At 53.6% G+C, this 70,061-nt stretch overlaps 2 protein-coding genes across 2 annotated transcripts; one reads left to right on the top strand and one right to left on the bottom strand.

The window, feature by feature from the left end:
- Window positions 1-15,778: 15,778 nt before the first annotated feature.
- On the top strand, window positions 15,779-17,998 carry FAM181A (family with sequence similarity 181 member A). The gene is made up of 2 exons (XM_079914767.1): window positions 15,779-15,927; window positions 16,635-17,998. The coding sequence occupies exon 2, from the start codon at window positions 16,721-16,723 to the stop codon at window positions 17,597-17,599; it is 879 nt and encodes a 292-aa protein (XP_079770893.1). The 5' UTR covers window positions 15,779-15,927; window positions 16,635-16,720; the 3' UTR covers window positions 17,600-17,998.
- Window positions 17,999-22,117: 4,119 nt separating this feature from the next.
- ASB2 (ankyrin repeat and SOCS box containing 2) lies at window positions 22,118-65,829 on the bottom strand. Its single transcript, XM_079914181.1, has 10 exons — window positions 65,305-65,829; window positions 51,420-51,696; window positions 44,389-44,487; window positions 41,114-41,280; window positions 40,128-40,283; window positions 37,847-38,092; window positions 34,678-34,849; window positions 26,833-27,397; window positions 25,727-25,880; window positions 22,118-23,022 (listed from the first exon to the last, which is right to left on the bottom strand). Exons 2-10 carry the CDS (start codon window positions 51,623-51,625, stop codon window positions 22,886-22,888), a joined length of 1,902 nt encoding a protein of 633 aa, XP_079770307.1. The 5' UTR covers window positions 51,626-51,696; window positions 65,305-65,829; the 3' UTR covers window positions 22,118-22,885.
- Window positions 65,830-70,061: the final 4,232 nt, after the last annotated feature.

Raw genomic sequence — 70,061 nt, 5'->3', positions numbered from 1 at the left:
CAATTCATGTGCACATATTTCTGTAAAACTGACTCTTGGGAGTAGAGTTGCTCAGTCTAAGGGCAAACCCACTTCACTTTTAATAGATGCTGCTGAAGGATTCTCCAAAGAGTTGATGCCAATTTACACGCACACCAGCAATGCTTAAGTGTGTCCCTGAGTGTTATTAGACTTTCTAAAAATTCTGACCTATGTGATCATCTCAACCTTCAAATCCAGCTGAAGTCTGGTTAAAATGGGCATTTAGGGTGGCTTCCACAGGAAGAGGTTTGGAAAGGGTGCAGGGTAGGTATGTGAACCTCCAGCCTCTCAAAGCACTGGTCCCACTCCTCCTTGACCAGGAAGAGAAAGGCCCTCCGCAAACCCTGCTGACCCCTTGATCCTGGATCCATTGCCCAGGACCCTCAGCGGGCCTCCCACCCGGGGGCAGGGGGGCTCCTGGACAAACCAGAGCCCCCAGAGAGGCTGCTTGGTCTCTGGCAATGCCTTCCTGCCCACGTGGGTGAGATCCCAGATGACTCCGTCCTGCTCTTTGGGAGGGGAATGTATTTGGGAGAAGTGGAGAATAATACACTCGGTGATACATGGCCGGGTGAGGAGAGAATCCAAAACAAAGAGAACTCCAGGCTTTAGAATGTAAGCATGCTTCCTGTGATGTTTAAAGTGGTCCACTGGGCACATGGAGGGGGCGGCTGCAGCATCCCGCTGGCTCACCTCTCATTCTACCCATACCCCAGACCAGGAGGACTGTGTTTGGAGAATGAAATTTGGAAATCGCTTGTCATTTGTGTGGTTTAAAAAGATGGAAAAGGGGCGATGGGGCAATGCCAACATTCAAACAGTGCTCCTCACCCCAGACTCAGGTCTTCCTGGCCAGCACCCTTGGGGTGCAGGGGGCACAGTGCCCATAGTCGCCTGGGATCATTTCCATAGTCTAAAGATCATTTCTTTAGTCTTCTAAGAGCTGCAAGATGGCCTCCAGGGAGGCTGGCTTGCCTTTCTTCCTGCTTTTATTCTAATAGGCCTTAGGAAGGACCTCACAATGACTCAGGAAAAAGCCAAGGTAGGAAAGAGGGGTGGGCAGCCTTGGTGCGGTCAGCAGCAGGGTCCCTGAGGGGAATGTCATTAGGGACCCAGGAAATGCATCTGCCAGCAGGTCAGGGGAGGGAGGGTGTGTGCTGGGGACCGTGAACTGGAGGCTTACTGGGTATAGCCCTGCGAATGATGCAAACCCTGGTGCTGAAATATATATCCCCATGTTGGCATGGCTTTTTAGAGTTTCCAACATGCTTCCGTTTTCAGTCATTGCGCCTTCTTTCATTCTAAGAAGAAGCAGAGTAGGTGTTAATTATTATTCCCATTTACAGATGGGGAGAAGTGTCCAGAGTGGGAGTCCTCACCCAGAGGCAAGGGTCTCCCCTCGTGGCTGTTTTGAACCGGGGGCCTTCTTTACTTGGCCAACTCCTTTGCTTCCTTTAGGATTCAAATCAGGAGAACCGGCCTCCAGAAGCCCGCCCTGGGTCTCCCACCCCCGGCCCCTCTGCTTGCTTCGCAGTAAGGCACTGAAGAGCATCCTGTCATCAGGGTTGTAGCTAAGTCTGCTCCCCTCCGGGAACGTTCCCTCTATGAGGCAGGGGCGGTGTCCCATGGATGACGCCCCTGGGCCCTCCTCCATCCCCCAGGCCTGGCCCCGCCCACCCGCGGGTGCTGAGCAGATGTTGGTGGGTAGAGGGATGGGGGTGTGGGTGGAAGCAACGAGCAAACAGCATCACTGTGATCCTGGACAAAAACAATGCGGGGTTCCCGAGGATCCCAAGACTACTCAGGAAACAGAGATTAGATAATCCTGGGGTGGAGGGGCTGGAGGGTGGAAGTGAGAGGGAGATAAGCAGGGGCTCTGGAATCCCTTCAAGGTGCTGGGGTGGGGTGGGACGTGGAGGGCTCCCTTTAGAGTCCTGAAGGGGCAGGAGCATGGGCTGCGCGCCTGGGAGGCCATGAACCTTGGGGCAGATGTACCTAAAGGCTCGCTCACCCTGAATGCTGGAGACCCTGAGCAATTCTGAGGGCGCCCTCTCGTGGCCCCTTGACGCCAAAGCCGAGCGCTCACAGAAGAATCCTGCACTTTCCTCTCCAGACCAACACACGGTGCAGGAAAGGGGCTTGGAAGAGAGGGTGGGAGCGCTGGTTTTGGAGTTGGGAGGCTCGCCATGCCACTCATACACCAGGGTGCTTTGGGCAAAAGCCATTTCGCCTCTCAGCTTCGGTTTCCTCATCCGATCAACAAGGGGCTTGGATAAAATGAATGGCCTTCACAAAGGGAAATGACCACTGGCCAGCCCTGGGCTAAGCACACGCCCGTGTTACCTGGGCGTCCTCCAAGGGCAAGACAAGTAGGTGACAGAGGAGGAAACTGAGGCTCAGATTGCTTGAGTGGCTTTCCTTTGGTCACCCAGGTGATAAGTGGCAGAAAGGAGGCTGTGATTCCAAAGCCCTCTCTCTCCACCTCCATATGGGGTTTCTCATGGCCTCCAAGGTCCCTGCCACCTCTGTCCTGTGGTTCAAGGTGTCTGATGGAGAGAAAGAGACTAACAAGAGCCCTTAGGGTCCTGGCAGGCAGTTAAGACAGGAAGTAAAGAGCCAGTCAACAGGGCTTTCATATACAAAATGCACTGTCTATGGGAGTTCCCTGGTGGCCTAGTGGTTAGGATTGCAGACTTCCACTGCGTGGCCCAGGTTCAATCACTGGTCGAGGAACTGAGATTCAGCAAGCCACGTGGTGTGGCCAAAAAATAAAACAAAACAGGGCTTCCCTGGTGGTGCAGTGGTTGAGAGTCCACCTGCTGATGCAGGGGATGCGGGTTCATGCCCTGGTCCAGGAAGATCCCACATACCGCAGAGCGGCTGGGCCTGTGGGCCATGGCCGCTGAGCCTGCGCATCCGGAGCCTGTGCTCTGCAACGGGAGAGGCCACAACAATGAGAGTCCCGCGTACCGCAAACTAGACAAAACAAAACAAAACAAACAACAAAAAAAGCAAAAATGCACTGTCTTTGCAGAAGAAATTATGACCACCACCCAACTAGCCATCAAAACTATGTTCTCTGGGCCAACTGCTTACCCAGGAGAAGATCCGGCTGCCCCAGGGCGCAGCTCTTGTCCTCCGCCCCGCACAAGTGGAGGATTTGATGAGTGAACTTGAGTCCCAGTGTGTCTCCTTACAGTGGAAGTAAGGCTCTGGCCGGTGCTTTCTGGTCTCAGGGAGCATCAGCTCCCAACAGGAGGCATCTGCTAGGAGCTCACAGGGGCCCAGGGGCAGGCTGGGTGGGAGTGGAGGTGAAGATGACGCCAAGGCAGGCCCTCCTGCGCTGCTCCAGGTGCCTCAGTGGAAGTTGCCCAGCACTGAGGTTTGGGACTCTTTTGTTTTTTTTTTTTTTGGTCCAGGCTTTGGACATTCCCTCCAATGAGATGACCATTTGACAGGATTGAAGAAAAAACAAAAAAACAAGAGTGATTCTCCAACATTCACCTGTGTCCTCCTGGGCACTATTCATTAATATCTAAGTTAACATTCATTTTAATTATTTCAAAATTAATTATTTTAGCTTACTTTAATAGAGGTTAATTAATATTTTAACTGAATTTAATTAATTAAAATTGAAAATAAACCCTGTAACTATCTTGCAAATTGCACCATTATATTGCAGTGCTTTTCTGTGTTAGGAGAGCATTATTCTGTCACACATAAACATTTAAAATACCACCATTTCTGTACCTTCAAAAGACACTTTAGAATGTCTTTGGAAATGTTTTTAATATGATGAGACCTTCATGCAATGGAAGTGGTACAGGGCTTGCCTGAACCCAGGCTGGGTGTTCCTGGGGACAGAGTCCATTCATCATGGGACTCAGCCTCCCTGGGGAGAGACCTGGCAAGAGATCTGGCAGAGGCCCAGAGGTATGGGCCAGACCCATGCCCAGGAGTCTGGGAAACATTCATTCATTGAGAACTTATTTTTCGGCACCCTGTGTGAGGTGCTGTTCTAGGCACTGGGACAGAGCTGTTAGCAAGGTCCAAGTTCCTGCCTTCCGTGCGACTGACCTCTAGTGGCAGCAGACGGTAAAGCAGGTGAGTAAATAGCCGCAGTGTTCCGGAGGTGAGGGCGATGGAGAAGAATAAGCCAGTGGAGGAGGATAGGATGGGGGGTGAGAAGACACACCAGGAGGCTAGTGGGGCAAGACATAAAGGAGGTGAAGGGGCGAGGCCTGCAAAGATCCAGGGCAGGGGGTGGCAAACTTTTCTGTGAAGGACCAGATAGTAAATACTTCGGGTTTGCACGCCCTCTGGTGTTTGTCACAGTCCCTCCGCTCTGCTGCTGTCACCCAAAAGCAGCATAGACAACAGGTCAATGGATGGGCATGGCTGGGTCCCAGTAAAGCTTTACACAAGCAGGTGGCGGGCTGTGGCTTACCAATCACTGATCTAGGGGAAGGGAGTTCCAGGGAGAGGGAACAGCACATGCAAAGGCCAAGTGCCTGGTGACTGAGGAACAGCAAGGAGAACGGTTATACCATGTACCAAGCACAGGAACGCAATACAAGGGAGAGACGGTGGCCAGGAGAGCTCAGGCTCGGTGCTGGGACAGAGGTGAGGGGGCCACTGCATTCACCGTGGCAACTCTTCTGACTCCCCTCTCACCTGATCGGGACCCATCGGGGACCTCGGGAATGGAATGCACAAAGCCGGCCTGAACAGCCCATTTGCTGCTCATGCAAATGTTCCTCTCCTGTGGTAAGACTTTGTTCAGAGAATTCTTTAAAGGGGTTGTTTTGGGTTGGATTTGGGATACACACAGAGTTGTGATCAGATGTCAGGAAATGCAGTTAGGTGATGAAAAGGAGTCCGCTGTATATGACCAAAGTGGGACAGTTGCTCCAGGCGGGGAGCAGAGGGCTGGAAATCTGTGAGGTCAGAGACAGACAAGAGGGGACAATGCCCCCCCTTCTCTGAGGGGTGCTGCGGTCTAGACACAGACTGAGGTCAAACCCAGCTCTTCTGCTGCTCAGCTCAGTTATAAGAAATAGTTCTTCTACCTCCCCAAGTCTCAGTTTCCTAATCTGTTGAATGGGAAGGACAATGCCCACCTCAGAAAGTATCATTCATTCATTCATTCACTCACTCATTCATTCATCGAGGATTAAACAAGATGGCAGATATAAAACCCTGAGCACGTTGCAGTATTCAAGGGGAGTCAGACCCCTGCCCCACCATCTTTCTCTCGGGAAATCCCATTCCCAGGGAGCAAAGGCTCCTCTTGGGAAATCCCATTCCTAGGGGGCAAGGGCTCCTCTCTGATGATGAGAGTGTGCTGTTTGCGCAAAGCAGGCGAGAGGGAGAGCTGTGGCTGGGAAGGCCGAGCACTGAAGAGGCACCTGTTTACAGGTTGTTAGGTGACTATCTGTTGAGTTCCCAAGATGACTCAGAAACCGACCAATCATTTTGCTCCATGTTCAAGTTTGTTCATTAAATCATATACTCAGCACACTTTATTATGTGCCTACTCTATGCAAATATACATGGAGGACAACCTTCCTTTCTAGCCTTTTCCTGCCCCACTCCCTGTGGCAACCTCTCCTCTCCATTGCACTAAACTTCTCACTGTCTTCATTCTCCAGCACGCCCAACACCCCAGTCTCAGTTTGGTGAACTCAACTGATGAACTCTGGCCTGGGAAGTGTGAGCACTTCAGGGAGTCGCTTCCCTTCTCTGGGGCCCTGATCCCTTGATGAAAACCCCAGAGGTTGGGTTACCAGAATGCCAAGCTTCATACCCCTAGCTTTGCATCCTTTGATATCAGACAGGATTCAGGGACACCTAGCCCATCTCTATCCAGGCCCACGGAAGACACCACTAGCCAATCAGGGCATTCTAACTGCTGAGCCCTGCGGGGCCCTCAGAATCTTTCCAGGGGGCACCTGCCAGCCATTACCAATCAAATCCGAGTTGGCAGTTGAGATTAAACAGACTTTCATTCCTGGCTGGTGCCCTGGATGAGGTGAAGAGACACATCAGAAAGGCACCAGATACAGTCAAGGTGACGGGCATGTGGAGGGTGGCAGGGATCAGTACGGGGCAGTGGCGAGAATGTGGGGGCAGCGGTCCATTGGGGGCACCCAACAGGGGTACTAAGACACTACTTCTGTGTCATTCCTGTCACATCAGCCCCTTTATGGGTGAGACATGCCCAAGGTCGGCTTCACCTGCCAGGTTTGGACCCAGCTCAGAGGGGAGGAAAAAGTGAGGGAAGGGCATTAACTATGAGCCAGGCACCATGTTAGTCTTTTTCAAAGATGATCTTTCCTATTTCCCATCATCCACCCTGCCTGGGAACTACTGTTAGCTCCATTTAAAGATGAAGAACCTGAGTCTCAGAGCTTATTGAACATGATGATTAACCATAAAACCATAATAATCTGCTGGGGTTGGACTCCAGCTTCACCTCTTCTGGCTGTGGGGTCTTAGGCAAGTCGCCTAGTCAGCCTGTGCCTCAGTCTCCTCATCTGTAGAGTGGGGGTAATAGCAACAGCCAGCTCATTATGAAGGAGTTAATATAGATGATGTTTTGGGAACATCCTCTAGCACAGAGTAAGAGGTCTATTTGCTAGGCTGTTTGCACGGGTGTCTTATTTATTTTGATATCTCCAGCACCTCACAGAATGCCTTGCACATAGTAAGTGCTCATTAAATGCTTTGGAACTGAGCCATTGAGCTCTGACTATCCTTAGAAGAGTCTCGCATAGCTCTCCTTGTCCCCGTTTCACAGAGAGAAAAACTGAAGCTTGGTGTGATAAGGTGACCTGCCCGAAGTCCCAAAGCTAAGAAATGGTGGAGCGAACTTCCACTCCAGGTGTGTGTGAGCCCAGAGGGCTTCCCTTGCCCCTGCCTCCCTCAGGGGCTTCGCCCTTCGCTTTTTCCTTAAAATGTTCCAAAGACTCACCTGCTGTTGAGCCCCTGAATAGAGGATATGTAACCACGTGTCACAGGAGGATGTGAGTGGACAGTGATTCTGACCAGAAGGAATTAATTAACCAATGAAGTCTGAAAGCTAGATCTATAAAGTAACTGAGATATGTGATAAGTGTGTTCCGAGCTAACCTTGATTCGAGGCAGTGGAAGGTGAAGAATGAACATGATATAAAGTGAATTAAGAGAGTTCAAGGTGCCCATAAGCTGGGTAGGGACTGACCATGGGTTTTATCTTATTTGGTGGAGGCTGCTGAAAGGTACAGAGCCACTGCAGGGGTCAGCAGGAAAGGGTGCTGACTTGCTGTGATGTCTGCCCGGGGATGGATGTGAACAGTTGGCATCTGTGAAGGAAATGATAAAAGGCTGGTTCTTTGGCTGGGAACTGGCCCCAGGAATGGTGACGAAGGGATCCTGAGCCTTTCCCCAATCTCCTGATGCTCACTCAGTGACTCAGGTGTTTTGTGAATGGCCAGCCTCTAGAACAATTGGGAGCATTGACTTCTAGAGAAACTGAGCATGGGCTAAGAGCAGAGCCGTCCTTGGTGAGATGGCCATGTGTCTGTCTCATTCTTCCTAACTTCAGCCACAGGTTTACTTCACTGTACTAAGTGACTTCTAGCCTTGGAATTATAGTGAAGTTGCAGACCTGGACACGTTTCCAGGCTCTGTGAGGACCTACACCTGCCCAAGCTATCTGTCCTGGAAGGAGTCTCAGAGAGCATCCAGGCAGTGAACTTCCATCCTGGCTGCACATTAGAATCACCTGGGGGGGCTTTTAAAAATACCGGGGCCGGCCTCACCTTCCCCCGCACCGCCCCAGTAAAAAAGATTCTGAATTTGTTGGTCTTAGGAGGAGCCTGGCATTGGGTACAGAAGCACTGATTTAGGACAACAGTAAAATGATGGCAACGTGTTGAAACTAATAGACTGTAACAGTTATGTATGTACACTGAAATACGTAGAGCAACCACTAATAAAACTATGCAGAGAGATATATCCAAAGAAACAGAAAACAAATGACCAAATGGCAGACTTAAGCCCTAACATATCAACAGTTAATGTAACATAAATGGTATAAAAATTAAAAGAGATTGGCAGGGTGGATTAAAAAATGACCCAATCACATATTGTCTACAAGAGATTCACTTCAAATATAAATATATAGGCAGGTTGAAAGTTAAAAGATGAATAAAGATATATCATGCAAACATTAATTTTTAAAAGCAGGAGTGGCTATATTAATATCAAGTAAGGTAGATTTTAGAGCAAAGAGAATTACCAGGGATAAAGAGAAGCATTACATAATGCTAAAAGCGTCAACCAACCAGGAAAACATAGCAATCTTAAATGTTTGCACATCAAACCATAGAACTGCAGCGTATATGAAGCAAAACCTGATAAAACTGGAAGGAGAAGTAGACAAATCCACAATTATAGTTGAATACTTAGACACCCCTCTCTCGGCAACTGACGGAACTACCAGACAGAAAAGCAGCAAAGACGTAGAAGAACTGAACAGCACCATCAGCCAGCAAGATCTAATTGACATTTATAGAACCCTCAAGCTGACAGCAGCAGACCATACATTCTTTTCAAGTGCTTGTGGAATATTTGCTAGGATAGACCATACCCTGAGTGATTAAACAAACTTCAACAAATATAAAAGAATTCAAGTTATACCATGTATGTTCTCTGACCATAATGAAATCAAAGTAGAAATCAATAGCAGAAAGATTACTCCCCAAATCTCTAGGCACCGGAAATTAAACAACATACCGCTCATGCTTCTCAGTAATCAGTGTGTCTGTAATCGTCTGTAATTAGTCAGAGTTCTCCAGAGAAACTATATCTATCTATCTGTCTATCTAATCTATACACACACACACACACACACACACACACACACACACATACATATATATATGGGAGAGAGAGATTTATTATGAGGAATTGACTCATGTGATTATGGAGGCTAAGAAGTCCTATGATCTGCCATATGCAAGCTAGAGACCTAGGAAGGCTGGTGGGTGTACTTCCAGTCTGAGTCCAAAGGTCTGAGAACCAAGTGAACTGAATATGTAAATCCCAGTTCAGTTCAAGGGCAGGAGAAGACCAATGTCCCAGCTCAAGCAGGGAGGCAGGAAGAGAAGAAATCTTCCCTTCCTCTGTTTTTTGTTTTATTCAGACCCTCAGCAGATTGGATGATGCCCGCCCACACTGGGAAGGGCAATGCCTTCTTCTTAATCCACTATTTCAAATGCTTATCTCTTCCAGAAACACCCTCACAGACACACCCAGAACTAATGACTAACCAGACATCTGGGCTCCTCATAATCCAGTCAAGTTGACACATAAAATTAACCATCACAGGGTCAAAGAGGATATATCAAGAGAAATACCAAAGACGCACTGAACCGATGGAAATTTAAGATAAACGATGTCAAAATTTGTGAGATGCAGCTAAAACAGCACTGAGAGGAAATTTTATAGCACTAACTTCTTACATTAGAAAAGAAAGTCTCAATTATCTAAGTTCATGAAAGTAGAAAAAGAAAAGTAAAACAAACCCAAAGAAGGGGGAAGAAAAGAAATAATAAAGAGTAGAAATCAATGAAATTGAAAACAGAAAGACAATACAGAAAATCAATAAAATGCTTGTTCTTTGAAAAGATCAATAAAATTGATAAACCTTTAGCAAGGCTGACCAAAAAAGGAGACACAAATCACCAGTATCAGGAATGAAATGAGATAGCACTACAGATAACATCAGACATCAAGATGATAATAAAGGAATACTATGAACGACTCTATGCACATAAATTCAACAACTTAGATGAAATGGATCAATTCCTCAAACACTACAAACTACTAAAGCTCATCCAATATGAAGTAGATAATCTGAATAATCCTATTACTATTAAAGAAATTGAGATTGTAGTTAAAAACCTCCCCCCAAAGAAATCCCCCGGCCCAGATGTTTTCATGGGAGAATCCTACCAAACATTTGAAGAATTAGCACCAATTTTATACTCTTGTAGGAAAAAAAAATTGGAAACACTGCCAAATTCATTTCTGAGGCCATTGTTACCATGAAGCCAAAACCAGACAAAAATAGTACAAAAAACAAAACTATAGACTAATACACACAATGAACATAGAGAAGAGAAAAAAAAATCCTCAACAAAATATTAGCAAATTAAATTCAGCAATATATGAAAAGAATTATACACCCTAGCTGAGTGGAGTGTTTTTCCCAGGAATGCAAGGCTGGTTCAATATCTGAAAATCTACCAGTATAATTCACCATATCTACAGGCTAAACAAGAAAAACCACATGATCATATAAATTGATGAAAAAAATCATTTGACAATATTCAACACTGATTCGATTCATGATTAAAAAAAACTCTCTGCATATTAGGAATAGAGGAGAACTTTCTCAACCAGATAAAGGGCATCTACAAAAATCCTATAGCTAACATCATACTTAATGGTAAAAGACTGAATGCTTTCCCCCAAGACAAGAACAAGGCACGGATGTCTGTTCTCACCTCATTCAACATAAAATTCTTTCTCTGAACCCTGCCCTTCCTGAGAACCCATGTGATGAATGAAAATTTGAGGCTCTAGCCTCTCTTCCTGGAGAGTTGGGTCCTCAGACTCACCTGCTCATTCATATAACTTTCCAGAAAGCACAAGAGAATGCAAAGGAGTTCACCTAACTTTATTATGCTGAATCTGCTCTAATTTATGTTAGGAAAAAGCACACTTTCTAAGTTTGGAACGTTTGTAAATAACACTGACTTGTGACACACCAGCCCCACACCAATGACCATGTGTGCAACATGGAGGCTGAGAGCTGCTAATGTAATCCAGCCAGGAAACTGAGGCCCAGAGAGGGTGAGTGACTGGTCCAAGATCACACAGCCAGGTATGGGCAGAGTTCAGAGGTCTTATCTCCAAAGCCAGTCTCCCTTCTGGCTTCATAATAATGCAGTGAAATCACTTCCAATATGGGACTTGATCACACTGACATTTGTCTCTGTCACTGCAGTCGAGCTGTGGCCCAGGACACAGGGACTGTCTGAGCTGGGCTGTGACCTCTCCAGGTCATCGTGAGGTCTCTAGCTGCTCTGAGGGCACAGCCAGACTAATGTTCAGCCTCAGTTGTGAGGCAAGGTCGCCAAGGCCAGAAACCCTCGGCCCAGCACCAAATTTCAACCCGACACCTCCCATTACAAGGAAACAGGAAGCCCGTCTGCTCTAATTACAGTTGACAGCGAGCCTCAGGCTGGTCTTTCATAGAAATACTCCCATTATGTAAGGAGGTTACATAAATCATCTTGTGATGTCCGCGTCATACATCCACAGAGGTGCCGGCTGGACCACTGTGCCCTTGCCCCCAGTGTAGCCTCTGTACGTTTCCTGAGCGGGGGTTGCTGGACAGTACAGCTGATGTCAGAATGTAATCTACAGGCCCTTATTTCCACATTCCCTGTCATCAAAACAGACTCCTTGCTCTAATCCACTGTTTGCAAAATAAGTAGAAAGTATGCATACTTTCTATGCACACATACTTTTTGTGTGTGCAAAATCAATCTGTACTCACCACACACTGCTGTCACTGTTTTACATGTTGGACTCCCACACACTATTTCTTAATGGGCTTCTCTGCATAAAAGCAGTTTGAAAGCGCACTGCCCCAGGTCACCTCCCTAGGTTCCCTCTGGCTGGGCTGGCACAAGACATGGCCCACTGCCTCCTTTAGCTTTTCAGTTTCAGGCTGCACCGGTGTCAGCTAATTCTAGAAGAGGACCATGTCAGATGACATCCAGAGATTCTGGATGGGTGGTCCCTAATAGTTTGTTTGGGAAGCCAAGGAAAGTTAGGGTGTCGTTCGTTTCACCGCTGGATGGGCCCGAAGATGGATGCTTAATCATCAAGACAAAGTTGATCTCTCCCCGCCAGTAAGTTGCCTTGGGAACAGAGAAGCAAGCGAAATGCGCCCACCCTTGCACCCTCTGGTCCTGGCACACAGTAGGTACCGAATGGAGTCCCTCGTGATGAATAGCGTGGATAAACTTGAGGCGGGGTTAACACGACTGGGACGTAGGAGATGCATGGCAATGACAGCAGATGGTTGGGACGGGACCCTCAAGTTCAATTCAGCACAGCTCACTTGCTTTCAACAGAGCTTTCTAGAGCCCCTGCTTGGCGCAGGGGGATGCAATTGTGAAAACGAGCTTCCTGCTTTCAAGGCACACACAGTCGAGAAGGAACACACAATTTCTCATCGAGTGCAACCATGGCAGCCACAAGGGTCAGTCATGAAGGCCTGCTCTGTGCCAAGGCCATTCTAGGCACCAGAGATACAGAAATGAACCGGCAGACAGAACTCCAGAACCTGGAGCTTGCCCAGGCAAGGCTGGGAGGGTGGGGCAAGCAATGAACAGTAACACTAGACAGGAAGCAGTTGCTTCCAGTCCAAAGGATACATTCTATTCGGCAGGATGGCCAAAGTATTTAATTCATGAAACACTTAATGAGAAGCTACTCTGTGCCGGGCCCCAGGAGGGCTCAGATTCCAAAGGGCCTTTTGTGTCAAGCCAAGGAGGTTAGACTTCATCTTTGACTCTGTAAATGGAGGGATGGGAGACGGTGTCGCATACAGTGCTGGCAGGTGGAAGTCTTCCTGGATGTTTGAGCTGGGCCTTGAAGAATGCTGAGGGGACAGGGCTGCCTGAGTTGGGCCCAAGAAGCAGAAGCCTGAGGCTTGTCTTTGGGTGTGTCACCAACTGTAAACAGGGAGAACAATTCACTCCCTGCACAGGACCAGGACCACAATGAGAGAATGACCGTGGAAGGACTCTCGAGAGGGAAGCATGATTATCGTTAGTGATGTTTTTCCACCTGTCTATACGGCCCGTTGGAAAATCACGGAGAAGCCTTCCCCAGCAGGGGTCACCGGCAGCGCCAGAGGCCTGGCCTGAGGCCTGGGGTGCGGCCGCGTCCATGTGGGGCCGTGGATCAGGTTCTCAGGCCACAGTTCAAGCCACAGCTGGCCCCGCTCCCCTCGCCTGGTCACCGATAGCCACGGCTCCCATGTTCCTGAGTCGGAAGTTGAGAGTCACATTCCAACAAAAGGACGCAAGAGCTGAACCCAGGACTTGATGTAGAAAATCTGGTCTGCGAGGCCTCCTGACAGCTCAGGGAATCAGCGAGGCCTGGTGGGACTGACACGGGCTTTGTACACAGACAGTCCTGGCTTCAAGTTCAAGTGCTGCCGGTTAGTAGCTGAGGGGCCTTGGGAAAGTAACTGCACCTCGTGCTCCCCCTCTGTGACGGCCACACGCACACCCTCGGAGCTGTCTCAGGGCCACGCGAGACGGTCCACGTGCACGCGTCTCAGCGCGAACCAGATGCCCTACAAGTATCGATTGTCTTCACCCCGTGTTTTTCTCCCTCCCTCCTCTCTTTCCTCAAAATGTATTTGGTGGAAGAACAGCCAGTGTTAAGAGCTCTGGAGAGTTTTAAAGATGCAGACTCAACTCCCACGCAGCTCAGGGACCTGTTGGGGACGAGGGTCCATTACTGGCTGAAAAGCAAGGGGATGTTGTCACAGGCAGGCAGCATCAGGTGGGTTGGAGTGACCGCAGGTGCCCTGGAGTCTAAAAGGAAGCTGAGATCTGAGCAGAGTGGCCCGAGAGCATCTCGATGCTCTTAGAAGGGAGAAGGCGTTCCAGAGAGAGGGGCAGGCAGGAGCAGACACGGAGTGTGCAGGAGGCCAGGCAGGAATGGGGCCAGTGTCCCAGCAGAGAGTAATGGAGAAGGTGTCTCCTGGGCCGGCGCTGGCTTATGGAGGAACCGGAACGCACATCAGACTGGCTGACCCAGCCTCCACCGGGCAGCAGGCAGTGGGGAGCCGTGATGAGAGCAGTTCCAGAGCCTAACCTGGTGACCTCAGGCATTAGAGTGTTTTCTCCAGCCGTGTGTGTGCAGGGCATTTTGGAGCAGAAAGGATGTTTCTTGCTTCTACCAGTCAGGGTGGGCTGGGTTATGCTGCAGAAACAAGTAACCCCTAAATCTCAGGGGTTTACAGTGACAGCGGTGTAGCCCTCGGCCACACAGACGCTGCTGCAGATACGGGCCAATAATCCAGGATGCTCCGGTCCAAGGTCACCTTCATCTCAGCAGCAGGGGAAGAGGGCACAGAGAACAGGGCACTGGCTCGTAAATGCCTAAACTGAATTCTCCTCCGAACCCGTCATTCTGCCTGTAGAGACTCTCAGGCCAGAGAGGAGGCGGCTTGGAGCCCAGTGCTGTGGGCAGGCGCCTCGTGCTGGCGGTGGCTGCCTATTGGCCAGCAGGAGGGGATGGGACCACCACTCCTGGGTGAGTCCTCCTGCCCTGCCAGTGCTCCCAGTCTGGGGGAGTGGGAGCCTTGGAGAGGAGTCCTTGGCATTATAGGTTGTACGTCAAGGTGTGGGTTGGTGTCAGCTGGCTAGGGACAGAAGGAGAAGGTGGCAGAGGAAAGGGGGAAAAGAAAGGAAGAGGAAGGAAAGGAGGAGGGGAGAGAAGAGGCAGAACATGGGATGGTGGGGGCCCACCCAGCTGGCTGGCATGGAGGCCTCGCCCATCAGCATTTCCCAGGCAGCTTCCCTCCGCCTGCGGCCTCACCTTCCCTCTGGGCCGTCAGTGGGCAGGGCCAGAGGCTGGCTCTAGGCTCCCTTACTTGCTCAGAGCGGCCCTGCTTGCGGCCCCGCCAGCGTTGGCACGGTGACAGTAGCCAAGTGTGCAAACTTGTGCCATTGTCCCCAGGCCAGGGGGAGCCATGGAGACTGGCTAATATGACACAGGAAAATGTTTGCTGATGGCAATTCTATGGGCTTTGTCCACCTCTTTCTCCATCATGACGACTCGATTTAAGTCCCTAACTGTTTGACTACAAATGCTAGGGGACCGTGCAACGCCAACCTTTTGTCCGGCCGCGCTGAATGGGCAATTCAGGCTTTGTGCAGCTCAATTGAGGAAGCAAACATAAAGACAAGATTCCTGAGAGCTCCAGTTCCCTTCCCATGGATATCCCAGCACCTCGTTAGAGAGTCCTGCCCTGGCTACCTCTCCAACATCAGTGTGCTGCCCGCCCTCGCAGGCCTGCCAGCGCCCGATGCCTTGGGAAGGGGGTGGGGAGAGAGAGAGGACAGAGGATAGAGGGAAGGAGGGAGACAGAGAGCAGAGAGAGCCACTCAACACTCAGGGACAGCGGGGAAAGCAGCCCGCCCCGGCTCACCCCATCCGATTGTCTGTCTGCACTGGAGCATGGCAGCTGTAGGCCTGGAGTCTGGGGGAGCTTTGCCAGCCCATCTCTTCTGGGCCCAGCCCCTCCTCAATCTTGGACTTTTTAAACGTGCGCGCGCGCGCACACACACACACACATACCCGCGCTCGTGCGCGCACGCGCGCGCGCGCACACACACACACACACACACACACACACACACACACCCCGCCCCCTCGAGAAATCAGGGAACCGAGGTCAAGGGGAGGAGGGGCGTGGAGGCCGAGAAGGAGAGTGGGCTGAAGGGTAGAAATTTACCGGGAAATGATTGCATTTGGGAGCTGTCTTTTTTGTGATGGTCCCCATGGTGACAATTTGTGACGGCAAAGAATGTGGGAACGGGGCGCTGCCGCCTGATTGGGATGCTTTGTATCTGGAGAGGCGCTCCTGATTGGCCTGAGGGGCCCCCCAGCTCCGGGGACTCGTCCTCCATTCAGCCCGCTCGAGGGCTGCACAACTGCCTCCAGCCGGACCACGGAGCTCGCCGGCCGCGCCGGGCCTGGCCCAGGTCTGCGGCGGGGAACCTGCCGGGCCACCTTGGCGGGGCCCGGGGCCCCGCACCCTCGGTCAGTGTGGAGGTCCAGGCGTCTCAGGCCCCACTGGGTGGGGACGTGGGGCAGGCTGGGGCCTGGGGGAGGGGCGAGGTGCTGCGGGTGGTGGCCCAGGAGGCATGAAATTGCTGCAGATGCTTCTACGGGGGAGTCCCTGCTGCCCACAGCCTGAGATCAGCCCGCCAGGCAGGCCTCGGCTTGAGTGCCAGACAGGGGTCCTGCCTGTCCTGCGTGAGAACTGTGGGTGGAGCGTGGGGACTGAGGAGGGGGGTGGATGCTAGCAGGGCTGGGGGCGGGGGTGGGAGGAGGAGGGCACCGCCGGAGAGACAGGGGGCTTGGCCTTGCCTTAAAGTGGAGCGGTTGCCTCGGCTCAGAAAATGAAAACCTTGCTGGCAGGTTGTGGATGCCGGCGGCGTGGTATGTGGGAGACACAGTGGGCTCCAGCAACGCCACTTGTGGCTGGGTAGCCTTGGGCAAGTCGCCCGACCTCTCTGAGCCTCGGCTGCGTGTGCAGGGCAACAGACCCAAGAAGACGAAATGTGTTTGTGCATCACAGATGCGCTGGGAAGGGTTAGAGGCTCGAAGGAGCGTCCCACGACCCAGGACTCTGTCTAGGCCTGAGGGGTGTTGCGGTGAGCACCGCTGTCTGCAACCATGTGGCCTCTGGGGAGGGCTGAGTGTGGTTGCCCAAAGAGACTCCAACGGCTGCTGTGTCCCTCCAGGTCAGCTCCGTGCCCTTCCCTGGAGCCGCCAGCCGCCTGCAGAGCCGCCCTCTTCATGGAAAGCCCCGTGCAGCGGTCCCCTGGTGATGGCATCCGACAGCGACGTGAAGATGCTGCTGAACTTCGTGAACCTGGCATCCAGCGACATCAAGGCGGCCCTGGACAAGTCTGCACCCTGCCGCCGCTCGGTGGACCACCGCAAGTACCTGCAGAAGCAGCTCAAACGCTTCTCCCAGAAGTATTCCCGGCTCCCGCGGGGCCTCCCCGGCAGAGGGGCCGAGCCTCACCTGAAAAGGGGGTCCGAGGACCGGCCTGGGAGGCTGCCCCTCGATTCTGGCCACAGTTCCAGCCCCGGCGGGGGTGGGTGCTGCAAGGAGAAGGCGTTGGGGAACCCCTACAGGGAGGAATGTCTCTCTAAGGAGCAGACCTTGCACGGGCCGGATCCAGAAGCTGCCAGGCCTGGCCAGGTGCCCATGAGGAAAAGACAGCTGCCGGCTTCCTTCTGGGAAGAGCCACGGCCCACCCAAAGCTACCCCGTGGGGTTGGAGGGGGGACTGGGCCCCAGGGAGGGACCTCCCTATGAGGGTAAGAAACACTGCAAGGGCTTGGAGCCCCTGGGGCCCGAGACAGCCCCAGTGCCCGCATCCCCAAGGGCACCCGCTGAAAAGGAGCCACTCAAGATGCCTGGGGTCTCCCTGGTGGGCCGTGTCAATGCCTGGAGCTGCTGCCCCTTCCAGTACCATGGACAGCCCATCTACCCAGGCCCTCCAGGGGCCTTGCCTCAGAGCCCGCTCCCCAGCCTGGGCCTCTGGCGGAAAAGCTCGGCTTCCCCCGGCGAGCTGGCCCACTTCTGCAAGGATGTGGAAGGCCCCGGGCAGAAAGTGTACAGACCCGTGGTTCTGAAGCCTATTCCCACCAAGCCGGCCATGCCCCCGCCCATCTTCAACGTCTTTGGCTACCTCTAGCCGGGCCGGGAGGGCCTTGGTCCCCACCGCTGGCCTGCGGGGGTGTTGGAGACCCCGGGAGCTCTCCTGGTGAGCAGTGGGCTGGGCAGTGGTGTAGCCTCTTGAGAGCCTTCCCTTTGTGTGTGGGGGGGAGGGGGAGGGCAGGATCGGGGCAGGGGCTTCTCAGGCAGTTGCCCAGCCAGCCCTTGCAGCCTTGGGAGCGGTGGAGCCGGGCTCGGCCGGCCCCCCTCCACCCGGGCCAGAGCCCGAAAGATCACCCATAGGCCTGTGCAGACCTCAGTCGGCGGGGCGTTGCTCTGGCCTGCCAGCCGTTCCAAAAGCCAGAGTTACGCACCTGTGCATCTGCCACCCACTGTGTAAGCCAATCTCAGTTCTGTTCTTCTTGTTCTTTGTAAATATTAAGAAGGCTACAAGAATAAAGACATTTCTTTTGCAGTTTTCACATCTTGGGTCCATGAAGTTGAATGGTCCCCAGGCCTAGGACATGCTAGCTGGCCCAGACGGAGGGCCACCTGCAGAGGCTGTGGGGGAAGCCTGGAGTGGCCCAGAGACCTCTGTGATGTCTGGGGATGGGCACTGGGGCCCAACCGCTCAATTCCAAGGAAGGAGGGTGGAGACAGTTCACGGGAAAGGATGCTCTGATTCCCCACGCCAGAGAACAGAGCGGGGAGGGTGTGGCTACCCAGAGGGTCCAAACTGCTCTAGAGAATAGGGAGGCTGGGACCAGGGCAGGGGGACCTGTGCTCCTGGCTCTGCCGTGGGATGTGGGGCTGGAGCCTTCCTCTTGGGGCCTCTCTGCCCCACCTGCAGGATGAGGGGTGGGATGAGAATGGTTCCCTCTGCAGTACCTTCCACTCCAATCACAGCCTCAGGGCAGAGACTGGGCCAAGACCAAGCAGGAGCAGAGCGCCTTGTGGACAAAACAACTGGTTGTTTGACCAAATTGCTCCTTTTTTCAACATAGTCTTTGGTTCTATGTCCATGGGCAAAATCATCATCATCATCATCGTCATGTCTAGCTCATTCAGATTCCTAGGTTACCTGCCAATGGCTCTCTTCCTGGGCCTGATGCAGTCCCTGGCACACCCTAGGTGTCCTGCCAGTGGAATGATGAGGGCCTCTGCCTGGGACAATGCACAGAGGGGGGCACTGGTGGCGGGGAGTGGCCCTTGGTTTGGCCTCAATAGTGCCCAAACCAGCAGCCTTGGGAGGTGGGGGGCCAGCAGAGCCAGAGCCCGAGGGATCCCCCGCATGCCTGTGCAGACCTCAGTCGGTGGGGCATTGCTCTGGCCCGCACCGCACACTGGCCCAGGATCTGCGCTGCTGTGTGTGGCATGGCTCCGTGGCTGAGAGCGTAGGGGCTGCCACGGGCGCTAAGCGGCTCATTTCATCAAAACACAGTTCTCACGACCGGGACAGGTGCAGGGGACCAGCCTGGTTGGGGACTATGGCTCCCAAATCAACAGCATACTGTTGAGCAAGTTAATGCCCGCCCTGTGCCTCAGTTTCCTCCTCTGTAAAGCAGGGACTACATCAAAGATAGCAAACAGATGCACCCACCACTTCTGAGTCCAAGGCAAGTATCATCAACTGGTCACACACTCTCTCTGTTGGGGCCCGGATATGGCCTCAGAATCCTTCCTAACACAAGGTCTCAGGATTAGTGATTGCTAAGGCCCCTTGCTACCCTGCCTGTTTTTACTCCAGCATTCCCCTGGAGAGGGGCATCCACATGGAGGGGCAGCGTCACTGGGAAGCCGGTGGGTTTCTGGTGGTTTCTGCCTGATGGTCTCAGAGGACTTCAGAGCCATGAGGCCACATGATGCAGGCAGGGTTGTCCTGAGTTACTATCTGGCTCATGCGGTAGGGAGTCCTCAGCCAGAGCCCTTGCCTCAGGCTGCTCTGGTTTTAAAGAACAGAGAGGGGGCCTGGAGGAGGCATGTCCCCTTCTCTCCCCACCTGCACATCATTACAAAGGCCCTGCAGGACCCACTGTGATGAGGCTCGGCCCCTCCACATTGTACAGCAGGGTGTTAAAACTCTAATCTGGGCCCTGCCACCAGCTAGCTGTGTGACCTTGGGCAAGTTACTTGCCCTCTCTGTGCCAGAACGTCCTCATCCAAAAACTGTGATTGAAAATAGACCTGCCACGTGGGTAGCCGTGGGGATGCTGTGAGTGCCGGGCACTCTAGTACTTCACAAAGGATGGAAAGTGCACCAACCCAGAGTCACCCCTCCTAGTTATCGGACGGTGTCTGTAGGTCCTTCCACACCGACATCTCAGTGTCGTTTATAGAGTGCGCAACCCACGGGAACGGGTGCCCGGGTCATCCAGCCACCCGCACTCCTTCAGAGAAGGAGCCCAGCTCTGGGAGGCATGTTTTCTTGGGGTGCTGCTCGAGTACACCGGGCCTGGGTCCCCACAGCTCCTCTGGGGCTCAACCTTTCCCAGGGGATACCTGGCAGTGCCTTAATTCAAATTCTGAGAGCCTTGTCTGGAAGCAGAAACCTTTACTAAGGTGCCACTCAACAGAAACACCCGACACCGTGATTTTCCACGTCGAAGCAAGTTGGGGAAAAACACAACTTGGAGAACTTCAGTATTAAAAACAAAGAAACAGAAGACAGCCGCAGTAGCAGGGGCAGCTGCTTCCCTAACCAAGAAGTGAATGGTGTTGTCTCAACATGAAACCCAGGAACTCATCTCCTGCTCACAGGCTCAGATCTCCAGCACTGGGTCAAATGTGCCCCTGCTCACGAAATGAAGACACTTTCAGGACGTTTACTGTTTGGTGATGCTGTCCAGACACCTCTGTGGCTGAAGTCTTCCCAGGGGCTGGGTAGGCGCAGGAGTGGTGTCTGTCCAGTCCTCTTGACAGCAGAGATGGTCAAAACACGGAACCGCTGGCACAGTGTGAGCGCTGACCACTCAGAACCGACCCCCCAGGGGGAAGCAGGGCATTTACGCTTTAGCTGCTGGGTGATTCGGAGGTGCGGGGCTGGGCAAGGCACTGGAGTGGAGGGGCTCTGACCAGTGGCTGCGACTGACTGGTATGGACGTACATCAATATTCTAAGAACCCAAGGCGACTCCTATGCCTCCCAAGCCGGGCCCCACATCCTGCAAATAAACGGTGCTGATGCTGAATCAGGGGCTGAGCTCTCCCTTCCCACATCTCCCACCACCTCCTCAAGACTCACCTCCTCCAGGGGAGACCTCCCTCAGACCAGCGTCCCCATCCTGCCCAATGCCTGTGGCCGCTGCCTGTTAGGACCCTCTAGGACATAAGGCAACCTGAGAAGTGCTGTAGGTTTAAGAGTTTTGCCTGATACCCAGCCCCACCCCAAATGCCCCCAAACAACATCTTTCTGCTCTGTCCCATCATTGACTGCCACCCCCTCTGGCTCCCAGGTCAGCAAAGGCATTCTTCATTCAGGGCTTTCCTCTGGCTATGCACTGAGCCCGCCTTGGCCCCTTCCCCTGGGACCCTGGGGTTGAACATCCCCAGTCTGGGAGGACGCAGGTTTCCTTCGATATTTCCTCAGGATCTCTGAAGCAAGACAGCATGGGACTCTAGCCAAGCACTGCTGGGCTGGAATCCCGGGGCTTTGCTGTGTGTACCCAGGCAAGTCCCTTCCCCTCTCTGGTCCTGTTTTCCCTCCTGTACCGGGAGGGAGCGGGCAAGATGTGGCCTGGTTCCCTCTGACCCCTGGCTGGGAGGTGTCATTTGTCAGACTCATCCTCTTCAGGAAGACACTGGGACTTACTGGTTCCATGGCAAGCCAGCGTGTCAGAGCCAGCAAGGCCACCAGGGGCCACAAGGATGGCAACCTGAGGCCCCAGAGGAGTGAGCCGACAGCAGAGCCAGCCTGGGACCCAGAACCTGCCCTGTTGCTTGTTTGCCAAAAGCCAGAAACTCCGTCTGACCTCGCTGAAGCCTCTCCTGGGGCGGGGCCGGAGCAGACTCTGAGGAAGGCCACCTGCTCTGGTGTCACCTGAGTGGCTTTAACCAGTGAGGGAAGGCAGCGCCTATAAGTCACTGGGACTTCCATGGAAACAAGGCAATCTCGGCGAGCCGAGCGGGACTCAGACGGCGAGAAAGAACTAGAGCCGGGCCAGACCTCAGCTCTCTCACCTGCACCACCCCAAATGGGCTCACAGCTCCTGCCGGACTCCTCCCGCACCCACGTGAGGACGGAAGGATGCAATGGGGGGCACGAGGCTTCCTGTCTCTCAAGTGTGGTGCCTTTGCAAGGGCTGACGATGTCCATCCCTCCGGCGATTGCTCACAGGAGCCGGTATTTGAATGGTTTTTCCCAGTATCTCAGCTTTTGTAGCAAAACGGGTAAGACGTGAAGACAGCGCCAGGGGACACGTGTATAGGACAAGCCCAGGTGTCAGGAGACTTGTAGGATCTGAGACCCTGTTTGTGATGAAGCTCCAGTTTCCATGACAACTGAACCGGGAGAGAAAAGCCAACCGTGGCTACGCCAACCACAGAGCAGGAAGCTGTCCCCTCTCCTGGGGCTGTCAGGTCTCTTCTGGTGAACGAAGGACACATTCTCTTGGGCCTTTCGGAAGCCCAAACCAAAGTGACACCATCAGGGGTCCATGTGCCCTGTCCCAGCACCTGCTCCTCCCCCACTCCTGCCAGGAGCTGGGCTAAGGACCTGAGGCCCCGGAGGGGTCTGGCGAAAGGGACTTCACCGGGCAGGGCACCATCTGTGCAACATTTATTGTACCTAAGGAAGCCCTCTGGGACCGAGGTCTCCCCACCCCACTCCCCTGGGCCACACCTTTGGGGAGAGAGCTCAGAGTCAAGTGGAGAGTTTCCCAGAGCAAAGGGGGAGGGGCACAGGGACACTCTGCAGCAAGGCTGTCTGGGAAAGACAGACTCACCCCCAAAAGCTCTCCAGCCACAGCCCAGAGGTGGCGCCAGGGCTTCCCTGCTGGCCCCTGCCTTCCCCAGACCACCCCAAGTCCTGCCCTGGTCCCATCTCCTGGCCCCAGGAATGGAGCCTTCTGCCATCCCTGATGGCAGAGAAGGTCGGGGATCTCCTTGTCCATTTGAAAACAAACATGGTTCTTCTCCTACGTGACACATTCTGTCCTCTGCTCTGGGCAAAGCTCTGGCCCGGAGGCCGGTGAGATCACGGCGCTACCCCAGCTGAGACGGAGGCAGCCCACAGCCTCATCTGTCACCAGGTCCCCTTGGATTTGGGGCCACTGCTGTCCTGACACTCAGTGAAACAGTCTGAGGAGCCACTCCTCCTCCACGTGCCCCGGTTACTGGGTGTTCTCATATTTCAGGTATCTAATCAGCCTGCCTGGGAGAGGCAACGTGTCCAGGAGTTTTATACGGTATTTCCCAATGGCTTTTCGAACTTGCAGCCGGCAAAGGTGAGCCAGGGGTCTTGGAGCTTCTGGAAAAAGGAGAGAGAGATGCTGATTCGCCGTTTGCAAGCGGCAGAGGGTTTGCATCTGTGACCCTGGCTTGTGGGAAGTAGCCAACCCACGTAGCTGGCTAAGAGAGCGGGTGCCTGGACTACCCCCACGCTCCATGACCCCGGCCCCTGCCAACTGAAAAGACGTCACCCCTCATCCGTCTGCACAGCCCACGGAAGTAGTAGGGCAGGTACCAAACCCATTTTACAGGTGAGGGCTTAGCAGGGATCACACCTGGGACTAGAACTGGCATTTCCTTTGTCCTGTGCCCCCCCCTCTACACACCAGCCCAGAGCCCGCCCCTCCCCACAGCCTTAGCAAGTATGACCTCTTAAGTGCCCCCATGCATGGAATTCAGCTCTGGGCTCTGGGGGGTGCAGAGAAGTCAGGGTCAAGGGGCAGGGACTGGGCAGTTTCCAGCAGGTCCCAGAATCCTACCGGCTGCCTCCTCCAGGAGGCCCCCGGGATACCTCATTCAGTGGAGTTTTCTCAGCTGGGGGGCGGGGGGAGCGGGAGAGAGAGGTAAGAGCAGGGCCTGATGCATCTAGTAATTCATTTCAGCCCTGGGAACAGGGTAGGTATTTGCTGAATCAAAGAATGCCATTCATTCATTCAACAAACACATGCTGACGCCTTCACTGTGGCTGGCCCCGTGCTTGGGCCAGAGATGCAGGGGTACCCACTCAGGAGCTTTGGGGAAAGGCTTCCACACCAGATGGCGCATCTGAGCAGGGTCCCGATGGGTGGGTAGGAATCTGCCGGGTGAGGGAGGGAGGGAGGCAGGGCATTCCAGGCAGCGGAAGCAGCAGTGCCAAGCCAAAGAGGCCACCGCCACTCAGGGAAGATCAGGGTGCAGTAGGAATGTGGGGGGAGGGGGGAGCCCAGCCAGCTGCAGGGCTGTCTCACTAGCTGCCCATCGCGGCCCTGCTGACACTTGCGCTGCCCTCTGGGATGCTCAGCCCCGCTCTCTGCTGAGTGAAGTCTGAGCTTGTGGGAAGGCAAAAGGCCACTGCGTAGGCAAAGGACACAGGGCCACCAGGGCTGGTATTCTGGCTGGCTTTGGAGTCTCTGATGTCAACGTCACAGCATTAAATGAAAACGCACGTGGGCAAGTGTTTCGCAGATGGAGGGTGGGCTTTAAAGTAACCGGAAGAAGTATTGGTTAAGAACTATTTGTTCTTCCTGTTAATAAATGTTTGTAGCACACTAAAGGGTTCAGCAGATTTTTTCCCATGGACACAGTTTGGTTGGAAATTACCCTTCCCAGGCAGGGCTTGAGGCGAGGACAGTGAGAGGTCGGACGACATCTAAGCAAGGACCGCTCTATTCTCTAGTGGCCTCTAGTGGCCAGTCACGGTGATGGCAACCAATTATTCATTAACTCAAGGAATGTTTGTTTATTGAGCATCTAGAGTTCCCAGTGAGTGGGCAAGTCCATCCCATCCTCCCCCGTCCTCCGCCCCCTCCTCCTCCCCGCTATCGCCAGCCCAGTAACTTTATTAAGGGCCTCAATTCAAGAGCTCCCAGGCATTTGTGCAAGTGGAAAATCCTACGGCAAGTGTGGGTTCAAAGGGGCACAGGGATCAAGGAGAACCTGGCAAGTCAGAGTTGGGGCACTGGGCTGTGGGACAACTGGACAGGTGATGAGGCAGCGTCTTCACCTGGGGACAGCAGCAGCAATGGTGGGATAATAATAACTTTCTGTGGGTCAGCCTCTGTGCTACGTGATTGACAAGCACTTGGGTCAGAGACAGGACGGTGCCCCCTAGCGCCAGAGAAAGCCCTGGGGCAGCTGGATTGCCTCGGGGCAGGCATCTCCTCAGTATCGGCTGCAGCACCCAGTTCAACTGGCTCTGACGCCTCACCTGCCCGTAATTTCTTACAGGAATTCTTGGCCTGACTCAGCTAGGCTGCCCCATCTGCACTGCACACAGCTGCTGGACCGCGGCCAAAGCCCCCTCACCGTGCCAGGTACACGCCCGGCCCTGCAAACACCCCCAGCTGGCAGAGCTGGGTGGGGCTGGACACTGAGCCTGCCAGCCTGCTCTGTTCAGACAGGGATACTGAGGTCCAGAGGGGAGTCCTGCCCACGGTCGCCCAGCAAGCCCCTGGTTCCAGAGCTCCGGCGGCCTGGCCCCTAGACCGGTGACCTGACGGCACCGGCACCACCCGGGAGCATGTTGAAATGCAGACTTTTAGGCGCCGCCCCAGACCTGCTGAGGCAGACTCTGCATTTTTAAACAAGATGCTCAGGTGCTTCGTGTGCACTTTGCAGTTTGAGATGCCCTAGCCCGTAACTCCCTCCTCCACCCCACCACACTGCTTCCCAGCGGCCCATGATCCTGGGCGACTTACTCTAAAGGTCCTGATACCCCGCGGGGAGCCGGAGTTTTTGTTTAAAGCATCCTAGAGAGATTTAGGGGCGGGATGTTGGGGTCGATCAAACCTGGGTTTGAAGCCCAGCTCTGCCACTAACTAGTGGTGAGACGCTCGCCAAGTGACAGTCTGAGGGTCAGGCTCCTCACTTACAAAACGAGGAATCACGGAGCCACTGGATGTGACACGCAGCACAGAGCCTGGCACGAGAAGGTGCTCATCAAATGTCAGTAACAGTCACAGGCCCCGAGTCCCGGCCTGAGTCAGGCAGGGTGAGCTGCCGGCCGCAGCAGTGACAGCCCCTACCTGCTTTCTCCTTGATGACAGCCCAGTCCTCGAAGCTGTCAATGTGCTCCTTCAGCCGGGAGCAGAGCTGCACGTTGCCCACGTAGTCCAGGAGGACGTCGATGATGGGCCCTGCCCAGCGGCTCACCTCCGGGGCAGACAGGATCTCGCAGAACTGAAAGGGAGCACACACCAGTGCTGGGACACCCAGGACCAAGGGCACTGCCTCGACAAGCTCATCCTACAGGTGGGAACCTGCGGCCAGTGAGGGCAGGGGACACGTCTGAGGACAGACACTGGGCATGCCCAGGGTAGATTCCAGTTCTCCACATCCACACCCCTCTCTCATCAACACAGGCCTACTGCTGCCAAAAGCGGGAGGGGGGCAACTTGGGCAAGTCACGTCACCTCCCTAAGCCTCAACGTCCTTGTCTAGAAAATGGGTATATGACACCAACTTCAAGGGTTTTTTTTTTCTATGAGAATTAAGGTAATATAAACATAAACTTCTCTGCACACAGAGGATAGCCCATAAGCGATGGCCATTAGCCATTGTTAATATCTCCAAGAGGAGGGTGTTTCTAATTTCCTTTTCATTTTACATTCTGGCTTATTTAAGTCATCACCATGGACAGGTCTTGCCGCTGGGGTCACTGACTTTCTGCACCTCGCCTGACCTTGTACCAGCCTGCTCTCACCTCCACCCGGATCCTGGTCAATTAACCTCATATTCCAGGTGTAGGTTTGCTGGGGGTGATGAACCCCTCAGTTTTGCAGAGTTCCTCACCAATCCCCTGCTCCACTGTTCCTTCCCCCAAAACAGCAGACCAAAGAAAGGACTTAATCGCTCACGTGAACCACTAAGTTCTGCTGCCTCTAAAGCATGCTGACACCGGGTTCTGCTGCCTCCGAAGAGCGCTAAATACTAGCTTACACTCCCTCCAAAGTGCACTGACCACGAGTCCACACTGCCTCCAAATCCTGCTAACCATCATCTTCTGCTGCCTCCCTAGTGTATTCCACCCCGCCTCCGGTGCACACAGCCTCGGGAGCGAGTGAACCACTAGTCCCCCCAGCCTCCGGAGCGCACTGGCCCTGGCCGCACTCCCCCAGACGCGCCTTCCTACCTGGACGACGCCTGGCGCCTTGTTCGAGCCGGGCGCGTTGTTGAACCTGTTGGAGGACGACGGGGCGGGCGGGTGCGGGCCGTTGCCGTACAGGCACGAGAAGCAGGGCTCGCCGTTGCAGCCGAGGTCCATGAGGAACTTGAGCAGCGACAGACACTTCATGGAGAACATGATGGTGGCGGGGAAGGTGGTGGGGTGCGTGGCGATGTAGGCGTCGATGTTGGCGCCGTGGTCCAGCAGCAGCTGCATGGTGCGCAGGCAGCCGTGGCGGATGGCCACCAGCAGGGGGTTGATGACGTCGCGGTTGGGGTCGGCGCCGGCGAGCAGCAGCAGCTCGGTGGCGTACACGTTGTTGTTGACCACCGCGAAGTACAGCGCCGAGCTGCGCCGGTCCTCGTAGAGGCGCGCGCGCTCGGGCGCCAGGGGCGCGTTCACGTCGAAGCGCGCGCTCAGCAGAGCCTCGAGCACCTCGTCGTTGTTGCGCTCGGCGGCCAGGTGCAGCGGGCTGATGCCGCTACGGCGCACGCGCGTGCGGCTGGTCACCGGCAGCAACATCTGCACGATCCTGCGGGCGGGGCGGGCACGCGCGGGTCACGGGGCGGCCCGCACCTCTGGGCCGGACCCGCGCCCGGGGGGAGCGGAGGGGCCAGGCTCGGCCACTCGCAACCACTGAGTGAGGAGGCACGGACCCACCAGCAGGGGGCGCCGCGGAGACAGCCGTTCTCACAATTACCACTTGGGGGAGAATGGGTCTGCTTTACAGATAAGGAAACTTAAGGCTCAGAGAGCTTCCACCACCTTATCAAAATCACAGAGCCAGTAATGAGTGGAGCTGGGCTTCAAACTCACAACCCTTAGCCTCCAAAGTCTGAGTCCTTAAAAACCTCAGCCAGACTGGCCCGTGGTTTCAAGAATCTCTTGCCGACTTATTTCAGGCTAAGGAGTGTTGCCCATTCCCAGCTCAATTATCTGAAGGAATTGATTAGAAGGCCCCAAACCTAATGACTGTCTGGGCTACTGTCTTCAGGAGGCAGTAGAGCCACATCGTGAAGCATGGAGCTAGACCCTGCCCTGCCTGGGTAGGCTGGGGGTGCGGGTAGGCGTGGGCGGGCAGGGACAGCCGTATCCAAGGGCTCACTATGTGCCAGGAGACATCCAAAGGCTTTACAAACGCTATTCGGTTTACTCTTTACAACACCCCAGAAAGTATGTCTCGTCATTCCCTTTAATCCAGATGAGAAAACAATGCTCAGAGCGGTTAGGGGGCTTGCCCAGGCCGTACTTCGGGAGACACAAACCAGGATTTGTACCCTCCTCTGACTCCAGGGCTGAGCTGTCCTGCATCTCTGTCTTGCTGCCCTGAGGCCTTGGTGGGTCCACCAGGTCCTGGGGGACAGGAGGGGACAAATCTGTCTGGCCCCAGCCACTCCTGCCCCAGACCCCAGTTAGCCCTCAGTGACCATGAGGTCGCCTCCCCGGTCCTGGGAGTCTCAAAGCCTCTTCCCCTGAAGGCTGACTCTAGCCTCTCCCAGGCTCTCTGCCCTGCCTGTGGCTCGGAGAGGGTTGATCAGCTGCGGCTGAGGCTGGAGATTGCTGCCAGCCCTGACTCTGCTCTCCTCTGATGAATCAGGCACTATTCTCAGCCCTTAACCTACGCTAATCTGTTACATCCTCCCAACAGCCCTATGAGATGTGTACTAGCATTAACCTCATTTACAGATGAGGAAAGAGAAGCCCAGGGATACACAGCCAGTAGGTGATGGAGCCAGGATTGGAACCCAGCTAGTCTGATTCCCCCTAGAGTGAGGAGCACACTCTTAGCCACTCCTCTGCTTCTTGTGTGGCAGTCAGGAGACAGCTGCTATGTCACAGGATTTTACATTCTTCACAACACATTGCTTGCCTGCCCCATTTTATCTTCACTGCAGGCTGTGGAGGTAGCCAGAGTGGGTCTGTGGCCTTTGTAACAGGCAGGGCTCAGAGGGATGAAGTGACTGATCGAGGGCCATAAAGCAGTTCTGGGGCTTGACCCCAGGAATCCTGACCCCTTGTATTTGCTGTCTTCCCCTAGACCCCTGCCACCTGCCAAGCTCTTGCCACTGACGTGATTGTAGACCCTAACCCACACATTCCCGGCTGACAGGTGACCTTGTGTGGGCTCCAAGGAAGTGGCCATGGCAGGGCAAGCAGGCGCCACCAGGCGCATTCCCACACCTCTTTGCCTCCTGGCACTTGGGCTCCTGGGGCTTCTGGCTTCTTAGAAATGTGATGCCAGGGACCTCCCCTTAGGATCTCAGTGGAAAGTATTATTATGGTTAGTGACGCTGTGTTTGCTTAAAATCTGCCTCTCAAACCTCAAAAGGAAATTCACACACCCAGGGGGGCTAATTGCCTCCTAATTTCTATTTGTGCAGGCTCAGGAGGCCTGACCTCGCTCTGTTGAGGTGCTGGTCAAAGGCGGGGGCCGGGGCCTCAGCCTGGACCACAGCCATCGCCAACAAATGCTCCCTAACAGCCGTAACATGCCCAAGCACGGGAAAAACAGCGAAAGGGGTTGCCTGGGGCCACTGGCCAGATGGGCTGGTATCTCTGACAGGTCGCAGCTGGTCTCCACTGGTCCTTTGCCGAACCAAGGGAAAATGGCAGAAATGTGGGAACGTGACTGGACGTTGCCTAGAGTCCCAGAAAATAACACAGTGAAATTATCTAATTGTTGTACGCTTCTGGAGGACTTGGCCAAGCTGAGAGTAATTGTAATGCTGGGCGGGGTCTGGAGATCAGTGTGTCCAGCCTCCCATTTTACAGAGGGTGAAACTGAGACCTGGGTGTGGGGTGGGAGGTGGAGGTTGGACTGGAGGTGGATGGCAAAGCCAGGGCAGAATGCAGGCATCAGAATGCCCAAGACCAGGCCTTTCCATGATGCCCCAGTCCCCCTAGGCCTGGGGAGTGTTGGTCGCCCCACTGCATGTCATCACTTCTCTCCCACAGACCAGTTGGTGGGAGGAGGGCAGGAGGACGATGGAGAGACCCCACAAGACAGATTGGGACATTCCCATTTCTCCCATGGGCAGGTCCTGGGACCACAGGTGCTCAAAATGCACCTTAAGAAGAGAACAAACGTACTCATTGCCTGGCAGAAACTTTGGTGTCTGGGAGGCCTAGTTCCCTGTCCCTCTCTTCTCCTTTCCCCAGCATGGAAGCTGCACCCACCAGCTCAGCCTCCTGGGTCACCGGGTCACGGTGGTGTGACCTCTGCCAGCATTCAGTATAAATTTGACCATGGACTTGACTTTCACAAGGGAACCAGCTGCCCACAAATGGCTCTGCTCCCAATACCACTGGTAGCACTGTGTCAACCTAGCAGTGTGTGTGCGTGCGTGTGTGTGTGTGTGTGTGTGTGTGTGTGTGTGTGTTGAGGGAGGATTACCTCTTTTCTGAGCCCTTACGGAGCCAGCAAAGGCTCCACCAGTGGAGAATCTGCCTGAGGGTGTTCCCGAGGGCACAGTGGGACTCCTGCCTACGAGGGATCCTTCTGGGGGAAAGTCTGCAGCTCTTCCCCTGGGAGCTGGAGCAGAGGAGCAGGTCCTCCACGAAGGAGGAAAAACAGGCCCACTGCCACTCTGTGCCACCTGCTGGATGAACAAGCAAGCCTAGGGGTCTCTGGGTCCCCGGAGAGACAGTGGAGCCTGCTGAGGATACAATCTGTGTGCTCTCAATCCCTGTGCAACTCAGAATCCCTGAGGGAATGCTGAAAATGTAGCAGGTCTGGGGAGGGGCCCCGGAATCTGAGGTGGGTGATCTATGCATCACGCCTTGAGAAACTTTGCTGCAAACCTTCATTTTCCTCCAGAAGGTACAAGCAGTAAACCAGTTTCCTGGAGTGGATGGGGTTAGAGAAAGGGGCCTGTCCTCTTATTTTCTGGGAGGCCTTGAGCTCTGAGCCTCAGTTTCCCTTTTAATTAACGGGCATGCTAACTTGCTTATAATGTGTTGAAAAATGCATTTTAATTTAATGTATTAAATGTTCTCTTTCTGCCTTTCCCAGAAAGAGTTTTAAGTGGCTTGCAAAGGTAATATAAATTAGAAATAAAAGAGAAAGGATATTTAAAAATTAAGGAAGGCCCAAAATACACGTCAGTATTATATGTCAGCCACAAACGACACATTGGTTCTCCCCTGGGATGCCTGGTAAAATCAGCTGAGGGCTTTTAGGAATCCTGCAGCCCTCGCCCCAACCCAGATTGCTTACAGCGATATCTCTAAGGGCGGCGCCCAAGCCTCAGGGTTTTAAGAGTTCCCCAGGGTTCCAGTGTGTAGCCAAGGTTGAGAACCAGTGGTTTCAGTGCTATTCTAAATTCAGTTTAAAGGGATCCTGCACCATCTGCTCTTGTCTAATACTACTTCTTAATAAGTCTATCTTTGGTGCTGAGTTTTAATCTCATAAGGTGTCTTTGCTAAACTGGAAATGAAAAATAAGAAAAGGTGTGTCTTGGGGCTTCCCTGGTGGCGCAGTGGTTAAGAATCTGTCTGCCAATGCAGGGGACACAGGTTCGAGCCCGGGTCCGGGAAGATCCCACATGCCGCAGAGCAGCTAAGCCTGTGCGCCACAACTACTGAGCCTGTGTGCCACAACTACTGACCCCGTGCGCCTAGAGCCCGTGCTCCGCAACAAGAGAAGCCACCGCAACAAAGAGTAGCCCCCGCTCGCCACAACTAGAGAAAGCCCATGTGCAGCAATGAAGACCCAACGCAGCCAAAAATAAAAAAAGATGAATAAATTTATAAAAAAAGAAAGAAGAAGTGTGTCTTGGAGGTGCCTAAGACTTTGGGGTCTTGGGGGCTCCTTTCTCAGCCACGCCCAAATGTCACGCCCTCCAGTTAAAAGTGCTGAAGGCACCATCTGGCGAGCACCGAGCCCAGATGCTGGAGCCACCTTCCATGCTACGGACAGGCGGGGCGTCCTGGCAGGTGGTGGGTGCGGAAGGCCTAGGGAAATTCACATCAAATCCCCAAGCAGCCAAGGGACGACAGCGTGGAGAGGGCCACATGCCACATGCCCAGGGAGTGAGTGCAGCACTGGGGTCTTGCCTGGCCGCGGGCCCCGCCAGGTGGCAGGAGCTGCTGGGAGTCGGCTTTACCCCTTTGTAGGGCAGCCGTCAAAAGGTGGCCTGGCCCCCTGTCTTGGGGTCGAGAGGGAACTGAGGTCTGAGAATGGAGGGTGAATAACCAGGGAAATGGCTTTGGGGGTCAGCACGAGTCCAAAGCAGGAGACTCTGGGAGAGCATAAGCCATTCACGTTGGTGGTTCCAGAGAGGCCCAGCCTTTCTCCCTGGCCATCCTTAGCCACACCCAGTGCTCTTTCAAACTCCCCACCAGCTGGGGCCGGATCGCTGACATCTAGTTCCACCTGAAGGCATTGGGCGTGACTGGAGGATGCCAAGTGACAGTCCCAGCTCGGCCACTCTCTGGCAAACCACTTCCCATCTCTGTCCTCGGGTCTCTCCTCTGCAAAATCAGGCTTGGATTAGATCAATGTTCCCCCCCAGAGGTCTGGCTGGGCTGTATGTGGTTGACCCAGAGCTTTTCAGTGATAGAGACTTGGGCTCCTTCTCTCCTGGAGATTCTGGTTCCGTGTGTCTGGGATGTGCCATTTAAAAAATAGCCCAGAGGGCTTCCCTGGTGGCGCAGTGGTTGAGAGTCCGCCTGCCGATGCAGGGGACGCGGGTTCGTGCCCCGGTCCGGGAAGATCCCACATGCCGTGGAGCGGCTGGGCCCGCGAGCCGTGGCCGCTGAGCCTGCACGTCCGGAGCCTGCGCTCCGCAACGGGAGAGGCCACAACAGCGAGAGGCCCGCGTACCATAAAAAAAGAAAAAAAGAAAAAAAAAATAGCCCAGAGTGACTGTGCTGTACAGGCAAGTATGGGGAGCCAGCGTACCGGGAGGTTTCAAGGGTCAGCCCTTCTGTCTCCTTCCCTCGGGATCTCTCTGGAGTCAGGTTAAGAGAATCCATGTTTGTTGACTGATGCTGGATCTTTCTGGAGCTGAAGAGCAAGATGCTATCTTGCCCACCACCTCTGCCTGACTTAAGTTGCTTTCATCCCTTCATTGATTTCACTGAAAAAGTATGGAATGTCCCCTCCCTACATAAGAGAGAATGCAGACCCAGTGAGCACCTACTGTGTGCCAGGTGCTCTGCTGAGGGCTTTATTTCCATTCTATAGCCGCGTATGTCCATTTCACTAGTCCCCGCAACAGCCCCCGAGGCAGTGCAACCTACCTCCCGTTTCACACAAGAGGGAATTGAGGCTCAGGAAGGTTAAGCAAGCTCCCCAGGGCCTCAGGAGGCATTCAAACCCAGATATGTCTGCCTCACGGCCAGCTACTTGGTCCAGAGAAGGCGGGGTCTCCTCTGTGCATGTATGGGGCATGGAGCGGGGAGGGCATCCTTGGATGGTCATTTGTGCGGGTACCTACAGAGCAGGGCCTGGGGCCCCTGAGAGTCAGCTCTGTCTCCTTGTGTCTCCACTCCATTCTCCACCCCCATTTCCCTCTGCCTTAGTGGAGACCACCCACACCCTCCAGCACACACGATCTTCTCCCTGCTGAGGACAGGGCTGCATTTCCCAAAGTGTGTCGTCTGGGGTACACGAGATGGGATTTTAGGTGAGAAGGTTTTTGTATTAATTGTAACTTGATCATTTTAACAATTTAATAGTGTGATAAACGTTCCCTTTTGAAAATAAATTCATTGAAAATAATAACGTCTTGAAAGGAAAATACTAAGAAGTGAGGGTACAGATATCTAAAATCAGGAAGAATGTCTGTGAATGCTCAAAGTTTGGGGAACACTGGTCGAATGGAAATTACTGGGCCCTGTGCATCCTCCACGGGCACCTCCTAGGCGAGTCTTCCCTGACCCTCCAGCTAGTGGTGGTGCAGGTGGAGGTTCAACAACTTGCTCTCTGGGGGGAGGAGGGGCCTCTGATTTCTAACAATCATTAATTTCCATGGTGTAAATACTCTTACCATGGCCATTTTCAGGCTACCAATGTGACCAATCAGCTCACAGGAGCTGTACAAGCCAGCTCTAGCACTCCTCTGCTTCCAGCCCATGCTAGTCTCTAGGACCACCACGGACCTCAGCTCTTCATGCTCTTTCATTTGTCATGAATTTGTGTGTGTGCGTGTGTGCGCGCGCATCTTCCGTCCCACCAGATTGCTCCCTGAAAACTTAAACTTCTCTCATCTCATTCAAAGTACCTAGCGCACAGTAAGTGCTTAAGAAAAACTAGCTAGTATCAATGGTACTATTTGTATTATTGTAGGTATCCCCTGTATGCCTGCTAACTGCCTAAGAGGTTATCTTTGCATCCCCAACAGAAATATCCACTAGTCCAGACTCATATCTGGCTTTCTGTGTGGAATCCAGTAGATGTGACGTTTGGAACAGGTGAGTTCCTGTCATTTGCAAGCTGAGTGACCTTGGGCAAGTTGCTCAACCTCTCTGTCTTAGCTTCCTCATTTGAGAAAAAATGAAAATAATCGTATCTACCTCAGTAGATCTGTTAAAAGAATTATGAAAAGTACAGCTGTTAAAAGGATTGAACACATTTCTAATGTAAAGTGCTGGAAAGTGCCACATAGGTGTTGGCTATTATTATTGTTCCTGGTGTTGTAAGCATTCACTCTAGCTTGCCGACTGCTGAGGGGTCTTCCTCTTTTCCACCTAAAACGTGGCCTGGGCTCTGACCTCTCCTGGGCCTCCCTACCCCCGTGGGCGGGGCATTCAGAGGAATGGGCGGGGCGGGGAGGAGCCTCAGGGGGCGGGGGCGGGGCCTGGGCTGACCTGTAGTTGCCCTTCTTGGAAGCGATGTGCAGCGGGAGTATGCCATCCTTGTTGGCCTTGTTGGCGTCGGCACCCTGCGACAGCAGGAACTCCACCACCTTCTCGTGCTCGTTCTTGCAGGCCTCGTAGAGGGCAGATGCGTGGTCGCTGGCCTGTGTGTTGATCTCAGCACCTGGCAAAGGAGAGGCGGATGGGTGAGTGATCAGGGCGGTCACTGTCCTTGATGTAACGCCCACCTCGGGCTGACCGCTGCTGCCCTAACCACTGTGATACATTGGATCACCCAGAGGACCTCCAGCTCCTTTCTGCTACATTGAGACCCGCTGTCTGCCATCCTGAGCTGCCACAACGATGCTGGGATTTACTGAGCACTTGCTCTGTGCCAGACGCTGTGCCTTACCTATGCTATCTCTTTGAGTCCGCAGCATATTGTAACCCCATGCAATCAGCAACAACTTTATCTCCATGTCACAGACAAGGACGACGAACCTCTGCAACTGGCCCCAGAACCCCCAGCCCATAAGGGAAGAGCCCAAACTTGAACCCCGATGATCCGATGGCAGAAGCCTTGACAGATGGTCAGATGGCAGAGACCATGCTCTCAACACTCATTCCACCTAAAGGGATCCAGATCCTGCCCTGAGGAAGGCCCTCACAGCTCTAGGAGGGCACAGAGCCTCCTCGTACAGAAAACCCTAATAATTGTATTCACTGGGATTTGCTCTTCCCTGCCTTCCATTTCAAGGAATAAGGGAGGAATTACTTCTTGTCTCCTCTGAAGGAAACACTACACCGTGCTGCAGGAGGGAGGAATCCAGCCTGGTGACAGTCTCCCGTGAGCCCAGTCCCCTATGCCTTCTCCGTCTCCTGGTGGTGATGGAGAGAATGCAGGGGTTTCTCTGCAAAGAGCGGTGCAGCCTGTTCCCAGTCCCTCCCTATTCCGGAAGGAAATAGAACTGAGACGGCAGTGAAATGTCAGTCAGGGCTGAAATCAAGAGCATCTGTTAACCACAGATCCCCTCTCTCTGGGCATCCAGCTTATCACAAGCTTTCTTGTAATTTAAAATTTTTGATGACTGATTTCTGGTCTAGCGGAAAGAGCACAGGCTTTCATGCCAGACAAGAACAAGTTGAAGTTTCTGTTTCATGCTTTACAAGCTCTGTGGCCTTGGGCAGCCTTTAGGAGCCTCAGTTTTCTCATCTGTTGACCGGGAATAATAGTACCTACTCAACTGCAAGGAGTAAATAAGGCAATGTAAGCAAATATCAGCTATAGACTGAAACACTCATGTCCCCTGAAAACTCTTACGAAACGTAATCCCCAGTGTGATGCTGTTAGAAGGGGGAGCCTTTGGGGGGTGATTAGGTTATGAGGGTGGAGCCCTCATGAATGGGATTAGTGCCGTCATAAAAGAGACCACAGAGAACTCCCTCACCCCTCCACCATGTGAGGACACAGAGAGAAGTTGGCTGCCTAGGAAGTTGGGACAGGCTCTCATGGGACACTGGATCCACCGGCACCTTGATCTTGGACTTCCCAGACTCCAAAACTGTGAGAGATAAACCTTGGTTGTCCGTAAACCACCCAGTCTGCGGTATCCTGTGAACTAAGACAACCTCCCCACCAGGTGGCTGGCACAGAGGGGCTGCTCAGCAAATGCGAGTTCTGCAGGATGGAGGGGCCGGGGCGCAGAGGCTGGTTCTGCCTCCACCCCGAGGGAGACTTGGCCAGCGTCTCTGACACTGCCGAGCTCTCAGAGTCAGGCTCCCTGGAAGCCTGGACCCCGCCGGCCTCAGGCAGAGCCGCCTGCTCACACAAGAAAAATATTTGCATTTGCAAGTGGACTCAGCCCACAACGGGAACAGACCCTGACTCAGGGCTTCAGCGGGAGAGCTGGGTAGATGTCTAGCGTTAGCCAGTTCCCCTCGCCTGTCTGCTGAGCACCCCGCCCTTTGCCCAGCCTCCTTTCCTGGCTCCCAGGACCCTCCCTGTGCCCCTCTGTCCTCAGGCTGGTCAGCCCAGATATGTCCCCAGCGGTAAGGAACTGCCCTGGGTCTGTTTTCCCAACTGCTCGGGCACGTGCTGAGTAGGTGGATGCTATCCAGGCCAAGCCCCAGGATGGAAATTCTCGAGGCCTGGGGCGGGGTGGCGGGGTGTGAAGAGCATGCAGTTTGGAGTCAGATGGACGCAGTCGGAGTCCAGGCTCTGACTGTGACCAATCATTTAACCTCTGCGAGCCTCGGTCTCCTCATCTACAAAATAGCATGAGGACACTCCCTACCTCTTAGGGCTGTGGAGGAAACCCCACTGGCTTCTTGTGCTCCTGCCTAGTGCAGTGCCTGGCACACAGTGGGTCCTCAACAAATTATTCCAACTCAGCCCCAGCGTCTGGCCTACCTCTGGGTTCTCTGTTGCTCAAGTGGAAGGGTCACTTCCCATGGAGAGAGAAAGGAAATCAAAAGTGTTCTTGGGGTAGATCAGAATATAATACTCTTTAACCAAAAGAATGTCGGCCAAAGTCTTGGAGTCTTCTGTTACTGGGACATGATAGTTCAGGCAATATTATTTTATTTTGTCCCATTAAGTGAACAAAGATTTTTCAGAGGCAAGGAGTGCAAAGACCAGGGTTCAAATTCCAGTTCTAATTTTCCGTGAGACCTTGGACAAGTCATTTTCCTATTCTGGTCCTTGTTTCATCACCTATAAAGTGAGGAGGTGACCTAAATGTTGTCTGAAGTTCCTTCTGGCCGTGATAGAAGAGAAGCGGTTAGGGTGTCGGGAGACTAAGATTCTGGCTAGTTCTATCACTAATTTGCTACGTGATTATAGATAGATAAGTCCCTTCCTCTTTCTGGGCCTCAGATTCTTCATTTGTAAAATGAGGTTGTTGGGCTAGGTTAGAGATGGCTAATATACAGCACGTGTGCCACCCCACTCCAAGTTTGTGCCTAATTGCGGGGATCACTTGTGGAGCTCAACACATTTCCGGCTGAGCCTAGACACAGCCTCAGAATCCTTCTCAACACAGTACTCCCGGAAGATAGCATCACTCAGTCAGAGTATATCCATAGAGGACCCCTAAACTTGCCTTCCCTTAGAGTTGGTCTCTGAGGTCCTTCCCAGCTGTGCCCCTTGGGAACTCCATGACCCAGGGACCCTAGCACTCACCGTGTTTGGTCAGGAACCTCAGTGCGTCCAGCTGCCCACTCTGGGCGGCCACGAACAAGGGGGTGATGCCGTAGGCATTCTTGGCTTCCACCTTAGCACCTCTGCTCACCAGGATCTCCATGACCTCCAGGTCATTGCGAGCAACAGACTCGTGCAGAGCCGTCCAGCCTCGGTTACAGCGGTGGTTCGTGTCTGCGTTGTACTGCACCAGAATCCTCACTGCCTCCACGTTCTTGCGCTCACAGGCTGTGCCCAGGGAGAAGCAAGATGGTCAGCAGGGCCCCGGCAGGAGCTGGCCAGCCAAGACTTCATTCATTCGTTTGTCCATCTACCCATTCACTCATCAGCCGTAAGTGGATTCACTCAACAAATATCTACTGGATCTGCACTAAGTTTCAGTCTCTGCATAAACCTAGGCTATACAACAAAAAGTAATAGTAATACGAATCAGAATTTGCTGATATGTCTCTGGCACTGGTTATATGCCAGGCACTCTATTCTAAGCACTTTGCATAATTAACTGATTTAGTTCTCCCAACCACCCTTAAAGGATGTAGTGTTATTCCCTTTCACAGATGAGAGAAGTGAGGCACAGAGAAGTTAAGTGACTTGCCCAAGGTCACACAGATAGTAAGTGGCAGAACTGGGATTCAAATCCAGGTAGTCCGTTCTGGAGTCTCTGTCCCCTGGAAGGTTCTGGAATGCCCCTACCTCATCTCCCTTTCCAGTGTTACCTGCTTCGGTCCTCCACGAGCCAGAAGGGGAGGAGGAGGGCAGTGCCATCGTCCTGATCAAAACACTTCCTCAAAAGCTACTCACTTGATTTGGGCTAAAATCTGTCTTCTGAGTCTGCTCAGATGTCGCTTATAAGCCTCATCTTGCAGTGGGCCCTAAACACAGCCTTAGCGCTGGCAGAGCTTCTACCAGGGAGGCTGGGCACTTGTCCAAATTAACCCTCCCTAGAAGCTTCTCTGAGTCAGTCAGAGGGGGTGGTGAGAAGGACGGGGGGCTGCCTGTGTAGTGTTCCAAACAGGACCCCAGGCTTGGTTTCCTCACCTGTAAAGCACAGATAATGGAACCTTCCCGAGAGGATGCCATGGGAGGGTGGAGAGAGGTAGCGCACGAAGGCTCTAGGGTGGAGCTTGGCACATCGTGGAGCTCATGCAGGACCAGGGCCCAGGCTTCAGCTGTGAGTCACCCAGCATATTGGGCGCTCTCTCTGGGTCAGCTGAGGCTCCAGGTGATGGCTCCAGTGCCCAGGGGACATGAGTTCTAGGCAAGACACTTCCACCACAGGTCTGCAGTGGACCTGGCTCCTGCTGCCTATGGAATGTCCCAGGTGCTGGATACCAGACACAGGGAAAGTTGGAGATTTCTGTAGTTTCTCAACGTGTAAAGGTCCTATCATTTTTGCAAGCCCCAAAGCTGATTGCTTAAGCGTATAGGCATGAACTAAACACTTGATCGTGGAGTAGTTCAGAGTGTGGTGCTGGCATCCAGCTCGCGGAGTTTAGATCCCAGATCTGCCCTTGCTGGCTGTGTGATCCTGGCTGCCTCATGTCAGTTCTCTGTGCCTTACGGCTTCATCTGTAAAATGGGATACTAGCATCGCCTACCTCGTACGTGGATGGATATGAGGGTTAGAAAAAAGAACAGAGCCTGGTAGTTAGTAAGCACTCAATAAATACCAGCTGTCATGAGTATTCGGATTTTGACCCTGGGTACTGCCAGGGCAGCCAGTGAATGTCCTTGGATGATGTATTGGGTAAGCCAGGAGTGTTTCCTTTTCTCGAACATCCTGGAGGTACAAATTCCCTCTCACGCCTCTTTGCTTTTGCCTATGCTGTTCCCCTTGCTTGTCCAGCTGGTAAATCCCTCCCATTCAGGCTCAGCTCTGGGACCCCCTCCTGCAGATGCCCTCTGCCACATCAGGGCCCCTCCCCAATGTTCCCAGGTGCCTTGTGCCAAGCTCTTCAATGCCAGTGGCTGACTATTACATCATCTGCGAATCGACGCCCACCAGATGGGGAGAGCACACGGACACGGACCGTATCTTTTCATCTCAGGGCTCTCAGCATGCCTGGCCCATGGGAGGACTTGGGAAATGCTGACTGAATATGTACATGAATGAATGGTTCAACTATGGAAGTTATACATCTAAACGAGGCTGCATCATCAAAGTAGACCCCCTTGGGGAGTTGTACAATTTGCAAGCAATCCTCCCCATTGCCCACCTAGTTTCTGGACCCTCCCTCGGGGAAGCCCACCCTAGTGGGCTCACCTTTGTAGAGTGGTGTCTCTCGGGCCTTGTTGGAGATGTCGGGCTCAGCCCCAGCCTGGAGCAGGGATTGGAGGCAGTCCAGGTGTCCCCTGCATGTCGCCAGGTAAAGGGCCGTTTCCTCCTGCAGGGTGCGCTGGTCAATGATTGCCGGGTATGCTGGGGAGGATAGACCAGGAAATTCAAAAGGAGGAAGATACCCACCTCCCCCTCCAACACAGGGGTGGTCCCGATTTCCTCCCAGTTCCAGGGACAGATGTGAGTGGCCTCCACCTGAATTTACCATCCACACTGCCACACTGCCCTGGCCTTGGATTCAGTCACTTTCACAGGGCTGTTTCAGCTTCCCGGTCATATTAATCCAGCTCAGATGCCACCTCCTCTGGGAAGCCTCCCCTGGTTGAACCCCCTCCTTCTCCGAATGACCCTGTCCTTCCCTTACACTCCCACCAGCCACTGCCAGAAGTCCGTCTCATGTAGTCGCTCCTGCCCTGGAGTGTGGTGGGCTGCCTGGGGTCCGTGCTTCTTGACAGCAGAGGTAACTCCTGTCTGCAGGTGTTCCCCATCCACATCTGGCCTGGGGGAGAGCCGAGGCTCAGAGTGTCACAGCTGCTGGAGACGGCCTTGGCAGGGCACAGGCACAGCTGCGGTATTTTCCACACCAAATCAGCCCCTGGAACATTCTCGAACAAACTGGCAGTGGCTCTCCCACAAGTCAGCCTTCCCTCATTCCTTTTCTAGGAATTAGGCCCTCCTGTCCTGGGAGGCCTGGAGAGGTGGCGGGATGGGCGGGGCAGCGCTGGCGGGATGGCTTGCTTCCCCAAGCACTTCTTTGCTTCCAACTTGATGACTTTAACTCTGCGAGCGGGGTGGTAACTTTGCCTCGCCCCTTTCACCATGGTGGTGGTGAGGCAAAGCTCCGCAAGGAGAGTGCCCTTGCCCGTGCGTCCGTCCCCACCTGTGGCTGCGCACAGAGCCCAGCGCCTCACCTTGGTGCAATGTCTTCAGGCAGCTCAGCTGGCCGTAGTAGGCCGCCTCGTGCAGCGGCAGCCAGCCCTCCTTGTTGGGCTCTGCGAGGTTCCGCCCCGCCTTGATCATCGCCTTCAAGGCCTCTTCATCGCCTTCCTTGATGGCCTTTAGCACAGGGTCCACGGGCCTATGAGAGCAAGGGGCAGGTCATTCCTCCGGACTGGGGCAGGCAGAGGCAGGGCCAGGTGGCCTTTCTCCCAGAAGGAAAGCAGGGCGTGCTGGTGACCAGGAGTGGGGCTGGCTGTGGGATCGCACAGTCCTGCTTGGCCCTGCTACTCTGGGACAGGTGCTCAGCCCCTGCAGCCGTGTCCTCTCAATAAGGAGAATAATTTTTCCTAACCTACATGGGTGTGCCCTGGAAACTCTGCCCTGACCTCAGCCCTGACCTTGGCCTCTCTGACTCTCAGCCCTGTCACGGCTTCCTCAGCCTGCCTGTGACTGGGTCAGCCTCTCCCTGCCTCCGGTCCTAAGCCCTCAGCTAACCACTGGCTTTTACATGTCTTTGATTGTTTGCCCACTGTCTGTCTCCCCCACTGGACTCTGAGCTCCAAGACCACAGGGCCCGTGTCTTTCTTTTATCCTTTATGATTTGGTTCCCACGGCACAGCTCAGTGGCTGGTCCATAATAAGTACTTAATAAATATTTGCGGCTTGAAAGAGAGAGAGAGAGAGAGAAAATATGAAAGGAAGGGAGGGAGAGAGGAAGGATTCAGAATTTAAGAACCCTGACAATTATTTCACTCCTTCATCCCTTCTATTTCCCAAAAGACAGCCTCTTCCCTGTTAGAGTTTTGCTTGTGTCTTTGGGGATTGTATTTATATCTCTTTCAACACAGTCTTTGCAATGGCTTCCTCTGAGCGTTTGGAGGACGCACTGGCCTAAGAAGATAAAGGTGAGGGCTCTGGATCGGGCTTTGCCCGTGTTCCGTCCCCGTGTGAGCATCCCTGGGCCTGGAGTATTCCCATGCCTTTATCTCCAAGTTGGGTACCACATTGGGAAACTCCACTAGAAACATGGCCGGCTCATTCACTTCCGCAGATGGAAACCAAGGATCCCTTTTAAACAGAGCTCCTTGGTGGCCAAAAGAGAATCAGGGGACCCCTCTGTCCCTGCAGCTTTCAGTGGCTGCATCTGCTATACCAAGACCATTTCTACCAGGAGGATTCGGGCTTCCAGTGTCGGCCCCCCAAAGGGATGGATAACTGACCCCACTGGAGGTTTTAGTGATAATTAAACTCCTTCCCTGAGCATAGCACTCCAGAGTTTACCAAGCACCTCCACCTTCGGGGCCTGTTTGCACTGAGACAAAGGCGCAGACCCTTCAGAGGGGGAGTCCGTACAGTGAGCACCTCTCTGGGGTCTTCCCAACCCCTTTCCTTTCTCCGGACCCTTCTCCTCACCTCTAGAACTTTCAGCTGCTGAAAGATTTAAGTACCTGAAGGATTAATACGTTTGACACCTTCACAATTTAAAACTTCTGAATATCCAAAAGATTTCAGGGCTAATATGAAAGATAACTTCTTAGCTTGGCTCATCCAAGCCACTTCGTTTGTTCGTTCGTTCATTCATTCGTTCATTCATTCATTCATTCATGCACTGAGCTGGCTTCCCCCATCCCTGGAGAGTCAGTGAGGACAACAGACTGCTGTGGGTCCACTCGTGGGGAAAGAGCTGCGTAAGTGGCCCCATTTCCCTGATGGAGGAGGTGAGACTGGAGGCAGGCCTTGTCCCAAGGCCATCATCCCTGTCAGTGGCCATGATAGGCCCAGAGTGTCTCCAGGGCCAGCCCCTTTACCCTCCCAGCTGCTCCCCCCTCCAGCATGAGCAGCACTTCCTCCTGACTCTCAGCCTCTCTGGTTATTAATAGCTTCAGAGCACAGATGCCGGTTAAGGACAGACCCAGCAAGGACGATGGGTAACTGACCAGATAAGCCCTGAAGTCCCCATCAACGCCATCACTGCCACCTTGATGAGTTCCGCTCACGAGCGGCCCAGAGCAGCCCCGGTTGGTGTCAGGAAAAGCCCCAGTGGGGTAGGTGTCCTGTCTCTCCCGGAAGGTCTCCTGTGGGACCCGTCTGAAGTGGAAGGGAGGAGGGCTGGCTGTTCTTGTGGCTTTGGCGGGTGTGCGGTGTCATGAGAACATTCTTAGGACGCACCGCTCAGCTTGGGCCTCGTCCAGCTGTGGTGCAAGGACCCTGGAGCGCTCAGACACACACACCGCCAGCTTCTGTACGAGCTCAGCCAAAGTGCCCGCCCCAGGGCTGGGGGGAACTGCTGCGGGTATCAGACCATCAGAGACCGAGGAGCTGGACAGGACCCTGGAGGCCACTCTGTCCTCTCCAACCTTCTCTACGGAGAACGGAGACTAAGTGAGGGTCAGCGACTCACAGGCAGTCTCACAGGAAGTGGCAACAGCGCTGAGACCAGAACCTGGTTTCGCTTTTCCAGACTGTCAAAATCCTACCTGCAGCGCCAAGGAAGAGAGGGGTGGCAGGACTTGAAAAGGGCTGGGAAGAAGAAACAAAACATCGGCCAATTGTCTCCTCTCCACAATGTAACAGATCAAGGAAACAGGGGCTCCAGCGACGGGACCGCTTTTTTGTTTTTAGCTGCTTCTGGGGTCGAGCAGAGAAGGAAACAGCACAGAGCTATTTTCTAAGGACTCACCTAGCCCAGCACCCTGGTGCCAGGCAAACAGAGCCTTTCCTGCAGCTCGGATTATCTTGGTTTTAGCACCTGGCACTTAATAAATAAAGGCAACAAAGCAAACCAAGACTTGTGGGTGTGGGCGTCGTGGGTGTGCTCAGATAGAGCCACGGTGATGGCATGCGGGAAAGCGAGGCAGAATGGGGGGCGGACTCATCGGCCTCAGCTCTGAGCCCCTGGAGTACTAGAGCCGTCTCCCCAGTCCCCCTCTCCCTGGGTCCCCAGGTTCAGAGCCCTACGGGGCTACTCCAGCACGCAGGGCCCATTCTGGGGGAACTGAGGGGTTAATCACAAGCTCAGCCTGGCTGGCAGTTCCTAGAGGATGGAGCCTGCGACCACCAAGCCCAGCTCGGCAGGAGCTGCTGGGTCTCAGGGGGACACACCTGGGAGGGTTGTTCCTTGGAGTCCCTCCAGAGTACCCCTCTTCCTGGGGGCTGTGGGACTGCTTCCCATCCCTGCACCCCAACCCCAGTTTAGAGGAGAATGAGCTTGGATGGTCTGGGGGCCGCGGGGGGGGGGGGCACTTACGCCAGCTGGAAGGACTTGCTGCGGTTGTATTTCTGCATAACCTCCTGGAACAGGCCCTTGGGGGCTGCGGTCGTGGCGCTCTCAGGAGACACAGCGGACCTGGAGGGTGCAGGGCAGGAGTGAAAGAGGGAAAAATACTCTGCATATGAGAAGCGGGTCATGGCCGGAGGCAGGAACGAGGATGGAGGGAGAGCGAGGGGGAGAGACTGACAGACAGACACAGGGCTCTGAACCAAAGCAGATGGCCGGGTCCTCCCTGTGCGCTGGACACAGCTGCTGTGTCTCCAGATTATTTTTGGCCCTTGAGGAAGCCCTGGGAGATTTAAATGACCATATAAGACAACAATGAGGTTAACCTCACCCCACCCCCGAAGGTCCCCCTCCCCAGCCAACCACGCAGGAGGCAGATATGAAGCAAGGTGACATTCTTCACCCAGGAGGATGTGAGGAGTAGTCAGCAGCAGGTCCCAGGATGAAAGGGGCTCAGTCCCAGGGCGGGCCAGGCTGGGTCCCCACAGGGATGGACAAGAGATTCACCGGGGTGGGGGGCTAGGAGAGCACAGCTGGGGCGCCAAGCCAGGTCTGTGCTCCCACCCTCACCTCACTGGCTCCTCGTTAGAGGGTCCTGCTGTCCCAGGGTCGGGAACAAGCAGTACAAAGGGTAGAGCAAAAGGATGTGCGAAGAAGTTCATCGGAGTCAGGGCTTGGAGTGAGAGTGACACGGGTTCAAATCCAGGCTCTGGCACTCCCTGGCTGTGTGACCTCGAACAGGTGCCTCTTCTCTGGGACTTAGTCTGGTGAGGCCTGAATGCGTGAATGGTGTAAAGTGCTTACCAGAGGGCCAGGCACAGGGCTCCACACGTGTCCACCATTCATTGCATCATTATTTCGTCTCTCTGAGTCTCAGTTTTTCCCACCCCACTGGGCTGTTGTGAGGACAGGAGGGGTGAAAGGAGGGGAGGTGGCCACTGCACAGATCTGGATTGGTTGGAGCTGGAATGGGAACACGGCATGCTGGCCCATCTTCCAGCGGGTTGGGGACCCTCGTGCAACAGACACCCCAGCGGACCCGGTCTGGTCTCCTGCGCCCCTCTGCGGAGTCCCCTGCGGGATTGGGAAGGGTGTTGCTACAGGTGACCAGCATCCCGTGGGCCACGGAGGTGCTGGAACTGTGACCCTGAGGCCCTGCAGATTTTGTGGACACCCTCAGCCAGGCCGGGGCACAGGGAAAGGGAGGGAGCAGAGAGAGACGGGAAGGATGCCAGCCCCCTTCACCTGCTGCACCACGGTCATCACCTCCCACCTTCCTTCTCCCCCACCTGCTCCTGAGCAGCGAGGCCGAGTGTGATGCCATGAACGCTAGAGCGGGTGCCGATGCCACTGCCTTTCCTAGACCCAGAGACTGGGGCTCCTAGAGGCAGGAAACGGCCCCAGGGTCACACGCAGCTGCAGAGTCGACTCCTGTCTGCCGCGGAGCTCCGACACATGCTCCCTCCTCCAGAGGCTTGGTGCCTCCCGCCCCTTTGTCCCTTCTTTGGCTCTCAGGCCGCCACGCTGACAGGCCCTGAAACTGGGAACAAGCCCCCACCCCTCTCTGTGCCTCAGTTTCCTCCTTTGCAAAATGAGGAAGCAGGACCTGACCAGGGGTTTCCTCGCTGCTGTTGTTGCTGTGGAGCCTTCACTGCAATGAGCTCACGTGGAAACTCAGGATGCCATACAGATCTCACACCACATCCTGGGGACAGGGGTGCAGAGACTGGCCCTGCCAGGGCCCCTTTTCCCCAGCCCTGAGAGCTGCTGTTTCAGTGTCATTATCTGCACTTGCTCCCGGCCCTGAAAAGCGGAGGATGCTGGGCAAGACGGAAGCAGCCTGAGGCCAGGCCCACCTGAGCAGTCCCCAGCCCTGTGGTCATGACAAAGCCCTGGGCTTCTATCTCTACGTGGCCCTGGGGACCCGGTCACTCTCATCATTGATCCACGTGTGGCCTCCCATCACTTTTTGTTGTTAGAATGCTTTTAGCCAGGTAAAACTCATTGATGAAAACCTACCCGCCACCCTAAAATTAGGACGTATCTCTGACGGTATAATAATAACAGCAACAATGGAACGGTGAGGCTGGTGGGGATGGCAGCGAGACGGCGACGGTGACATTCCCTCACGATGGGGCATGGCTTCGCCTCCTTTCTATGCTTGCACAGCCTGTGCTAGGGCCGGGGGTGCAGATGGATGGCATATTTCTTTTTGTTGATCCTCAGGTGTTCAGAGGCTCACGGGGTCGGGCGGGGGTGGTGGTGAGGACACACACCACCACAGAGCCGCAAGGGAGGGGCTGGGAGAGAGGCAGGAGGACCGCTCTGGGCGCTCTGAAACTGAGCGTGTTAACTAGGCTTTAGGGGTAGGCAGCATGAGTGCTCAGAGCCGGAAGGGGAGCCAGGCCGCTGACCGGGTTCCGTGCTCTTTCTGATCAAGGCGACAGGCCCCATTTCACCTCGGGTCCAGAGCAGGGAAGTTCCCAGCAGAGAAAACCACTAGGGCTGAGTCATCAGAAGTGAGAGGAGCATGGCAGGATGTGGGCAAAGGTCATGCCCTGGAAGGGGCCCAGGTAGGGCCCCACGTCCTTTGCGTGGGCGGGCAGGTCGGGGTTGGTAGTATGTCACCATCACCAGCTCCCAACAGCCCTGTCCTGGAGACCAGCTGGTCCCGGCTTCAGACACAGGTCAGGCTCGGTGAGAGTGGGGACCAGGGCTGTGATGACAAGGCCCCCTGACTTCTCAGTGGGCCCTGTCTGAGTTAATGAGAAGCCCAGGCCAGCCCCAGGAAGGGTGTTACATTGGCCTGGACCTGGCTGAATGCGGGTGGCAAGCAGGCGTCTTAATAGCACAGGGAGCTGACAAATACAAGAGTCTTCCCATGCCTGCCACCGAGCAGCATCCCATACCTGTCCTCCCATCTGGTCCTCACACGAACACAGGTGTCATGAGTACAGGGCCTGGCACCACAGGCGCTTGATAAATTTAAATGAATGAAACAAAACAAGCAAACAAAAGCCTTTGTAGGGATAGTGTCCCGTATGGTAATCTTGGTGCTGTGTGGTTGTATGCCAAGACCTCAAATTCCTGGAGAACCAGCCCCCTGCCCTGTTGGCTGGAGAGAGGAAGAGCTCACACGGGATTGCCCCCTCCATGCCCATTCCCCCCATGAGAGTTCTGTTTCCCCCGCACCCACTGGCCAATGCATCCTTTCTGGGCTGGCCAGAGAGGACTCACATGTAGAGAACGTGGATTCCAAGCTGCAGCGACTTCTGCCTTCCCATCCATGGCTGAGATTCATTGAGAGCTTGCTTTGTACCAAGTCTCATGATAGGCACATGGCACAAGTCATCTCATTTCATCCTCTAGTCCACTTTGTGAAGGAGATGAAATTGGCTCCCTTTTGCAGATGAGGAAACTGAGGCTCAAAGAGGTTTGCTTCCTCTAGCCTGTTTGGCAAACTCCTATTAATCCTGCAAAGCCCACCTCCTTGACTAAGAAGTAGATCAACCCTTCCTGTGTCCCTCTGACACCGAAGCAAGCCTCTTTGCTGCGTCCATCCTGTTGGATGATTATGTACCTCTGGGCCTTTGCCCTCATTAGACTGAAAGCTTAGGGAGAACAGGAACCAGGCCTGATGCACATCCAGGTGCAGGGAAGTCACCTGGCACATCGTAAGTATACAGTAAGTGTAGGTGGCTTATTTGAATTGTTTGCAGCTGTGCACACGTCCGCCCGAGCAAGTTCCTGCTTCATGCTTTCTTCCTTCTTCTTCTTAGAAATTTAACCTTAAATAAAATGCAGAAGTTTAAAGACTGGAAGACTCAGCTTCCTGGAGCCACTCGGACTGCTATTTTTGTACCCTTGGGCTCCCTGTTCCATGAGTGCATGAACCCTACTTCTCCACTGGATGGGACGTTGGTCTGCCCTTCGGGGGGCCCTCAGCGGGCCAAGGCTTGGAAAATGATCCTCATACACGTTCAAACTTCACCCCTTACCTCGTGGTGGGAGAGGAACAAATTGGAAGATGACTTTAAAAGGGAATATTATATTTTCTCTGGGATGCTGAGCTGACTTTCATTTCTAGGATCCCAAAGACCTGCTTGACCTTTACGTCCACGTTTGCCATTTTGGTCACAAGCTGATGACAATAAATTATATTTCTAGAGAATTTTATTGGATTCAAAATGCAGGGACTTCCCTGGTGGTCCAGCAGTTAAGACTCCACACTCCCAACGCAGGGGGCCCGGGTTCGATCCCTGGTCAGGGAACTAGATCCCGCATGCCGCAACTAAGACCTGGCACAGCCAAATAAATAAATATTTTTTAAAAATGCATTGATTTGCCTGAAAACATTCATTGGGCATCTACAATGATCCAGGCTCTTTGCCAGGTACTAAGGATACAAAAGTGAGTAATATCTCTTCCCTGTCCCCAAGGAGGTCACACAGTGTCCCTGGGGACACTCTCAGGAGGCCGGGCAATGCCTTCTTAGGGTGACACAAAAGCTTGTCCATGATACAGAGGCAGCCTTGAGATGGGCACTCAGGGTCCTCAGGTAGGAAGTGGAGCGAAGTTGTTCAGGCTGCAGGATGTGGGACAGCACCCACCTCATCTGATTAGCTTTTCATAAGAATACTGCACGGTAGGCCTGGGCAAGTTTTTGTTATTGCCATTTTAGGCATAAGGCTGCTGGGGCTCAGAAAAGTCAAGTAACTTGCCTAAGGACACACAGCCGGTAGGTGACAGAAGAAGGAGCCGAACCTCCCAACCCACTCCTGTTTCCGCTCTAGTCTGCCACCTCCTCACTCATTCACCCTTTCATCCGTTCACCAAGAGCTATGAGGTGTTGCCACGGGTCAGGCCCTGTGTGCTAGACACGAGGCCTCACCAGAAGGAAGACGGCTGAGGCCCCTGCCTTCAAGGAGTTCACAGGTTAATGGCAGAAAGAAATACATAGAGACTGTTGTAGTCAGGGCAGTGAAAGAAACAGTCAGGAAAGTAAGAGAGCAACTTGCCTGACCTGGGAGGCTGGTCAAAAATGAGGCGGAGCTGGCCAAGTGGAGCCTCTGGGGACATATGTGATGTCCGCTTTCTAAACCTGCCGGGGGTCTACTTAGATGAACACTATGATATTTGGGGGAAAAAGTGGACAAGGACCCTATTGGGCCCCATACTTACTGTGACACCATGTCTGAGTGTGAGCACAAACCCGTGTGTCTCTTGTCTGGGGGACCCTGAATCTCTGTGGGGAGACGTCTCTTCAAGGTGGAGGAGGGACAGGAAATAGAGAGAGGCTTTTGCAGAATCAACGGAGCTGGGCAAGTGTCTGAACTTCAGGGTGGGACAGACCTTGGTGCAGTTCCTGGCCCTGCTGGGCGCGTGTTTTGTCATATGTAAAATGGGCACAGAAACATCCACCTTGCGTGGCTTTTGTCGGGATCAAGTGAACGCCTGTGGGCTGGGCATGTGGAGGAAGAGAATGTGATTAACAATCCCGTGAAAGGGATTTGCTTCCCTAGCAGGGCCCAACCCAGCCTCCTTTCGGAGATGAAAGGGCAGAACAGAGCCTAGGAGGTTTCAGGTCACATCAAGAGTGAGGAGATGCAGGCTGAATCCTGCCCTGCCTGACTGTGCCTGGATCTTGGGTGAGGGCCGCATGGCCTTGGATAAGTCCTTTCCCTGCTGCGTGAGCGCTTTCTTTCTCAGGATAGATGTTCACACCCCACGTGGGGCCGCCACTTCCTTACCACTAGAGGAAGGAGGAGGTCAGGGCCCAGTTCTAATGTTTTCAAGTGTCTACAGCACTCCTGGAGGGGGTTCCCATGCTGGGGAGAAGGCTGCAGAGGCCCCAGGACATATGGCTTGTGCTGCAGGCCGGGTTGGAGGGAACTTGCTCTTCTCTCTCTCTGATCCCTCTGAGAAAGAGGAACCTGTGGTCTGACTTAGGCTGAACTGGCCAAAACAGGAACCAGGGTCTCTAGAGCATCAGCCACCACGAGTCCTTGGCCCTGGGCTTCTGTTTTTCAGATTGGGTCTCAGGATGGGATGTCCTTGTGGTCAGCTCAGTAACCTGGAGCCTTCATATTCCTTCCAGCTGCCCAAGGAGGTTGCCTGCCTTCCCCTTTAGGGAGGGGGCTCCTGAGTGATGGGCATCCCAGGCCTTTGCCCAGCCTTCCTGGCAGAAGTGGTCCAGCCTTGGAAGGGCCAGAGTCACTTGGGGAACACCCTGGTAGGTTTCATCAGGGCACAGGGCCAAGATGTACCGTCACCCACCTTCATCCGTGTCGACTGGCTCTGGACATCGGAAAAAGTCTGTTTATTGTTGCTGCTGTTATTACCATTGTTGTTTGAGGTTCAGAGAGGTTAAATGACTTGCCCAAGGTCACACAATTCAAAATTGCATCTGTGGAACTGCAGTTGTGGACCGTGTCATATTTCTACTGGTGTGACATGGAACTGCTGTAGATGGCCCTGCTAATGGGAGGATGAGGTCGTGCTGAGATGCGGAGCCGGAACAGGAGGCAGGATGGTTTTGCTGGGCAGATGTCATTGCTTCTCAGACATGTTTTTCCAGGGAGATGGCATAGAAAGGGTTGGAAACCCTGGCCAGATTCAGAACATCAGTTCCTTTGCATCCAGACATAAAACCAGCGGTACAAGGTCGAGCCATGGGCTCTGGAATCAGATAGCTCCAATCTCTGCACCACTGTCTGCTAGCTGTGCGACCTTGGGCTAGTTACTCAGCCCTGAGCTTCAGTTTCCTCATCTGTAAAATGGGAATGTAGCATAGAGCCTCCTAGAAGGTCCTTAAGAGGATAAAATGAGGCAAAGTGTGTACAGCACTCAAGGTGGCACCTGGTACCTTCAGAGCTCAGTAAGTTTAGATAATAAATGTAAGTGTGAAAATGCATCTTAGTGACCAGGATAACTTGGTCTTGGATTAACAGTGTTTGGGATCTGTACCTGATGGACGCCCCACCTGGCCTCCCCTCGCTCACCTGGTCCACGGGTAGAAATGCGCAGGTTCGCGGTTGACACGTGTGGACACAGGGGCCTCAGTGGTGGCTGGGCCCCGAGTCTTGTCAGCCAGGCTCTGCTCAATGGCCATCTGGACCAGCTCATCCTCGCTCAGGCTTCTATACAGGTTGTACTCCTCTTGCCCAATGGCACGCTGTCTGCCCTGAGCACTGATCTCCGTGGCCATCCTCTTCCACCTCTCACCTTGGCCTCCAGAAGACACTCAGTGGGGAGGAGCAAGCATCAGATCAGGAAAGTCTGTGAGGAGATCAAAGCCACCCTGGTCACTAAGAGTTATGCAAGGTAGCTATGTTTACACACAGGGAAGGCTGCGCTTTCTTGTGGCAATCACACAATCATTTTTCATCCATTCATTTTGTCCTATGATCCACCCAACCACCCATTCATCTACACATCCATCCACCCACTCATCTATTCATCACTCCACCAGCCTATCTAACCATCTGTCCAACCAGCCACCCATCTATCCAATTATTCATCATCCCACGCATCCAGCCGTCCACCCACCCACTCATTTATCCACTCACCCTCCCATCTGTTCACTTAGCCATCCATCTGTCCAACCATCTAATCATCTATCCAACATCCATGCTCCCATCCACCCACTCATCTGTCTAGCCAATCATCCAACAATCCACCTATCTCTCCATTATTCACCCTCAGATGTATCTGTCTATCCACCACCCATCCCTTTATCCATCCATCCATCTGTACATCTATATATTCAACCAACCATCCACTCATCCACCATTCATTTTTCCATTCCGGACAGCCTATCTAAACACGTGTGCATGCATCGTTAACTGAGGGATAATTTACTGAGCACCTCTTCTATGTCTGACACTCTTCTAAGCACTGGTGATACAGCAACACGATCCCAAGAGACAGAATCCCTGCCCTCAAGGAGATTACACAACCGTGCCCACACTCCTTCCTTCCAATCATCCAACAACACCCTATCCACGCATTTCTCTGCCTTGTGCTAGAGGTGAGATTATTAGAGATGAATCACATGATCTAGTTAAAACCGATGGTTAAAATCCTTTGCCGTGTAATTCCAGGGACCGTCTTCTTAAAAAAAATTGCCTTAAGGAGAAATGGACTTTGGTTGAGTCAACTGCTCTTAGGAAATGAAGTCAAATCAGCTTAGCCTGATTTCCATTGTGACCGGCTGACATGCAGTGTGGCTGTAGGTCAGTGATTCCGAGCCCTGACTGAAGATTAGAGTCACATGAGATCTTTTCAAAAAACACCAGTGCTGTAATTCGGCAAATATTTGTTTGCTCGGCAAATATTCACCCTCCCCTTTCCCCTGGAGGCAGAATGTTGCCCCTTCCTTCCCCACTGAGCTTGGGCTTGGCCGTGTAACTTGCTCTGGCCAATGAATGCTGGTGGACATGATAACGCAGCCACTTGACGTGCGCGTGTGCAGTGGCACTCGCTCTTCTGCCATCGCCAGGACTCCCCCTTGGAGCCATTGCCCTTTAGCTGGGCCCCAGAGTGAACCCACCTGGGGCTGCCACAGCCCAACCTGCACAGAGGAGCTCTGTCCAGTGGGCCTGCAGCCTGAAGCTGAGGAGCCCAAGCTGAGTGACCCAGCCTGGCCTGGCCTAGATCGGCCTATCGACCCGCAGCGCCAGAGCGCGAGACTAAATGCTTGTGGCAGGTGCTTTGTCATGTAGAATTCTTGTGGCTCTAGTTAACCAACACCCAAAAGACTAGGCCGGGCACTTCACAGAGAGGACATCTAAAGGGCCAACCACCAAACGCAAGGGTGCTTAACTTCCTAAGTGTTTGGGAAGACCTCAGATTAAGACCCCAATGCAATACCACTGTACACCCACCAGAATGGCTCAAGTGAAAACGATGGGAAATAGCAAGCGTTGGAGAGGAAGTGGAGCAACCGGAATGCTCCCCACTCGTGGCAGAAGTGTCAAAATGGGATGGCATTTGCTAATGCTGGGCATATACATGTCATGTGACCCCCAAATCCCACTCCAGTCTCTATGTCCAAGATAGGTGCACATATGTTCACCAGAAGACAACTTTGAGAATAATTCATAGCAGCGTTATTCAAAATAAACCCCAATGGGGCTTCCCTGGTGGCGCAGTGGTTGAGAGTCTGCCTGCCGATGCAGGGAACGCGGGTTCGTGCCCCGGTCCGGGAAGATCCCACATGCCGTGGAGCGGCTGGGCCCGTGAGCCATGGCTGCTGAGCCTGCGCGTCCGGAGCCTGTGCTCCGCAACGGGAGTGGCCACAACAGTGAGAGGCCCGCGTACCGCAAAAACAAGTAATAATAATAAAAGTAAACCCCAATGGAAACGCCCCAAATGTCTATCAGCGTTTGAATGGATTAGCGCACTGTGGTGTATTCAGGTGATGGGTAGCGTATGCACCATTGAAATAGTCAAACTGCCGCTACGCACAGTAACAGGATGCATCTCACAAACCCGAGTGAGCAAAAGAAGTCAGACAATAAAGAACATACGTACACGATTCGATCTGTAGAAAGTTCAAGAACAGGCAAAACTAACTTACGGTGACAGAAGTCGGGAGAGTGGTTACCTTTGGGGGTTACTAAGTGGGAGGGAACATGAGGGGGGCCAGTCACGCTGTATTTCTTGATCTAAGTGATTACATGGTTGGTTGGTTCCCTTCGTAAGAATCCATGGAGCCGTTCGGGTATGATCTGTACATTTCTGTACACGATACCACAGTAACACATCTACTTAAAAGGATATAAAACTGGTTCTAGAAAGGATTGGTGTTTGGGCCCCGTCTCAGACCCATTAAGTCAGAATCTCTGGGAGTGTGGCCTGAGCATCCCACTTCTTCGAAGGGCTCCACGGGTGACTGGGAACCACCACTTGGCAGGAGGACCAGCCATAAAGCACAAGCGGGGCAGGGGGGGTCACCCATCTGGGGTGGGAGCGGGGCGAGGGGTGGGATCTGACATGGGCTGAACCCTTGGTAGATATTCTTCCATCTACTTCCTGTCACAGCCCTAAGAGTAACACCTACTGCGCCGTAAGGCACTAGCAAATGAGAGTTGTTATTACCACACAAATGTGGGTTTTCCAAACACAGCTAGACGAGGCTGCAGCTCCGAAGGCAGCACACAAGGGCACCTGGGGACGGCGGTCCTGTGCCCTGCCTCAGCCTTCCTGGGGTCATTCCCCTCCACCCGCTTCTCCCCACCAATCCTGCCTGATTCAGTCCTTGATTTCCTCCTGCTTGGCCTCAGCAGTGGCCTTCATGGTGGTCTCCCAGCCCCACACCCCAGACCTCACCAAGTCCTTCCTCTGCCTAACAGAATAAAGCCTGCACGCCTGGCCTTGGCCTTCCACCTCTTCAAAATCCAGTTCCCATTCTCCCTTCACCCTCTTCCTCTGCATCCCTGACTTTCCAAGTAAGGCGAGGGCACACCTCTCCCCCAACCCAGCCGTGGTTCCTACCCCAGTGCCCTTGCTTGAGCTGTGCTGGACACATCTCCCTCCTTCCTGCATTTTAAGAACTCCTTCTCATTCCTCAAGGTCCAGAGCAAGTGCCTCCTCTTCCAGGAAGCCTACCCAGTTTCTTCCAAGGAGCATTCTGCTGCTAGAACTTCTCCCTCCGGGCTGTGGTCAGTAGTTCATGTGTGGACTTGACCCTGGGTGGTCTTCCCAAGGCCAATGCCTTACAAGGGGAGAATGCCTGGTTCAAGTTTACTGTGCAGGTGGCTGTATGTCTCCACTATCGTAGGGTACAGCAGACCCTCTTGATTGCCCACCCAACAGCCATTTCCCCCAATTTCTCTGATAGCAGAACCTGGCTTTGTTCAGGCAGCAGTGTGCCCTCTTCCATGGATGAAGCATGACTGTTCCAAGACAACTGGAACCCCCTTGGCCAGTGACTAATTTAGGGGTGGACATGTAGCCTGGTTTTGTCCAAAGAGACATAAAGGAAATTCTGCCGGGGTCTCCCAGGAAGGACTTTCCTTTTCCTAATAAAAAAGAAAGCAGTGAAGAAAATGACTCCTCGCCCACACCCCTGCTTTGTGTTGGAGGACTTGCTGCTTGGAGTGGTGGCAGCTATCTTGTAACCATGAGAGGGACAGTGTCGCAACAGTGAGTTTGACGGAGTGAGTGACAGGTCTTCTGAGTCCTTCATTATATTGTTGAGCCGCTGAACCAGTGCTGGGTCTGCCCATCTTGGCCTGCTTATTAGGTAAAGACTGAAGATCCTTATGGTTCAAGCCAATGTTAGGTGGATTTTTTGTTATATGCAGTCAAAAATCATCTTTAAGCGTGGTTCTTAGGCCTGACCGAGAGTCTTGAAAACACGCCAAGGCTCTAGTCCCACCCAAGACCATGAGCTCAAAGCCTCCAGGGCTGGCGGCCAAGCATTGCAGTGTTCAAGGCTTCCTTGACAATTTTAGTAGGTAGCCAGTGCTGAGAACCACAGTTCCACATCAAGTGTCAGGTAGCTGCTCTGTGCTCCACCCTAGGGGAGGGAAAAGGGGCATTCTGACCTCAAAATCACTTTGTGCCTAATGTTTGGGGTACTATTATTATTACCATTATTATTATTTTGCAGCACCGACAACCTCAGTTTTGTTTATTGTGCAAAGAGACCGGCAATCAAGAGACTTGGGGGTTTATGTCCCAGCTCAGCCACGAGCATCTCTTTCTCTCTCAGGCTCTCAGTTTTTCCATCTGTTAAATGGTGGGATGGACTAGAACCGGCCCTCCATCCCTTCCATCCTGGAAGGGGGCACTGTGCAGCCAGGTGGTCCCCACCCCCAGCTGACCCAGGCCCTGCTTCCCACCCCTTCTTTGCTTCCCTGTGCCTGAGGTCCCTGCCTTGGCTTTTCCAGAGCTGGAGTTTGGCTCTACCCTCACCTGGCACAAGGCAGAGGCTCAGTTCATGTGGTGCTACCCTGACCGGAAGTGCCGATGCCCAGTGCCTGCTCAGCGTCGTGGTGCCCTGGCCTGAGGGCATCTGCTCCAGACCAGGGGCGAGGGGGAAGAGCACAGGACTAAGAGTCAGGAACCTGGGTTATAGTCTCCAAGTTGATGCTAAAGTGCTGTGTGACCTCAGCCACATCCCTGTCCCTCTCTGGGCCTCAGTTTTCTCATTGCAAAAAGAGGATTTTGCCTAAAAGGTTTCCAAGGGTTCTTCCAGTTCTAAAGCTTCTACAACTCGTTGAGATGTTTGGTTAGCTCTGTGCTAGTGAACACCAAACTCTCTGTCCCTGGGAGTCCCTTATGGTCACTTCAACAGGTCCACCGTATGTATAGAGCTTAGCATCGGTCATGGGGGAATAGCGAACCAAGCAGGAATGGAAGGATCTCAGATCTGAGTGTCAGGAACCCTAGGCCTAGTTTCAATTCTGCAACTTACTAGCTATGTGACCTTGGTCAAGTCACTTCCCCTTCTGGGTCTCCGTTCCTTTATCAGTAAAAATGGGAATGAGACAACCCACTTCACCATGTTGAAGGGGCCATATACATGTGCTGGTCGAGTGCAGGCAGCTGGGAGGGGACCCCTCCAGCCCCTCACGCTAAGGCAGCATTGGCCCTGCAGCCTGGTGTGGGTAGCTCAGAGGTACCCGGACAGCACCCGGCTCCAGCGAGCACCCCTTCCTTGACCAGATTCCTAGGGAGGTGAGGACAGCCAGGTGATGGTTACCTGGAACTGCCATGTCCCGCAGCTAATTCCAGACTCCCAGGCCCTCCCCCGTGGATCACACAGCGTCCAGAGACTTTCCCTTTTGTCACTTATTCCATGGCATTGCCCCCAACAACTGCCCTAGAAAGTAAGAACGTTTTTTGTTGAATTAACTTATTCATTCTTATGCATCCTCTCTCCCATCTGATAGACGAGGTGATTAAGATTCCGAAAGGGGAAGGGAAAGGTTTGCATGAGGACAGGCAGCTGGAAAGTAGGATTTGGAGCTCAAGCTTCCTACCTCAAGTCCAATGGTCCTTCTGGGAATTCCAGGGACACCAATCCAAGTAAGTGGCACTCACAAGGGTTCTGAGCAGGCAGGGGTAATCTAGCCAACCTCACCCAACCCGGCACCTGCGCGGTGGGGACCACGGTGGGTTCCCACAGATGGGGGTTGACCTTGAAGGGACCTTGAGGGAGAAGAACTTCCCCACCTTCACTGTGGGGTCGGACATCTCTTGATTTTCCCACTGAGACCCTTAGCCTTTGAGGGGCTTTGAGTAAGTCCCCATCTTTAGAATCCTCCTGTTCAAAACGGAGACGCTGGTAAGTACTGTGGTTAAGGAGGTGGCGGTAGAATTAAGAGGTTCAAGCACGGACGGGCCTAGTGCTGGGCCTGGCCGCTGGTAAGGAAGTGTGTGGTACCAGGCTACTTCCCCATCATTGCGCCTGTGCAGTTACAGGCTAGCGCTGCTGCCAGGGACACTGGCAGGTGGCACTGCTCAGCCTTAGCGTGAGGGGGCAATTAGGAAGCAGCCTAGGGGGGACTTCTCTGGTGGTCCAGTGGTTGAGACTCCACGTGCCCACTGCAGGGGGCACAGGTTTGACCCCTGGTCGGGGAACTAAGTTCCCGCGGGCCATGCTGCATGGCCAAAAAATGAAAAAAAGAAAAAAGAAAAGAAGCAGCAGATGGGGTCAGCTTGGACGGGTTTAAATCACAGCTTTGCTGGTTGTTAGCTCTGTGACCTCTTAGAAGCTCAATTTCTCCACCTGTAAAATGTACCTAAAAGAGTACCTATGTCATGGCAGAGTGAGGGCAGGGGTGAGGAGGTGAGATCCTGGGTGATGCCCCGCCCCTCTCTTGCCCTCAGTTTCTCATCATCTTCGTGCTGTCCAGCTTGATTTCTGAGGCCTCAGCCTGGGGGCTAGGCTACCTTCTGGGCCTGAGTCCTGGAGAGAGGCCAGCGGTCTCAAGGGACCCTCTGGGAGGCTGATTGGGGTTAAAAAATAGCCCTTTCCCAGGGAAAGCGAGAGTGTAGTGGGCCCTGCCAGTCGAGCCAGGGGCCTGCAGAGGGAGCGGTGGTCGAGAGTAGCTGACCCAAGGCCCGCTTGGAACAGGAGAGACTGGAGCCACCCCTGAAGCTTCCAGGGGCTCCTCTTTTGCCTCCTTTGTGGGGCCCCAAATTCTGGCTCCAGGGGAGCTCCCACCTCTCCCAGGGCAGCTATAAAATTGGCATAACAGTGGCTGTGACGGGGCTCCTTGAGTTAACACAGTAAAGCACTCAGAACAGTGCCTGGTCCATCCACAGCCAGTGCTCTTCTAAGTTGGGCCTCAGTTTTTACATCTGTGAAATGGGCATAGAAACATGGACGCTTGCAGGACTGGAGTGAGGACTAAATAATAGCATTTGAAAAGTGGTCCTTCTTCCCCCCAGTTCCTTCCCCTCTCCACAAATCCAGGCTCTCTGACAGCCAGGGTCTCTCTGGGAGCTGCGGTGGGGTCTCTGTAGCCGTTTGGGGGCCTGCGGCGGGAAGAGTGGCTTCCTGGATGTTTTATCAGAAACTGGGGGTGGGAGGTGTGGCTGGAAGGGTTGGGGGCAGAAAAGGGACTGGCAGTCATCCTCCAGGGCATCAAGTTCCCCCTCAGCCGGGGACTTGAGTCAGGAGTGAGAGCCCAGACAAGAGGCTTCCTGTCCTCTGCTCATCTGCCTTCCCTTCCCTCCCCTCCTGGCCTCATCCCCTGGCTAGTCACCCTTCCAGATGCAGTTCACGCAGCTCCTCCACCAGGAAGCCTCCCTGATCTGACAGCTGAGGCGTCCAGAGCTGCCTCCAAGGGCAACCCTGACGTTCTAGTGCTCTGACTGCCTACTGTGGGCCTGGCTCCCTAGAGAGTCTGGAAACTTCCACAGAGCAAGCCTGTATCACATTTGTGCCATAACCCCAGGACATACCCAAGGCCAGGTACACAGTAGGTACTTAATAAATGTTGGATGGGCAGGCGAATGAATGATTAGGTCAAACCCTGGAAGCACAGCTATTATGAGAAGACACTGTGCGTGGTAGAGGGCGTGACCACAGGTGTCTGACCGCCTGAGTTCAAAGCCCGCTCTGCCACCAGCTGGCCGTGTGATGGGGAGCAGCTTACTCCACTCCCTCTGCCTCGTTTTGCCCCTCTGTAAAATGGAGATAATGATAGCATCCGGCCTACAGAGGTGCTGTCAGACAAAGAGAGGCAACATATAGAAATGTGGGACAGGGCGCTCGGCATGGGGCCCAGGAAAATCCGCTAGCATTAGTCCCTGGCTCCCAGGATGCTGCGGTTCTCTGCTCTGACCCATTCCTGCTGAGGTGCTGTCACCTGGAACTCGTTCCCAGTTGGCAGTTTCCATGCAAACTGTTTTCCCCTGACAGTGGTGGTCAGGAGGGTCGGCTGTGGCTGTCGGCCCCCAGGCTGTCCCGGGTAGCCCCGAGGGATGCTGCAGAGACCCGCTGGGTGGGTCCAGGGGTCAGTAACAGGGTCAGAGCTTGGGAAGGAGGGAGATCTCCACGCTTTCCCTAAACCCAGCCTGGGTGCAGGATGGCTTCTCCCCACCACTTCCAAATCCACTGCTCCCCAGGGCCCCTCCCTCTGCCGCCTCCCTTCCTGCTGGCACGACCCGCTGTCCTAGGAACTTCAGAAGGACCCACAGCCCAACCCACTCCTCTTCATCCTGGGTTTGAAGTCATGTATGAGGTGACCACCTACAAATGACAATAGTGGGTTTCTGGTGAGCACTTAGTTCTTGGATCAGGGCCGCACGTAGTAAGGGCAGGATGAGTATATCAGGCAGGGTCCACCTGGGTGTTTTAGGTGTGAGTGTGGACTGTGCAATTCAGCTCTTATGCAAAGCACTATGGTTCAGACACTGCAACAAGCACTGGGAGAACCACAGCCCTGACGCCTCCCTTTGCAGTTAATTTACACTCTTACATATGTTGTTAGCTTGAGCTGTGTGATAGATTTGTGATGAGGGTACGGATCCCATAGATTTGTGATGAGGGTATGGTTCCCATTCTACAGATGAGGAAACTGAGGCTCAGCAGGAAGAAACTGATGAGGAAGAGACCAGAGGCTACATCTTCTGACTTCACACCTAGCCCTCATCCTATGTAACCCACAGCCTCCAGTTCTTTTTTAAGTTTTGAGTAAAGGCCTGGGTTAAACTAAATTAATTATCTATCTATCTACCTATCTATCTATCCATTCCAGGGCCTCACATCACATGACCTTAGCCCAAGGCAGTCCTAAATACCTGCCGCTAGGCGAGCCTGGGGCCAGTATGAGGAAGTGAGGAATTGACCTGGGCTGTTCCTTGGCCCCCAGGGTCCTCAACCCCCTCTCCTTGCAATGCCCAGTATGTTTACGTCAAAGCTTATCTTTCTGATCTGCTGTTCCCCCAGGATCCAGAGGGGTCCTAGGAAATCTGAGGAAACACTTCCAGCTGGAGAGCTCGTGAGTATAAACCATTAAAGCATTCTCTCCCCCTCCTGGGTCCTGTGGCTTTAAAACCTAGACCGTAAGAAACGTTGGTGCTCACACTACTATATAAAATAGATAAACAACAAGGATCTTCTGTATAGCACAGGGAACCATATTCACTATCTTGTAATAACCTATAATGGAAAAGAATCTGAAAAAGAATATATATGACTGAATCACTTTGCTGTACACCTGAAAAAAATAGCCCTTTCCCGGGGAAAGCGAGAGTGTAGTGTGCCCTACCAGTCAAGCCAGGGGCCTGTGGAGGGAGCGGTGGTCGAGATCCAAGGCCCGCTTGGAACAGGGGAGACCGGCGCCACCCCTGAGGCTTCCAGGAGTTCCTCTTTTGCCTCCTTTGCGGGGCCCCAAACGCTGGCTCCGGTATATCAACTATACTTCAATAAAATTTTGAAAATAAAAATAAAAAGGCTGATGCTGTGGGTCCCTGCAATGTTTCCTGGCCAATTTCATGTATTACACCATTTGACTTCTCAAAACCTCCAGAGTCAGGGGAGGATTCTTCCCATTGCCCAGATGAGGAGACTGAGGCCCGGATTGTAAGTGGCAGAGAGCCTGCCTGCCCCTCTTTTCATCAGACCTTCTGACACCGAATATTTAGGGCAGGGGCCAGGGGTTTCAGTTACTCTGGAAGTCTCTGCTCTGGCTAAGGGGCGAACCGGCCTTGCGGGGGAGGGAGAGTGGAATCCAGGCCACCTTCATTGGCCCCCAGAGGGGCCCAGGTCAAAGCCCCAGGGTGGGCCTTTGTAACAGGCAGTGCTGACAAGCCTTTGGCTGCCGGCGTCCAGGGCCTGGCAGCTAATGGGATTGGAGCCTTTTGTCCAGACTCTAAAGCTCAAAAGCCCCTCCCAGCTCTGCTAATCCCAGAAACTTTGATGCTGGTTACACACTCCTGGCTTCTCTCGGGAGTTAGGACTTTAGGTTTCTGAAGCTGGGCCAGGGTTGCTGGAGGTTACCGAGGGGATCTTATCACAGCTGACCCCATAGCCCAGGAGGGAAAGCTGAGCCCCAGGGATGGGGCATGACAGGCCCAAATGACCCAGGTAGGAGGTGACGGCCAGGGCTTTGAACCTGTCCAAAGCTGCTTCCGCTCCCACGCCACCACACCGCCAGACCCTCTGTGCCCACTGTATGTTTGGGAGACCAAAACTCGATCTGAAATGGGCTGAGCGCCCCTTGCTAACCTGAATCAGGGCGAATCACTCACGAGTGGTCTAGGACCCTGATGACAAGTTTTAGAAGATTATTTACTTATTGTTGTACATTGAGGAAGCTACCCCAAAACAGAGGGTGAGAGGGAGAGAGGGAAGAAGAAAGAACAAGAGGAAAAAACCTCTTTCCTGTTTTTGGTGGAAAATATTCCATTTTCCGAGGAGAAGCATAAATTCCACACAGGCCCAAAGGCCCACAATCTGAGGTGGCACCATGAGCACCAGCTAAGAAAAGCATCGTGAACGCCAAGTGGGTTTTGTTGTTGTTGTTGTTTTTTTGGGTTCACGGGCCTCTCCCTTTGCAGAGCACAGGCTCCGGATGCGCAGGCTCAGCGGCCATGGCTCACGGGCCCAGCCGCTCCGCGGCATGTGGGATCCTCCCGGACCGAGTCACAAACCCGCGTCCCCTGCATCGGCAGGCGGACCCTCAACCACTGCGCCACCAGGGAAGCCCGTGAATGCCAAGTTTTAGCTCTTTGGGCCCCATGCTATTGAGTCCCCGGGCTCGTGGGTTACCTTCAGCTCAGCCTCCCAAGTGGAGGACACGTCTCTCACCCCTTGGCCCTGCAGTGGCTGGAGGTGAGCCCTAGCTATGCTGACCCTGGCACAGCTAGGCGCCTTCCCAAGGTCCCCCTTGTCCATCTCCCTGTCTTTTCCTGTTGCAGTCAGCCTGGCTCGCTTGGCACATACAGTCTGGACGCAGGACTCCAGGCCCCTGCCCCAGCCTCTGTCCAGGGCTCAGCGAATGCCTTGCTTTGCCATCTGTGCCAGCACCCCACACGGTGTGGGGCTGAGCCTCTGACAGCCGCTGCTCCGCCCCTCTGCAGCCCAAGTATGGCCTTGCCTAGCCCTATCCTGGGTACCTGGAGCACAGGGACTCTCCCTCATCTTGGCCCCTGGGTGGCAGAAGTTTCTGGAAGCTCTAACTCCAGGCTTCAGAGGGGGAAGTCTCAGGCGGGGCTGGGGTGTCCTCCCAGAGCCCCCTCCTCACCCAGCCTAACCACACGCAGGACTGACTGGAAATTGTTTCCTTCGAGATCACACCAAAATCAGCTAGTGTTGTTCTCCTTTCTGTTTTTTTTGTTTGCTTTTTGCTCTCCTGCCTTGATTTAAATATTTTTCTTCTCTCTCTCTACTTCTCCTCTCTTTTTCCACCCCTCTCTTCTGTGCGCTTTTCTTTAAAAACTTCAGGCAGGTTAGGAATCACCTGACTTTTACCTTACCACCATCTCCCCGAAACGTTTCCCTCAACCGCAAAGCTCTTAATGACTTCATTGATACCCCCAGGCATTAATGAGTCCAGAAGAAAGTGCTGAGGATGGGAAGTAAAGATATAAACAAGTCCTGTGACAGCCGCCCACTCCGGGCCGCCTGACCCTCTACAGCTCAGCAGTGGAAGGACAGTGGGTGGGTCCAGAGATATTTTTGTGCCTCCTTTGGGAAGACTCTCTTGGATCCAGCCTGTCCACAATATACAGCACCTTATGATGCTTCGAAGGTGCCAGGACGTGTCTGTTTACCTCAGTGCCACTCCCCTGGGAGGCTGCAGAGACCACGGCTTAGAGGCCAAGAGGCCAGGATTTGAGTTCCAGCTCCAACTCCTCCTAGCTGTCTGGCTTTAGGCGAGACCCTTAACCTCTCGGGACTTCAGTTTCCACATCCGGGAAATGGGAGTAACCATCACCTTTAACTTATGACCATGAGAAGAGTCATTGGGAACAACCGCCACAAGCCCCGGACTGAGTGCCTGGCTCACGGTAAGTGCTCAGTGAACACTCACAGATACTGATTACTCTTATTAATTGTAAGGTCACCAGGGGTGGGTCATACTGGGTCCCCACCCCAAGGAGGAGGAAGAGGGCATCATGGGCTGGCCTGTTTGTGCAAGAATGGATGATGCAAACTAGAAGGGTGCCAGTGGAGGCGGCTGCCAGCCCCTGGAGGAGGTTGTGTTGTAAACAGACCTGCCACCAGCTGTCGGGACCCGTCCAACTGTTCCAGAAGTGACTGGAGCATCTGCCCCTGGCTGCCTCACTGCGCTCTGCCCCAGGCTCCGACAGCACAGATCAGGACCTATGGCTGGTGGGCTGGCCCCTCAGGATCTGTCTGGGCCCCTGTGAACTCCCTCAGTCCCTATCTCACACATAAGCTCTTCCATCCTGGGCAGGGGGCTTGGCCTCTGCCCCGACTCAGGTCTTCATCACTTACCTAAGGGTCACTGCCTCCCTGCCTCTTCATTCCGGGCCATCCCCCTGGCTTCCTGGGGAGCTGCCTGAAGTCAGATTCCACCCACGCCTCCTCTGCTCAAAAATGATCAGAAAATGTTCCATCTTCCTGCCTCACCTGGTGGGACCCGCATCCCCCATCCCCACCCCCCGCTTCCCCTCCCAGCATCACCCCCGCTTCTGACCCTTTGCTGACCCTTTGCTATAGCCACACTGCACTTCCCACCATCAGCCCAGACCCACCCCGGCTTGTCTGCCTTTGCGCGAGCCGCCCCTCCACCTGGAGGTCCCTCTCCCACCCACCCGCCACCCGCCTGAAGACATCCACCCATCCTTTCAAAGGCCATCACCTCCTTGAATATGTCCTCATGTTTACAGACACACAACGCTTCTCATTCTTTACGTGGTGTCATAGTTTTTGTTTGCAGATCCTATTCCCTCTCCTAAACCCCACGTCATTGCAGGCACAGCCCTTGGCATCCAATGCTGCTACCACCTGCCCCCCCCAATACTGCACACACATAGATGCTCCCTAAATGGCACATGAAATTGACGCCCCCATGCATGAAAATATCTTTCATTCAACCTAAAAGCATTTCTGAAATTCATTTGTCTGACATAGACATTGACCAAGGCCTATGGAACCAACAATAGCATCATTGATAACTCCTTTTGCATTTCCATTTTTAGAAGTGCACAGCAGAGTGATATTCTGAGCCAGAAACCTCCAGAAGATCCGACAAGTACGTGCAAACAGCCGATTCTTGTCCCCCAAATCCAAAATGAAAATCACCAGCTTGCTTTGTAACTCGAGAGAATAAGAGAAAGAGGGAGACGCAAGAACATACTTTGACTTTAAGAGGTTACAGATAGGCACCGCAGCGGTAAGCCCCAGCCAGACAAGCAATCTTGCTGTATAAGAAAGTTGAAAGCATGCATTACCTGTTAGGCTCTGAAACAAGGGTACAATTCAGGGGTAATAAAAAAGATTTTCTTGAGAGTGTCTTAATTCAGAACATGCTCCCTGAGTTTGCCTTCTGCCCTGGCCCTGGGCTCCTGGCTGCTGTGCCAGGCAGTTCTGAAACACTCTCCTTTGAACCAGGGAGTTTATTTTGGGCCCACCGCATGACCAATGATGGCGAGCCAAGCTATAAGATGTTATGAATCTCAGATTTCCTGTTTAAAGATTGCACTGGGGAAGCCGCGATCCTGGTTCCTCCAGGGCGCGTCAATTACGGACTTCACTTCGGAGAGCATCTCGGAGCTTTGGCCCTCCCGTGATGTCATCACTTGTGATCCCTGACATGGAGGCCATATATGGATATGTTTCTGGAACTCCCCAGGAGGGAGCGAGAGAGGAGAGAGATGCAGAGGGTAAGAGACACAGAGCTGGGAGAAAAAGACACAAGAGCAAGGAAGGAAGTGTAGGAGCGATGAGAAGGGAAGAGAATGGGGAGAAAAGAAGAAAAGTGGGAAGAGAGGATGGAGAGAAGAGAAGTAAAAGGAAGGAGAAGAGACAGGGAGGCTGGGAAAGAGGAGAGGAAGGAGGGAGATGGAGAGCAGGCCGGAAGGCAGGGAGGAGGATGGGCTGAATGAGAGGGAAGGGAAGATGAGAGCGTTCAGCGTCAGGGCCTTTGCAGAAATCACTGCGTGCGTAGCAGGTGGCCCAGCCTGATATTTGGAGGTACCAGGATCCAGCTGCTGGAGGCCATGGGGTGGGGCTGGAGCTACAAAGGGCAAATAAGCATGTGAGCAAGCCTTGGGCGGAGGCACACAGCAGAAGGGAGCCCTTCCTCCAGGGCCAGGGAAGAATACCCCGTTTCTGGAATCGATGGAGTGCCGCAAAATGTCAGCCTGGGGTGGTAAAAATCAACACACATAGAGGCACACGCACTGGGCACACGGGATGCCAGGCCCCCATATGCCTGCATCTGTGTTCAGATCTCAGGTGTCAGAGTCAGGCGGCTGGAAGTGTCACTTGGTCATTTCCTCTAAGTAGAAAATAATTTCAATTTCAAAGACCCCTTCCCCCTTTCCAGAGAGTGGATTTATGACCCGCTGGCGTGGCTCACTTTGCGTAGTTCATCTGGAAATAAATCTCAGTGAGTTCAGGGTGCCCTGTAGTCGGGTCAGTGTTCTGGAGGGCTCACCCGGGGCTGAGGACGGGGGGACATGATTAGTCTCAGGCTGTCTCCAAGCTACTTACATCACTCCCGCTGGGACAGTCCCCCCGGGCCACTGTGGCTGGCGACCCTTCAAGGACAGCTCACACTCAGCCCCTCCCAGACTGTGTGCCATGGTGGCGGGGTGCAGGAGAAGGTGGCGGCTGTCTAGGGCTCTTTAATGTCTGGGAATTTTTCTCAGTAGGAAGGAGTTCTAGTGGACTCCGTGGAATGCATCCTTGGGGTTCTGCTCCTTCCTTGGCATCCCTGCCAGACATGGGGCAGAGATTCCTCTCCTGTCGATGTGTCACAGACCTCAGATTTGGCCTGGGAGGGCTGGACCATGGGCAGACACAGGGCCCCTTCTCAGGTGACCCTCTGCCTTGCCTCTCCCTGCCAGTCCAGACCAACCACTTATAGTCAAGAAACCTGGGGAAACTCAGTCTCCAAATCCTGTTGCCTGTGCCTGCACTCATCTTTTGAAAATTCAGAGCCCAAACGGTAGGTGAAGGATCACGGGGAACAGAAAGTGCATTGGGGGTGGACAGCAGGGGGAGGGGACTGGCCAGATACACTTTGACTTGTATATGATAACGTCTTCTGGCTGTACTCACACAACCTTTCCAGCAAGTGCTCCTGTCACCCCATTTCACTGATGAGAAAACTGAGGCTCAGAGAGGCTGGGGAGTTTGTCCATAATCCCAGAATCTATAAGTGACGGTTTAGCAGTTTGAACCACATCTGCCTGATGCAAAAGCCAGTGCTTTTAGTCAATGCAGGTCTATCCCCCAGGTAATGGGAATCCAAATGTTGGGGCAGAACAAGGAGCCCTGCAAGGCCACGACTCTAAATTGGTGAATACTTGCTGTTCCCCTGGTCCTTCACTCATCCCGCTTGGGAGGCTTGATGCTGCAGATACAGGTCCACAGACCCTGAGATAAACACCAGTTGGCCTGTCTGTTGACATCACAGGTCACTCAACTCCAAAATGAACAGGTTGGGCTAACCTGGTGATTCCCCACCTTAGCTGTATGTTAGAATCCTATTAAACCTAGCCACGCCTGCCTCTACCCCAGAGATTCTGATTTCATTCATCCGAGGCAAGGCCTGAACAGCACCAATCTTTAAAAACTTTTCATTAAATAATAATATAACCACAGAAAAGCACACCTATCATAAGCATACAGGTCAATCGACTCCCAGACACCCCAGCATCTATGTCAAAGAGAGAATATTACCAGCACCCCAGAAGACCCCTTTTGCTCCCTGCACCCATCTCAATACCACCACCCACCACCTCCTGCCAAGGGTGACCACTCTCCTAACAGCTAGTGGTTCAAGTTGTTTGAACTTCATGTGAATGGAGTCACGCCTGTGTCTTCCTCCACTGAACTGTGTAGTGTGAAGTCCGTCTATATTGTTTCATGTAGTTGTGGACTGTTCCTCCCTGTTGCTGGGGAGCTTGCCATGCTATGAATATATCACAGTTAATTCACTCTACTGCTGATGGACCTTTGGGTGGTACCTAGTTTTCGGCTCTCATGAGCGGCATAGCTGTGAACTTTCTAGACTATCTTTTGGTGAATACCCATACCCTTTTCCGTCGGGTCAACACCTAAAACAGGAATCGCTGGATCAGAAAATCAGCATAGGCTCAGTTTCAGGAACACTACCAGTTTTCCAAAGTCGTCGTACCAACTTACCGTCCCATCTGCCGTGTGCGAGAGTTCCAGTTCCTCCGCAGCCTCCCCAGCACTGGGCAGTCTCCACCTTTTCTCTCATTATCCATTCTGATGGGCGATAGTGGTAGCTCACTGCAGTTTTAATTTATGTGTCCCTGATAACAAATGACACAAGCGTCTGAGAAGTCCTGGCCCCAGTGATCTTTGGAGCCTTTGTGCAAGGCCCCAGAGGTGGTCCTGTGGAACAGTCCTCCAGCTAAGGTTTTCATGGGGACAGAAAGGGCTAAATGGGGCAGAGACGCAGAGGCAGAAACCAAACAACTGGTCAACCTGCAGGGCAGCAGAAAGAAGGCTGGCCCCCAAGAGAAAGCCCCCAGGGCTCACGCGTGGCACCAGGAGGGTTCTACTCTCCCGATCCTACACAGAGCCTCCCCTCCCTCCCTCTCTATCTCCTTACCCTGCTTCATTTTTCTCCATAGCACTTATCACCCCCCCTTAACTATTATATATTTATTTGTCACTTGTTTATTGCCTGTCTGTGCCATCTGGAATAGTCTTTCTGTTCACTGCTGAGTATCAGTACCTACAATAGTTCCTGGCACATAGTAGGTGCTCATTAAATGGCTGTTGCTATATGTGCTGACACGCAAGCCACACAGCTCCTGGATCTAAACTGGGAAGGGCTGTGGCACGTCCACCAGACTCATCCTGGTTCTTGGCGGCACATACTCTCACACACACACACACAGACACACAGACACACAGACACACACACACACACACACACACACACACACACACATACACACACACCAGACCTCTCCCTTTCAGGCTTCCCTCCATGTTTATTTTAATCTGAATTCAATGAGTAAAGTTTTGGGGAGGGAGGCAGTTCATAGAGCCCCAAACCTAGTAGGCACCAGAGAGGGAGCCAAGCCCAGCATGTTTTCCGTATGACAGCGATACCTCTTTTAGGAAGGAGAGAAAGAGAGAGAGGGGAGAGGAAGAGCCAGAGAAGGAGAAAAAGGGGGCGGGAGCTGGGATGTGGTTCAGTGCCGAGTCCTGGGACAGTTCTGACCCAGTGATGGAATATCACCTGCTAAAATAAGCACCCCTGCAGCCTTGGCGTCCTGGCCCCCAGCCCTGGCTGCCTCTTAATATCAGTTTATTTTGGTTTCAAGAGATGAAGAGGGACAGGAAAGAGTCAGATCCACACCCTGGGCAGAGTTCTGGGAGGGAGAGCACAGAGGGCAGCCTGCAGGGGTGGGGAGGGCAGACGAAGGCCCCAAGTCCTGGGAGGGAGGGAGGTGCATCGTGGAAAGGAAGGAGGGGGCGAGGAGAAGGCAGAGGGAAGTCCCCCACCCCTCTTCCTTTCTTTACAATGAACGCTGTGCCCTCTGGGGTGTGGCCAACTGATGGTATATTTCCTCTGGAGCAGTCTGGACCCCCATCAAGCTCCCAGCTCTGGGGGCCAAGGAGAACTCCTGGGAGAGAAGACAGTCTGCCCATTCATAGAAAGCAGAGGGAGGGTGTAACCCCGCCCCTCAGATAGGAGAGAAGGGCAGGTCAGCCTCACACCCCATCGACACCCTAGACGTGCAGGTGACACCCCAAGGATGAGGGGGCCCCTGAGGACTGGCGAAGGGCAGCCTGACCCCGGCCCTGCTCCCTCCAGCAGCCCCCATGCATGTCAAGGGAGGAACAATGGCGTCACAGTTAGCGGATCTGAGGCACAGATCCATTGTGGGACACGAGCTCTTTGCAGCCGGCTGGGGCCTTCCTGAGCCATGACCATCCACGACTGACCCTTCAGACGAGAGCGGCCAGGACAGAGCAGCAGGACAGAAAGGAATGG

Source organism: Stenella coeruleoalba (assembly GCF_951394435.1).
Source record: "Stenella coeruleoalba genome assembly, chromosome: 2".
Taxonomy (NCBI): domain Eukaryota; kingdom Metazoa; phylum Chordata; class Mammalia; order Artiodactyla; family Delphinidae; genus Stenella; species Stenella coeruleoalba.
This window is presented reverse-complemented; position numbering and strand designations above follow the sequence as displayed.

What these genes read in the sequence shown, in the direction of transcription:
- ASB2 (XM_079914181.1), bottom strand. Translation starts at nt 51,625, where the DNA reads ATGGCCACGGAGATCAGTGCTCAGGGCAGACAGCGTGCCATTGGGCAA. An exon ending in CATTTCTACCCGTGGACCAG is followed by an intron (nt 44,488 to 51,419) that starts GTGAGCGAGGGG and finishes TGCACCCTCCAG; the next exon opens with GTCCGCTGTGTCTCCTGAGA. An exon ending in AGAGACACCACTCTACAAAG is followed by an intron (nt 38,093 to 40,127) that starts GTGAGCCCACTA and finishes CCCTGGGCACAG; the next exon opens with CCTGTGAGCGCAAGAACGTG.
- FAM181A (XM_079914767.1), top strand. Translation starts at nt 16,721, where the DNA reads ATGGCATCCGACAGCGACGTGAAGATGCTGCTGAACTTCGTGAACCTG.